General features: G+C 33.1%; 2 protein-coding genes across 2 annotated transcripts; both read right to left on the bottom strand.

The window, feature by feature from the left end:
* Window positions 1-32,852: 32,852 nt before the first annotated feature.
* LOC131071054 (3-hydroxy-3-methylglutaryl-coenzyme A reductase 1) lies at window positions 32,853-35,101 on the bottom strand. Its single transcript, XM_058006751.2, has 3 exons — window positions 34,099-35,101; window positions 33,770-33,951; window positions 32,853-33,650 (listed from the first exon to the last, which is right to left on the bottom strand). Exons 1-3 carry the CDS (start codon window positions 35,019-35,021, stop codon window positions 33,064-33,066), a joined length of 1,692 nt encoding a protein of 563 aa, XP_057862734.1. The 5' UTR covers window positions 35,022-35,101; the 3' UTR covers window positions 32,853-33,063.
* Window positions 35,102-46,925: 11,824 nt separating this feature from the next.
* Window positions 46,926-49,324, bottom strand: LOC131071055 (3-hydroxy-3-methylglutaryl-coenzyme A reductase 1). Its single transcript, XM_058006752.1, has 3 exons — window positions 48,268-49,324; window positions 47,939-48,120; window positions 46,926-47,820 (listed from the first exon to the last, which is right to left on the bottom strand). The coding sequence occupies exons 1-3, from the start codon at window positions 49,257-49,259 to the stop codon at window positions 47,234-47,236; spliced, it is 1,761 nt and encodes a 586-aa protein (XP_057862735.1). The 5' UTR covers window positions 49,260-49,324; the 3' UTR covers window positions 46,926-47,233.
* Between the last annotated feature and the right edge of the window lie 22,765 nt (window positions 49,325-72,089).

Below are 72,089 nucleotides of genomic sequence, written 5' to 3'. Positions count from 1 at the left end.
GTTCTACTATATGACCCCTTAAATAATATTACGTTGTCTAAATGTAAAGTGACATAGAAGAGTCCTTGGCTCTTAGTGGAAGAGGTTGCAGCCTATAGGGTCATGCCCTCATATCAGCCGGCAAAAACTATTCCGTGAAGGCCCTTGTAGACCTCCATCAAATAAAGAATAACAAAAGTGACATAGAATTCCAAGATAGAATTAGTGAGATTGAAAATAACACATTAAACAACCTATTCAATAATAGAAAAAATCTACATGAAACTAAATAATTGAAATCATCAAATAAGTAATTCCATCATCATAATTCTTAGGTTAAGTTTTTAACTGTTAAGTTACTTTTAAGTTTCAAGTGAATTTTTTATGTTTTTATAATTGAAGATAAAAAATCAATGTACTATTATAATAGATAATCAAGTAGATTCAATAGAATCATTTTTTCATTAGATTTGATCATGTAGAGACAAGTGTGACTAAGGTTGTCATAGAATATCATTTAATGAAGGTTGGACATGCAAATGATAAGCAATTGGTTGAAATGTTTTTGGAGTACTTTGTAGATATTCTCTACAAAGACATATGAGAGAGTTGGACACAACTAACTATATTTAAAACAATATATTTTAAAACAATATATGTGAAGTAGCTCTATGCTCAATGAAAGACTACAACATGATGATTCTTACTATCTTAAAACAATATGAAATGAATAGACAAAATAATAAAGAAAAACTGAGTACAAACTTTTAAAACTCTCGATGCCATACTAAGTCACTTTACTGGTCCACAAAAACGTGCATTGAAAAAATTCAGAAACGTTTTACGTAGCCCTGGTCATTTCACGTGATGTTGAATACTTTTTCTCTCCATTCAGAAAATTGTGTTCAGAGTCATGGATGCAACGTTACATCCAGCCGCAATAACGAGCAAATGAAAGGCTGTATAGTCGTTTATATTATGTTATAGTTTTTAATTATTATAATATTTAAAATATTCAATTAAAATTAATCAAAAAAAATAATGTAAAATTGAAGATAAAATTAATGTTATATTACTCATACTAAATTATCTAAAGTTTTTTTGTTTTTTTGTATATTTATAATTTTATATATAATTCTATTAGGTTTTTAAATAATTAAATAAAAAATCTTTTTTTTTTTATTAAGTATCATAGAATCACAAAGCTCATTTTTTGTTTATTTGAGCATCTATGTTACAAACTTATTACCAATGGAAGACCAAGAGTCACATCTTAGAATTCTATACAAAGGTGTCCCTCATGGGAGTTGAACTTGGGTCTACTCAATGCTTTAACCAACTAAGCTCAACCCCTTGGACAAATGCAAAAATTTTAAAAATGGAATGTATAATTTATATATAAGAAAAACACAAAATAATTAATCATTTTTTTAAATCAAAATTTAATCTCAGTAAGTCTATTTATTAGTTTCTCTCAAAAGAAGAATATTTAATTTGATCAATCATTGTACATAATTAAATTTTTTGAACAAAAACTTATAGTTTATTTATTTTTTAATTTCAAATAATTATAAAAATATCATTTTCCTTTCTTTCTATGGATCTATATGACAAACAATAAATGTAAACTTTCAAATTATAAAATATCAAACTATATTAAATTTTTTCACTATATGCTCCGTTTGGCTCCATATCTTTCATTTAATTTTTAGCATGCTATGTTAGAAATGATTTGATCTATAGATAATTAATAATTAAAGTTTGGATATTTAATGTTTTATTTTAAAAAAAAATTAAAAGTTACAATAATTATTATATATAGTAAATATATCTTTAAAATAAAATATTTTTTTAATTTTAATAATTAATTATAATATATTATAATATTTTTTTGGTAATGTAAATAGTAATATATTATATATCCTTAGATAGCAGTTTGCTCAAGAAAAACTAAAAAAAAATAGTAATATCTAAGAATATATAAGTAAAATAGCAAATATTAATAAATAAAAGATACACATAAATTTAACACAAAAAAAATGTCTAGAAAACAATTATTTTGTGAGAGGGAGTAAAAGAGAAATAATCAAAAGATAAAAACCATAAGAGGTCATTCTTGGAACCTAAAAAATAATAACTAGCTTATATATATTTAATAATATATATAGAATAAGCCCAGAGGTATCTTCTAGGGGTGCCTATTTTTTTATTGATTTATCAACATTAAAGTGCAATAGGCGCCTCGAGAAGGATACCTCTCGGCTTATTCTATATATATTATTAAATATATATAAGCTAGTAGCAGTCGCAGCATGAATTAAAAGACATGACATAAATTAATTTCAATATATATATTGTTGTATAGTTTAGGATTCTATTTGGTTCAATTCTAGATTTATAATTATAGTTAGGATTGGAATCAAAATAGTAGGCCTAATTCAACAAGGATTAGGGTTCATTATGGTTTACTATTAGGGTTAGGATTTGATTTGGTTTAAAATAGTAGGCCTAATTCAATAAGGAATAGGGTTCATTTTGTCTTTCTATTAGGGTTAGGGTTATGGTTGTAGTTAGGGTTTACATCATTGTTTAGGTTAGGTTAATGGTCAAGGTTTGGATTTACATCATGTTTAGTGTTGCGGTTAGCGTTAAGATTTTGATTAGGCTAGGATTTAGGGTTATGGTTAGATTATGTGTAGGGTTATGGTTTATATCATAGGGCTATGATTAGGGTTAGGATTATAGTTAGGGTTTACATCATTGTTAGGGTTAGGTTAATGATTAGGGTTTGGATTTACTTCATGATTAAGATTAGGGATACGGTTAAGATCGTGGTTAGGCTTTGGATTTATCATTATGGTGAGGATTATGTCTAGGGTTAAGGTTAGAGTTAGGATTATAGTTAGGGTTTACATCATTGTTAGGGTTAGGTTAATGGTTAGGGTTTAGATTTACATCATTGTAAGGGTTAAGGTTCTAGTTAGGCTTAATTTTTAGGTATATGGTTAGGATTATCTCTATGATTAGAGTTTATATCATAAGGTTAGGGTTATGATTGTGGTTAGGGTTAGGGTTAAGGATTAGGTTGAGGATTATAGTTAGGGTTTACATCATTTTTATGGTTAGGTTAATGGTTAGGGTTTGAATTTACATCATGTTTAGTGTTACAATTAATGTTAAAATTGTGGTTAGGCTTAGGATTTAGGGTTATGGTTAAGATTATATGTAGGGTTAGGACCTTTATATAATAGGGCTAGGGTGGTTATGGTTATGGGTTAGGGTTAGGATTATAGGTAGGGTTTACATTATTGTTAGGGTGAGTTTAATGGTCAGGGTTTGGATTTACATCATGATTAGGGTTAGGGTAAAGATTGTGGTTAGGATTAGGATTTACATTTATGGTTAGTTTTATGTTTAGGGTTGTTGTTTATACAACACTGTGTTAGGCTGAGGGTGAGCACAATGGTTAGGGTTATGGTTAAGTTTAAGATTGTGGTTAGACTTAACATTTATAATTATGGTTAGGGTTATGTCTAGGGTTAGGATTTATATCATAGGATTAGGGTTAGTGTTAGGATTATAGATAGATTTTACATCATTGTTAGGGTTAGGTTAATGGTTAGAGTCAGGGTTAGGGTTAGGGTTAAGATTGTGTTTAGGCCTCAAGATTTATGGTTATGGTTAGGATTATGTGTAGGGTTAGGATGTATATCATAGGGTTATACTCAGGGTTAAGGGTTAGGGTTAGGGTTAGGGTTAGGGTTATAGTAATGGTTTGTATCACTTTTAGGGTTAGGTTAATGGTTAGGGTTATGGTTGCAATAAGAGTTTATATCATTGCTAGAGTTAAGTTAATGGTTAGGCTTAGGATTTAGTATTATTGTTATGATTATTTCTAGGTTTAGGGTTTATATCATGGGATTAGGATTAAGGTTATGATTAGGATTTATGATTATGGTTAGTTTTACATTTAGGGTTAGGGTTTATATCACACCGTTAGGGTTAGGATTAGCATCAGGGTTAGGGTTATGGTTAAGTTTATGATTTTGGTTCAAAGGATTAATATTTAGAATTATGGTAAGGGTTATGTCTATGGTTAGGGTTTATAGCATAGGGTTAAGGGTTAGGGTTAGGATTATAGATAGATATTACATCATTCTTAGGTTTACGTTAATGGTTAGGGTTAGGGTCGGGGTCAAGATTATGTTTAGGCTTATGATTTATGGTTATGCTTAGGATTATGTGTAGGGTTAGGGTTATAGTTGTGTTTTGCATCACTTTTAGGGTTAGGTTAATGGTTAGGGTTTGCATTTACATCATGGTTAGGGTTAAGGCTAGGGTTAGGGTTAAGATTGTGGTTATGCTTAGGATTTAGGGTTTATATCATAGGGTTAGGGTTAGGATTGGGATTATGTTTATGGTTTATATCATTGTTAGGGTTAAGTTAATGGGTATAGTTTGGATTTACAACATGGTTAGGGTTTGGCTAATGGTTATGGTTTGCATCACTTTTAGGGTTAGGATTGTAGTAAGGGTTTACATCATTGTTAGGGTTAGGTTAATGGTTAGGTTTTGGATTTAGGGTTTAAGGTTAGAGTTAGGGTTAGGGTTATGATTATTGTTAGGATTAGGATTTAATGTTATTGTTATGATTATTTATAGGGTTAGGGTTTATATCATGGACTTAGGATTAGGGTTGGAATTAGGATTTATGATTATGGTTAATTTTATGTTTAGGGGTATGGTTTATATCACAATGTTAGGGTTAGGGTTTATATTAGAGGGTGAGAGTTAGGGTTAAGGGTTAGGGTTGGGATTATAGTTAGGGTTTACATCATTGTTAAGGTTAGGCTAAAGGTTAGGGTTTAGATTTATATCATGGTTAGGATTAAGGTTAGGGAAAGGGTTAAGATTATGGTTAGGCTTAGGATTTAGGGCCACATTTAGGAGTTTTTCTAGGGTTATGGTTTAAATTTATTATTATGGTTATAGTTTGGATTTATATTTATGGTTTGCATCACTTTTAGGGTTAGGTTAATGGTTAGGATTAGGATTGCAGTACGGGTTTACATCATTGTTAGGGTTAGGCTAATGGTTAGGTTTTGGATTTAGGGTTAAGGTTAGGGTTAGGTTTACAATTGTTGTTAGGATTGGTATTTAGTGTTATTGTTATGATTATTTCTACGGTTAGGCTTTATATTATGGGATTATGATTAGGGATAGGATTAGGATTTACGATTATGGTTAGTTTTGTGTTTAGGGTTAGGGTTTATATCACAACATTAGGATTGTGGTTAAGGGTTTAAGGTTTATATTAGAGGCTTAGAGTTACGGTTTTAAGGGTTAGGGTTAGGATTGTAGTTAGGGATTACATCATTGTTAGGGTTAGGCTAATGGTTAGGGTTTATATCATAGGGTTAGGTTTAGGATTAGGATTATGTTTATGGTTTATATCATTGTTAGGGTTAAGTTAATGGGTACAGTTTGGCTTTATAACATGGTTAGGGTTAGGGTTTGGCTAATGGTTATGGTTTGGATCTCTTTAAGGGTTAGGTTAATGGTTAGGGTTAGGATTGTAGTAAGGGTTTACATCATTGTTAGGGTTAGGTTAATGGTTAGGTTTTGGATTTAGGGTTTAAGGTTAGAGTCAGGGTTAGGGGTTAGGATTTAGGGTTTTATATTTGAGGGTTAGAGTTAGGGTTTTGGATTTAGGGTTTTATATTAGAGGGTTAGAGTTAGGGTTAAGGGTTAGGCTTAGGATTGTAGTTAGGGTTTACATCATTGTTAGGGTTAGGCTAATGGTTAGGGTTTGAATTTATATCATGGTTAGGGTTAAGATTAGGGATAAGGCTAAGATTATGGTTAGGCTTAGGATTAGGGTTACGTTTAGGATTAGTATCATAGGTTAAGTGTTAGTGTTAAGGGTTAGGGTTAGGATTGTAGTAAGGGTGAAGTTAGGGTTATATTTAAGTTTAGGGTCAAGTTATGGTTTAGAGTTCAATCAGGTCTAGATTAGAGATATTGTCAAGGTGAGGGTTTTATTATGGTAAGGTTTTCATTATAGTTAGGGTTTGTATTTTTTTAATGTTGTTAAATGAATCAATAATTAGTTTTAGAATAAATTTAAAACTAAAACAATGATTAGAGTATTCTTTTAATGTTTATCAAAGCCTAATGGTAATCAAACCAAAATATTAATGAAGGGTTTAACCTTTATGATATAATTTTAAAAATTTAAAAATTATATTGTTAGAGTTAACTTTAAGGTTAGGTTAGGGTTGGCATTCAATTAGAAAGATTAGGTTTAGGGGTTAAGGTTATAGTTAATTAGAGTTTAGTTTGAAGGTAAGGCATTGTTAGATTATGCTTTTAGTTGTGAAATTGAAAAAAGAAAAGAAATTAATCTAAATATATTAACAAAATTTCTATTCTACCCTTTTTGCTTTTGCATGAAAAAAAATTCAAATTTTAAAATTCAAATAATGGTAATCAAACCAGAAAATTAATTAAGGGTTTAAACTTTTATGATATAATTTGGAAAATTTTAAAACTATATGATTAGAGTTAACTTTAAGATTAGGTTAGGGTTTGCATTTATTTAGAGAGATTAGGTTTAGGGGTTAAGGTTATAGTTAATTAGATTTTAGTGTTAAGGTAAGGCTATAAATAGGTAGCTATTGTAGGATAATGCATTCATAACACTTATTGTCATTTTTAATAAAATATTAAAAAAGTCTTTAATATTAAGTAATTTTCTTATGAATATTTTTTTTAATTGTTAAATGAATCAATAATTAGTTGTAAAATAGATTTACAACTCTCACTGGGATCTTGCATTCCTTCTGCAATGCATTAATCTCCTCATTTTTGCAATTCAAATGAGTTTATTAAAATTGAAAAGAATTTATTCATAAAGATAATGAAAACATACTATGCAACATATACAAAAATATAAAATGCAAAATCCTAAATTAAATACAACAAAACCAAATATTATATAAAAACCCTAAAACTTTTGAAAGTGAATAAATGTCAACCTAGAAAAATTCACAAATGAATAAATGTTAAAGAATCCCTCTACAACCCCAATCCAGATCAACCCTCCTCTACCCGTGACTTAGTTAAAATGACGCATTGAAAGTACGATATCCATTTTTCGATTTTTAATTTCTTACTTTTCTTTTTATCATTCTTAAGTAGATTAAACTTCTTTAAAACTAATCATTATTTTCATTCAATATTTTTGGTAAATTTGGACTCACCTTCATGGATCGAAAGAGATATTAAAATAAAATGATGCATTGAAAATAGGATATCTATTTTTTAGTTTTTTTAATTTCTTACTTTTTCTTTTTATCATTTTAAGTAGATTAAACGTCATTAAAACTACTCATCATTTTCATCCAATATTTTTCCTATGTAATGAACTTTGCATACCTCAATCTGTATTTTAATATTTTTCCTATGTAATGAACTTTGCATACCTCAATCTGCATTTTAGTTTGAGTAACAATATTTCAATATTCTTTGTCTATCTGTCATTTTTATAATTAAAATAATAATGCTTATGTCAATGCTTGGAGACATACACTATATTTAATTAGGTTATTGTATTTTAAATTTTTTATGGTTTGTTTTTTATGGAGAGATTTTTATGAAATATATCAGCTGGTATTATTGAGAAATTTTTAAATATTTAATAAATGGTTCTATTCATTTATGGCTTAAATTTTTAATTTCACAGATTTTAAAAAGTTATTGATCTTATGTATTTAAATTTTTAATATCTAATGTTAGAAAAATTAGCTGAAAATCTTTCTATACTGATTTGACCTAACACTCATGATGCACATTTATGAGTTAAAATCAAATTTGATCATATTTGTTTATTTTTTAAATAGAAAGAATTAATTTTTAAACAAAGTTTCAATCACAATCTATGACAAAAAGTTATATCAATCTACCAGGAAAACTTCTAGACATTGCTGAAGTGCTCCTCGATAACAAGGTTTTTTATGGTATAGAAATATGTGCTTTTGTCCACGAAGCAACATCATCATACATGCAGGTAAAAACCTTACAAATCTAAGGAGAAATAGATAGCAGAGCAGAAACCCTAAGGTGGAGGAGTTTGCCCCTTTCAGTTACAATCGTTTAGACCATTTTCTTGCTCTTTTTATAGATTTGATGTAAATCTAGTTAGAACTCCCATTTCTTAGGTAATATGTAGTCTTGTATAGATCATCATGGATATTAGGCTTCCAAATAAACTTACATATAGAACATGAATCATGTTTTTAACTTGAACAAGTTTCTTAATATATTGTTCCATTAATAAATTGTCCCCATAGAGATAAGAAAATGTATTGGTTTACTATCATGCTTCCTAAAAAATGAAAATAGATTAAAAATAGAAATTCCCTCTCTAGATGGAGATAGAGGAAACAATTAATCATTTATTCTTGAATTCTAATTTTTCATAAGTGTATTAGTCTTCAATATGCAAATAGATTGGATGGTGTGGGGTTCTTCGCATGGACATTTTCATTCACTTTGAGACTTGGTTGCAACTACACAAAACAATATTATTCCCAATGGTTTATGAGTGATGAGTCCATGAATGATAATATGGTATTAATGGAAATAAAGTAACAAGAGAATATTTAGTAAAAATATTGTAGCAATTGAGAAGGTGATCAAGCACATTGAAATGGGCATTAGTAAAATTAATTTTTTGCTAAAGCAAGTGCCTCTAATTCTAAAACATATCTCTTCAGGCACTGAGATAAAAAGATGATGGAAAATAAATATTTCTAATAATTTTGAATGGCCACAAGAATAGTGATAAATCAAATGATGAAAATAGGGATAAAAGGGTAGATAGTTCTCCCGACCTAGTGGCAAAGTCAAAAAAAAAATTTATGGGGCTTGGAAGGGAAATATAAGGTCTTTAAGAAAGGGATGAATAATTTGAGATGATTATGGGAATATAGTTTGGTACTTATCCAAGGAAATCCCTATGGTAACTAATAATGAAGCCAAAATGGAAACACAAACTCACGTTATGTGAACAAAGGAACACTAAAATAATGGAAAAATGAAGGGGCCTTTATAAATAATAGTTACCTATTATAATATACGAGAGTAACTAGCTAAAATTTCTAAGGGATAGTAGAACACATTAGTCTTGCATTGGATAATTTACACGACTTCTTGACTAGACATGTTTATTGAGAGGCTAACTTTGTTGTAATTATCTGTTGTTGTGGTTTTCATTGATGCCAATTTTTTTTATTCCAAATAGATGTTGGTCCGGAAGTCTATGATGCAGAGATATCTTGATGTATTGGTGTTGCAGTTATTCTATTTGTTGTTCTAGAATTGTTTGGGTCTGGAAATTGTTATTGAAGTTGTTTAGTGTTGTTATCTTCATTGGCTATATTTAGAATTATTGATATGTGAGTTTTGTGGTTTGAAAATATATTTGTGTTCTCTAGATGTTGTAGTATATTTAATAGTTGGATGTGATATTATACATGTTAATCCTATTTTTTTGGTTCATATACGGTTTGTGGAAGGTAATTTGATGTGTTATGGGTCTCATCATAGCATGTGGAGATCCAGATAAGAGTAATTTGCATTGGAGAATGTATTTTAGCCTGTTTATTGTCTATATGAAAATGATTATGGTTTTAGAATATTTTAGGTAACGTTCCAATGTTTGTTGATTAATGGATTGGACTTAGGAAGATGTGTTTCGGTCCCCTCTTTCTCCTGGAGTGGATTAGCATGTGTGTTTTTGGTCTAGAAGGTTTATTTTTCCTTGGGCTAACTTTGTTCAAGCCTTGATGATCTATCTTGTATATAAACAAATGATGTAAGGATGGTGATGTGTATGACAGATTGTGTAGTGTGGAGATAAATAGTGAAATTTAGTGAAAAAAAAAGAGAAAGAGTTATGTTTGAATGATATGCAAGTTGTTTGAGACTATAGTAGAAATTCGAGATAGTGTGTTAACAGATGAGGTCTGAATTGTGTTTGTCAATATTGGTCGTTTGATGCAGAGTTCAAGAACATAATGATTATTAGGAGATCCTTCCTTTCAAATCAATTTGTTGTATGTTGCCCTGTTATAGTTAGCATCCAGTTTGCAAGTCATTTATGTATCTTTCCCCCATAGAAGTTAGCCTTGGCTAGCAAGTCCAAAGTAGTGAGCTCTTTCATTGTAATTTGATTTACATAGTGGATATATTTTGTGAGAAAGTTCTTGAATTGTCGTTTTCCCCTGTTTTGGTTCTCTATGTACAAAATTTTGGTGTTGATGTGTGATCATGTGTTTCTATTTAATTTATTAAGTGTTGTGAGTTACTACATTAATTTTGATCTAGACGAATTCAATCTACCCTCAGTGCTCCCTTGGGTTCAACAATTGGTCTTCGAGCAAGGTTCCTCTTGACTAAGCTTAACCTCTTGAGGTAAATCTGGTATGGTGCAATAATTGTATTTCAAAGCTCCAGTATTCAACATCACAAACTTTCCATACTGGAAGGAGAGAAAGGAAGCATATTTAGAGGATTTATAGAATGTAATAAGGGACATTGTCCAAACTAGAAATGCACCGCCACAAGGTGGTCCTCAGACTCCGGATGAGATAAAGCTACATGAGACTAATACGAAAGCTAGAGCTATAATTTTTTGTAGTTTGGAATTTGAAGGAGATTCAAAGACTAAAAAAGATAGGCTGATAAATCTAAAGCATAAGTATGAATATCTAAGAATTCTTGAAGATGAAGGTGTTGAGAACTATATACATAGAGTGATTCAAATTGCTAATGGTGTTAGAGCTTCTAGTGGACATTTGGAAGAATGTGATGTTGTTCAAATGATTTTGTTGACCCTGCTAAAATCGTACAAAGCAATGAGGTATTATATATAGGAAAGAAATGATTTAAGAAAGTATACCACTGATCAGTTTACCTATACCTTGTCAGCTTTTGAGATTTCAAAAATGGAAGAAGTGAAAAGAAAGGTGGCATTTAATGTTTCAAGAAATGGGGATCTAGAATCTAGTAGAGACATGGATGAAGCTGAGGCAAACTTTGTAAGAAAATTGGAGCGAGGCACTAGATGATAAAAAGGTAAGTTACCTCCAAAATATTTTTCTTCTGGTAGAACTTGGCATTGTGCTTTTCATTGCTCTTACATAGAGGACTATAAGAGACCAGATGATGATGAAAAGAAAAATAAACCTAGAAGATGCAAATTTAATAAAAGAGCAAAAAAGGGTTTATGTTCAATAGAGGAACACTCATATGAAGATGAACATTCCTTGTTTCTGGCAACTAAATAAAACAAGAATGCATCAGAGAAACTAAAATAAGAGAAAATAATCAACACTACATTGTATGTAAAAGTAGAACCAAATACATGGATCATTGATTCTAGATGTTCTAACTATATGATTAGTGATAAAGATAGGTTTCTTAATCTCAAGAGATATGATGATGGATTAGTGAAATTTACTAGAGAAGATGGTGCAACTATTCAAGGTATTGAAATTATTTCTATTGATGGTAAGCATAAAATTGATGGTGTTTATTATGCTGAAGGATTAAGACATAGTCTATTAAGTGTTAGTTAGATGTGTGGAAAAGGCTATGAAGGTTTTTTCAGTAGTGTTGGATGTGTGATTAGAAAAGAAAAGTCTGGTAAAAGAGTTGTAGAATGGGTTAGAACAAATGGAAATGTATATACTACATCAAGGATAAAAAAGAAAGCAAATGTTTTCTAACATAGAGTAATGAATGTTGGTTATGGCACAAATGGATGGGGCATGTCAATTTTGATTATCATATGATTAATAATTCTCAATATGAATCAATTAGAGACTTACCTAGACTTGTGAAGCCTATTGATAGAGTTTGTGAAGAATGGAATCCAATTGAACCTAACATTGAAACTGAGATTGAGATTGTTCCAACAATTCTAGAGAACACAAGTGATCAGAAAGAGAACAAGGAGAAAGAAACAAATGAAGAAGAAGAAGATGAAGACACAACAAGAACTCTATCTAATTATGTTCAGAAGCATCATTCATAGAATTAAATAATTGGAGATAATGCAAAAGGTGTTTAGACAAGAAGGAAAATTGTAGAGGCACAAGAACAAGATAACTACTATTTTCTATCGATGATTGATGTGAAGACTTATGAGGAAGCAAATAAAGATGAAAGTTGGGTAAAAGAACTAGAAGAAGAACTAAACTAGATACAAAAGAACAAAAATTGGGAGCTGGTACCTAGACTGGTGGAGAAGAATGTGATAGGTACTAAATGGGTATTCAAGAACAAACTAAATGAGAAATGACCAATTACAAGAAATAAAGCAAGACTAGTATGTAAAGGTTATTTACAAGTGAAAGGCATACATTTAGAAGAAACTTTTCCTCCAGTACCAAGGATGGAAGCTATACATATGTTTCTTGCATTTTCTGCCTACAAGAACTTTAAATTTTATCAGATGGATGTCAAGTTAACATTTTTGAATGGAGACCTAGAAGAAGAAGTATATATTGACTAATTGGATAGGTTCGCACTATCAAAAGATATGGATATGGTGTGCAAACTAAAGAAAGCATTGTATGGGTTGAAATAGGCACCCATGGCCTAGTATGCATGATTAGACAAGTATTTGCTATGATATTATCTAAATTGACCCTTGTAAACCTCCAAAAAGGGTTTGATTAATAAATCATTATAGAATGTCAACAAAAAGAGATTTAGCACAACATGAGTGCTTTGATATAATATCTAACAATAGTTACAATGTGGAAGACTGTAATTTATATTTATTAGATAATAAAAGAAAAGTGGGTAGTTTATTCTCTATGAATGTAGCCCAAATTGGGTGAAGTTCAAATTTTTTATTAAAGGATAAATCAATTTTTGAAGAGCTTCTAAAACATTTTACAAAGAATTTCCCACAAACAATAAGCAATGAAACAAAACAAACACAATGCTAAAAAGTAGGCCAATAGAATTTGTCCACAAGGACTGATTGAAAAATAAAAAATAAAAACTGATGAGAAGAAAAGAATTCCAAAAATACTACCATTAGCCATACAAGAAAAATCCATATTTTGCAAACCAATAGCCAAACAAGCTCAAGAACAAACTATACTACTCTTAGAGCCCTCCAACCACCATGTGAACCCTTGACCATAGAAAACCATTTAATAGGCAACTATTAAATAAAGGTTGTCATAGGAAACAATCTAATAAAGGTTGAAATGTGCATCATAACCATTTGAGTAAAATGTGTTTGGAGAACTTCATAGGTAGTTTGGTCTAGGAGCTATTGGAATGTTGGGAATAGCCTAATATATTTAAAAGAATATAGGTGAAGTAATGTTGTACGCAATCAAGCATTACAAAATTATGATTCATTCGACTACCTACATGGTTTCTACCAAATATCCAAATATTTAGGATCTGATGGAAAACTATAAATTTCACAAATCCATCTATCTACTAAAAAGTGGTTTGATCAAATATGACTTAAAAATTTCTAAACTTTGAGAGAAACAACTTGATGTTTTTGGTAAAGGGAAAAGTGGGTTTTGAAGGGACCCAAAACCTCGTACAAATAAATTTTTCAAGAATCCAAAATGAATAGAGAAGAATGTTGCACAAAGATATTACGAGAATTAAGAGCAGAAAACCATTAGCCAATCAATAAAATATAAATGTTAAAGAGCTAGTTGATCCAACAAAAGATCAAAGCCATCCAAAGAGACCATGTAGAGACTTATAATCAAATGGTTTTGTAAGGTACCCATAACCTTATAATGGGTTTTGACAAGGCTCCCATAACCTTTAAGTGCAATCAAGAAAATATCTCAATACCAACCTTATCCTCCACCTCAATAGGAGAGAAATGGAGATAAATAGAAAGAAGGGTGGTTAAAAACCCCTTACAACCAATCAATAGTTGATCAAGGAAACCCCTAAGAGCAACAACAAAATCCTAGCAACACCTTCCATCTCCTCTAGACATGACAATCCCCACTTTCATATGAGATAAATCCACCTCTATAGGAGAATCTATAGAAGCCCAAAGATGTAGAACTAACAAAGAAACCTAGAACATCAAATCATTTCCCACCTCTATAAGAGAAACTTGCTCTAATTCAAGATAAATGGTAGTTAAAACTCCCTTATAGTTTCTCCAACTCATAGCAAAGAAGCTATACATAAAGACAACCCACCAAAGGAATGGGGTTAAGAGATATGCTATACTCAAGCAAAAATCCACCTCAATAGGAGTCGTGAGAGTAAAAAATAAAACATATGAAAACAAAAGTCCTTAACATAAAAAAATCACTAGCGACTGGCCTAATATTCTTAGAGACCATAAAAGCATAAATAGTCATGAAGTCAACAAAAACCCCACCAATAGTAAAATACTAAGCATAGCATAGTGGTAAGCAACATCTTGCCAAAAAAATTAGAAACACAAATAACATAATCAAGTATAGAAAGAAATAAGTAAAAGAACATCATACCCATCATGCCCACACTCCCAAACCAAGGATATCTACCCAAGACTAACAATGAAAGAAACAAGCATAACACATAGGACTCTGAAGAAGGCTAGGAGAATGGTGCAATCACTACACACCACAACCAACCTCATTCCCAAATCCAAGGAGGACCCAATGCCAAAATCTAATGTAGGAACAACACCATCCCTAGCGATAGAAATTAAAGCCACAACCCTAGGAACAATGACCTTTATATCCCAAAGAAAAGAAAAACCATGCACAACACCTATCCAGAAGATATAAACCCTTGTTGCAAAGAAGATCTGAAACACTCAAAACTAGCAAAAGAACACGAAGGCTAGCCAAAATCCATAAGCCGATAGGGAAGAAACCCACGAAAAAATGAAAGAAACACACGAGAACAAGGGAAATCTCTAACAAAACACCAAACAACAACAAGAGAAGCTATGTTCACCCCAACAATCACCAAGTCTACATCTTCTATCAAAACACAAACCAGAGTAAAACCCCTAGCCCAATCTACCCCACTCCCATAATCCTACTAGGGTATACAAAACCCCGAAAAAAGCTACCGCACCGAACAAAGACACGAGAAAATGATAGCCCCGCCTCTCTCGTCTTCTCTCATTTCAAGTTCTAATTTATCATAGCAACTTGATGTTACTATTTTAGAATAAATGAAAAAAAGGAAAAGAACAATAAAAATTTTAATATATATAATATACAATAGGGGAGAGGGTTCTATAGTGGAGCGGGGTTCAATAGTGTGGATGGTAGTTGGGCACAATTTGTTCTATAGTAGACCATAAAAAGTGTCATGTCAATGCTTATCTCCAAAATGATTCTAGTAAATTTAAAAAGGCAACAAATGATATGATGCCACATCAGCACACCAATAAACATGACTTAGGGCACAATTATGGGTCTTACTTCTTTTTGGGACCATTTAGGACACCTTGGTTAAAAAGGCATGTGATATGACATCATATTTGATGTTGTGGACTTGAAAACAATTATTTTTTTAGGAGATTTGACAAATAAACAACTGTGCAAAACTAAAAAGTTATTTGAAATATCTAAGACAGATTTTAAGAAGCAGAAAACTAAGATGTTCTACTATAAATGAATTAAAAAAAATAAACTTGTAAAGTGTAATGTGAGATATGTAGTCAGTATTGTATTCAAATTCTTTTGAAAACGAAAACGACATACTTCGTTGCAACCTCCCTGACATTTATAAATGCGAAACAAATGACTGAATACTGACTATGTAAACTCTTACATAATGTTCAACTTGCACACTAAATGGGTTTCTAGTCCATAAAAACGTGCATTGAAGAAAGATTAGTTTCAATGCAGCGGGTGAAGGAATTGAAAAATATCAGAAACACCTCGTTCTGGTCATCTCACGTTATGTTGAATACTTTTTCTCTCCATTAAAAAACATTCTGTTGAAAGTCATGGATGCTACGTTACATCCAGCCGCATTACTATCTATCTAGATTCATTATTTATGTTAGAATGATTCAGAAACGGTTTACCTAGCTCTGGTCATCTCACGTGCTGCCAAGATGTTGAATAATTCTTTTCCCATTCAGAACATTCTGTTGAGAGTCATGTATACCTATTCACAAGCAAATAAAAGTCTGTAATTTATTGATATTTCATTGCCGGCTGGCTGTATGGTCGTCTATAATATCTTATAAAACTATTCAAAACTTATCTGGTTTTCGGTCATTGTACTTGGTACAAATTATTTGCAATGTATACTTGGAAAGTAACACTTTGACAAACGGTGAGGAATAGGTTTTTGTTTTATTTCATTAACTTTCAAAATCAAGGGTTCAGACTCATACAAAAGTGTGCAAGACTGGGACATCTACGATTGTGGGATCAGTTTTCTACGCATTTTTTCGACCTTATTTTTCTGTCATGTTTTTCCGAAACGAACTCCATTCACAGTTTTTGCCGCTATCTTCATGCAGGGCTACGGTTTTCCTGAGGGTGAAGGCTCAAATATTATTTCTTATATATCTTATTGCGTTGATGAAACGCCCTCCAGGTCCACAGTGTGTTCAGCAGGGGTTTGAAATTTGATGGCCACTCCACCAATGAAGTGTTTTAACCCTGACACTACATGTCTGAAGACAGAAATTTTATTTTTATTATTACCATTGCATATCTATATTAAATTCAAACTTTGTTTGTATTATAAGTCTGTTATGTAAAAGCCTTACAGGAAAAGCATTAAAATAAGGGATTTTTAAAAGTTGTATTTTCCGTTCCATGTGGTCTCATAATAATTAGCATCATTGTCAATGGCTAAGTTAGCTAGGAAATCTACAATCTTATTCACTTCCCTATAACAGTAGGAAATCAAGAAGGAATAAAAAAAAATCAAATTTTTGCAAAATATGATCATGTATATATTATAATTGCCAACGTTTTGACTTCTTTTTCATGACACTTTGAATAATAACCATAGAATCACCCTCAATTATCAAGTCCTTAATTCCCAAAGATATAGCCATATCCAAACCAAAGGACAAAGCAAAGAATTTTGCATAATTGTTAGACTTGAAACCAATCACATGACAACGAGCCTGAATAAATCTTACCTTATGATCATAAATTACCACACTTGCCCCTGCCAGGCCAGGGTTCCCATGAGAAGCACCATCAAAATTCAATTTAAAGTGCCCTTGCAGAGGAGGCTTCCAGCAAGCAAAATTTCTCCTACTTATAGCATTAGTCTTATTTAAAATAGATCCATGAGAAGGTAAGACTCATAACATTCTCCAAACTCGAGTTACCCTACCATCTCAATGAGAAAAAGAGGTAAGGGTTTCCAAATTCTTATTGATAAAAGACAAAGCAACTTCAGAGATGGAAGATTCAATCCTCAATAAAACCTCAGCCAAGGAGGAACTTGTTTGTTTAAGAATCATATTATTACGCTCTAACCAAATATTCCAAATCACAATAGGTGGAGAAATAATCCAAAGACATGCATAGCAAGATGAGGCAAACAGGAGAGGCCAAGCTCTAAAGTGGGAAAGGAGATCCTTACCAATAACAAAGGATAGATTGAGCTTTTCAAACAACCACTGCCAGCAAGCATAAGCAAAATCACAGTGAAGAAACAAGTGTGGAGAGGATTCTAAATTTTTATTACAAAAGACACAAGAAAATACTGCAGTAATACCCAACCTGTCCAACCTCATTCCTGTAAGGACCCTGTCCTGCACTACTAACCAAGCAAAAGCACCATCCTTTGGGAGGCAAGTCATATGCCAAAACAACTTGTATGGCCAAGTAGATAAATCTTTAGCAACCAAGAGAGAATTATAGCCATCCTTAACTGTGTACTTACCAGAGATATTCCTTGTCAAGATAAGTTCATCGTTAGCATCAGAAAGAATTATTACTCTCTCCCCCAACATCTTTTCATATTCCAATTTCACATTTTGATCAATATCTTAAAAATCAATTGATTTCCATTTTGCCACCTTAAGATTCCCACTATACTCAATTTCAAAATAATCAGCCACCAAGACACCCCAAAGGGAAGAAAGAGTGGAAATTAAAGGAAACCAATCCCTTGAGTTCACCAGAGGGGGATGTCCATTCCAAAATTCCCCCCAAAACTTGACCTTTCTACCATTATGAACAATCCATGAGAGATGAGGCAAAATCACTGATCTACATTTACATAGAAAATTCCAAATAGCTTAACCAGATGGTAAATTAGAAACTTGAAAAACATACTCTCTTGGTCCATTATTTAAATATTTAGCAAACATAATCTGTGCCCAAAAGGAGAATGGTCTCTCATACAATTTCCAAACCAACTTAGCACCTAAGGCTAAATTTTGACTTTTTAGACTCTTAATGCCTATGCCCCCAAGTTGTTTAGGCAAACAAACTTTATCCCATGCTACCAGAGGGAGTTTCTTCTTACCATCTTTATTATTACTCTAAAGGAAGGACCTAAGAGTATCTTGCAAACTAACAAGAGCCGCTTTCGGAGGCTGCAAAACAAACATGAGATAAATAGGAACAACATTTAGGACAAACTTAATAAGAACAATCTTACCAGCCAAAGATAACCATCTATGATTCTAGGATAGGATCCTTCTAGAGATAACTGAAATGATCTTATCCCAAAACTCAATTCTATCATGCCTAATGAAGAAAAGTATACCAAGATAAGAACAAGGAAGATCTCCAGATGCAAATCCCCAAAAAATCTTCAATCTATCTTGAACCAATTGTGAAGCATGAAGGAAAAAAATCTTTGACTTATCAACATTGGCTCTCTGACCAGAAAAGGATGCATAAGTTTGTATTATCCCTTTTATCACTCTTGCCTCACCCAAAGAGGCTTGACCAAATAACAAGGTATCATCTGCAAACAAGCAATGTGAAATTCTTTGTGGAACATTCTAAATCCTAATTCCCTTCCAAAGCCCTCCCAACTTAGCGGCTCTTATAGCCCAACTAAATGTTTCAGCTAGAAGAATGAACAAGAAAGGATACAGGTGATCCCCCTGCCTCAAACCCCTAGAAGAGGAGAAAAAACAACAAGGGGAGCCATTAATTAGAACTGAGAACCTTGCAGAAGAAATAAAAGCACGAATCCATTTGACCGATGCCTTGGAAAAGCCCAATTTAAGTAGAACAACACACAACGCCCCTCATTCTACTCTATCATATGCTTTCATCATATCTAATTTAAGGATCATGGTCGGGATTCTCTGAGGAGAAATAGAATGCAGAACCTCATGCACCACTATAGCTCCCTCTATTGTCTCCCTTCCCAGAACAAAACCACCTTGTTCTAAAGAAATGATCCTAGGTAGAATTTTAGCCAACCTTAAAGAAATAGCCTTGGTAAAAATCTTGTATAAAGTATTACATAAAGCAATAGGGCGAAAATCAGCAAATGTATTGGTAAACTATTTTTTAGGAATAATTGAAATCATTGTAGTATTAAGCTCTTTCAAAATAGACCTATTCCTTCTAGCTTCCTCGAGGGCCAATAAAACATCATTTCCCAAAAAATCCCAGCATTTCTGAAAAAATAAAAGAGTAAAGCCATCCGGTCCCGGAGCCTTATCAGGGTTCATTGCAAAAACAATATTTTTAACTTCATCCAAAGAAAAAGGAGACATCAACATTTTATTATCTTTCGAAGATACCAAAGAAGGAATATAAGAAGAAATGTTATTATGAAGACCTCCATGCTCTGAAGACAATAGTGACTTAAAAAACCTAACTGCCTTTGAAGCAATATCCTCCTGTTCTGTTAAAAGTCTGCCATTTGGACACTCAATACAAGATACCCTATTTCTACTTCTCTTATTTTTGTTGAAGAGTGAATTTTTTTTGTATTTCAATCACCATCTGAAAGCCATATCTCCCTCGATTTCTGTCTCCAATAGATTTCTTCTTTGGAAAAAACTTCTTCAAGCTCTGCTTTTAGCAATTTTAGTTCTTCAAAAACAAGAGGCACTATACCATGTTGAATCACATGTGAATTAAGACATCCAATCATATCTTGAATCCTCTATTTTTCTTGAAATATGTTCTTAAAATCCAAGATATTCCATTCTCTAATATTAAATTTCAAAAACCTCAGCTTCTTAGCAATTTGAAACATTCGGGATCCAGAGCAATAAGGAGTAGAACTCCACCATTTTTTGAGCAAAGGCAAAAAGGAAGAATCTCTAAACCACATAGTTTCAAATTTAAAAGGTGACTTAAAAGGAGCTTTATCTTCAAGAATTGATAGGGAAATTGGAAAATGATCCGACCTCGAAACTGGAAGAATAGAGGAAAAAAATTCAAACTCTGAATCAGTCCAAACATCTGATAACAAAAATTGGTCTAACCTTTCCGCAATCTGAGAAAAATCTCTTCGCATATTTGTCCATGTGAAAATCCCATTCTAAAACTGACAATCAAAAAGACCCATGTCTTTAATGAAAATCCCAAAGTCTTCCATAATTTTTTTATTAAGAAGAATACCTCCTTTCTTTTCTCCCAAGTCAGTGATAGCTTTAAAATCCCCCCCAAAGATTATAAAGGGACCATGCCTTAAAGGGGAGGAAATCCTCTTAATTCTCCCCATAATTTAGTCTTCCTTTGAATACTAGAAGGAGCATAAATATTAAAAAGCCAAAACTTAACCTTCGAAAGATTTCTTTTAACTAAGGCCAACATCTAGTTTATAGTAGAAGCAACTAGCTCAAACTCAATGTTATAGTTATTCCCAAGCAATGCCAAACCCCCTTACACACCACAGGCTGGAGAGGAGAGAAATTCCCACTTTCTCGAAGAAGAAAAAACCAAATCAGCAACCTCCTTTGACAATTTTGTCTCTTGCAACATGAAAATATCACACTTTACTAAGTCCATCTAGGAATTAATTAAGCACCTCTTGTTAGGGGCATTTAAGCCCCTAATGTTCCAAGTTATAATTCTCATTGCTCTCCTCTTTCTTTTAGACGGAGAAGACTTTCCCTCTCCAAAACTTCTTTGAATTTAATATGCTTCACAACCCCCGACCTAGTCACAGGAGGACTGATAATAGACCTCTTTCTCCTCTTACCCTTAGGAGTACCACTTCCTTTCATAGCATCACCAAGAGAAATCGAATAATTCCCTTTCCCAACACTAGGAGAAAGAGACAAAGTCTATTGAATCCTAGCATCAATTTCCAATTGAGTCTTTCTATTCTTTGGAGACCTACCCCTACTAGGAGAAACCACAGATGAAGCCCTACTTAGAGTAGTTTGAACAATTGGTAAACTCTTACTTGACTTAGAAGAAGTCATGGCTAAATTATATATGATGTCCACTTTTGATGAGGCCAAAACCTCAAAAGGGCTAGCAAATGCAGAAATAGGAAGGGTTGATTTAATTCCCCCCAGGTCATTCTCAATGGAACAAATAACCCTATTCGTAATGTCCTCATCCATCTGATGCTCATGATCTTTAAAAAGATCATGTACTTGGTGAATGGGATTTTCATCTGGCACAATAACAAGAATGTCCCCTAACTGAATATTATTTTCTAGGGTGGCATTATTATCCACATCCACATCAACATGCTGCGAAGAATTAGACACCAATTCTTTGACTTGTTGAGTGAGGATAACATCATCATGAAACCCTAGAGAAGAAACCCTAACATTAGACTCTAAAACAAGCCCATCATTCTTCGCAAAAGTCTGACCAATCCCCTGACAACCTTCTAAGTATTCTTTTGACTTCACATGATAGACAGGATTCCCACCACCATCAATTTAGTGACTTATCCAAGCAATTTGAGGTAGAGATATTTGCAAGCAGATCATCCACCTTGTTCTCCCGTGAAACCACAATATTCTGGTGAGCTACTATCTTATCCTTACTTGTAAATAACCCTACAGAATCTGGATCGTGAGACACAACATAAACCTCTCGCTTTCCAACATCCCTCATAGCCTGGTTAACCTCAAAAGTAGTGGGAGGTTTCCTAGTGGAACCATTAACTAATAGTTTATCTAGAAATGGATTATCGTTACTACCCAAGCAATGTTCTGCCTTATCCAGAACAAAGGATTTTGAAAAATCCATAAGCAAAGGAGCATTCAATTGCAAGGAAGTTTTACTAAAGTCTTTCTCCAACTTATTAATTGGTTGCTTCCAGATACCCTCATGAGATTTAATGATATACATCCAAGGGCAAACATTATTAGGGTTAGTCAGGACACATATTTTTACCAGAACGTCCCCCCCCACAAAATCAAATCTTGATGATAAGAAAGAACCACAAGTATTTTGTTCCAAAACCTCTGGGTCCATAAATTCAAATGGTAATTTGGGCAAGCCAGACCAGAAAGGAACTAATTTAAAGCTTAACCAAGCAGGGACATAAAATGGTTTCCAAGCCAAAACAAACACTAAATTTTTACCAAACCAGTAACGTGAAGATTTTAAAACTTCGTCCATAACAAAAGAAGAGTTGAAAACAATAATAAATGCATTTGCAAAGAGTAATTGAAAATAATGCATATCAGACAACTTTTTCTGCAATTTATGATAAAATTTAGATAAACTAGTTGCATCCCCCCATATTTCCCCAAAAATAGCATGTGTATGCAAACAATGAGCTTTCAAATCCATGACAGAATCAAATAAATCAATGCATGGAATAGAAGCCCATACCTGCGAAGATCCACCACCTAAATCAGAGCCAGTTTGATTTTCACTTACCTTATCATCTTTTCCTAATGTCAAAGATTCCCTTACCTTATCCCCCCTTTGATGTGACGAAGATAACTCAAGCAGGTTACTGTTAGACTGTTTGTCCATCATCTTTTCACCAACGTTCAGCCGAGAAACCCTTATTGCCTCATTTACAAATGAAAACTTCACAACTTTCGCATAAGACGGTTTTCCTCCCAGCTCTGTAGATCATTACCCGGAAGCCCCTTTAAATGATTTGGGATAAAAAATTTCCACGGGCCCTGACCAAAATGCCTACGATCCAAAAATCGTTGATTCCCTTCACCAGATCTGTCCATACTCTGCCAATTTCTACTGCTTGGACCTCTAAAAAAACCCCGAAAATACTTGGAGACCGGTCTGAAATTTTGTAAGTCTGCCCTCAACGAATTCTACACTGCCATATCTACCCATTTTCCCTTCATGAAGACCAGCTGTGGGACATGCAGTGGATCATCCTAGCCCATATCAGCCCATGTGCCAATAACCCTAGTTTCACCCATACCGAGCAAGAAATTGTAGAGCACTTTTAATTATTACACGATCTCCTGTCTCGATCAACTCCAGGTGGCTGAAAAATCTGAAAGATCTGATATTAATTTATATTGTCAATGAGATTCTGTTTGCAGAGATTTGTGAAAGCGTTGTAAAAATTTCTTTGGATTATGTCGATTCGGTCCCTCGTGATTTTTTCCAAACAAAAATTTATTATTTCATATTTTTTAAGAAATGGGGAAAATAAGGTATGAGAGCACCAAATTGTGACCAATCAAACCCTTGACACTATGTGGGGGCATTATAGATTGGCTGCCAAACAAATAAACAGCTACACTCAAATACTTGGCCCGATGCTAAAAGGGTCAATGAGTCCACAGACCTGGATTGCATTGATGGGTAGGAAAACCAAAACTTCAAATGCCACAGGAATTCATTTAAATATATAATATTTATTATTTAGTTATATTAATATTTATTTATGAAATATTTAATATAATTATATCTAAAAATAGAATATGATAAAATTAATTTTTCATTAAATATATATATATGTAGTTAATTATATGTTTATTTTATATCTAAAATATTGTTATATTTAAATTTAATAATTTACATAAATAAATATAATATAATATTTAATTAATTTGTATAATATATTAATATTCTTCATATTTTTACATAATTATTGATTTGAATTTAAAATAGTTATAAATCTATGTTAAACTAATAAATGGAAAATCTAAAGATCCACTTCAATTTTTAGGTTAAACTTATATAATTGTTAAATTTCTTATCAAGAAGAAAAGATACTTTATGAATAAAATCCTTAGTCATTGAAAATTTTGAAAAAACATTCTTGGATGATAGTCTAAAGTAAAAAAAAAACACAAGATTTTTTTTTATTGTTCTAGCTATGTGATCTCTCTCTCTCTAAGTCTCTCTCTAGTACTTGTATCCATCACATCTTTTATCTATCTTTATCTTTCCATCTCTCCCTATCCCTCTCTCTCTCTCTATATATATAGATATTTCATTCTCTCTCTCTCTCTCTCTCTCTCTCTCTCTCTCTCTCTTCTGTATATGTCACTTCTTATATCTCTATCCCTCCATCTCTCACTATGTATATCTCCATCTACCTACATCTTTCTTTGTAACATGAGTTTGTAGGTAATAAATGTTACTACTTATCAAATTGCCATTAGTTTCATATCCAAAGTCATACTATATTCTAGTCGGTTAGTATTATCAAATCATGCAGTCGGTACACATAGAGAAGTCGGTATGAACAGTCTAGTCTGTTACTAAAGAAAGCAGTCACAGAACACAGTATTCACCGAGCTATTTACCGAGTAAAGGTTCATGGCTACCAAGTGGTAAAGTTAACTCATCGAGTGAAACGTCTTACTAGATACATTGAACCTGGACATGCACATGAAAACGTGTTACAAGATCGAGGCACATCTAACCGTTTTTTGCATTGGAAATTGCACTAGGAGATTGTGCATGATTACAAGATCAATCTATCCTATGAGATATTTTGTTTAATTGAAGAATCTTTTTGTAAGATCGAAGCAATGAATCAGATCACCGCTATAAGAGATCTATATATACAGCATGATTTTAGGGTTAGACATGTAAGATATGATATGATGTGATAAGAGATGCAATGAGATAGCAGTGTGTATACATGAAGGAAGACTGTTACAGAGACACAGAGAGGTCACCGAGAAGGTTATCAGTGAACAGTCGAAGAACAGAGTAAACAGAAGGGTTTACTGAGTTTCATTATGGGTTACCGAGGTATGCTACAAGCTAGGTAATCTTATTTAGAGCACATAGAATCTGCTTTAACATTTCAGATGTAAAGTTGCAGATATTTGTAATGATTATATTGTAATATTTTGAAGTTGTAAGAGAAACCTTTAATAGGGTAAAAGACTCTAACCAAGTCTATAAATTGTAAATCCTTTAACCAGGTGCTACACTTATATAGTGTCATACAAATCCTTTAGTAAGGTAGATCTAATTGATCTTAATACTCCTAACAGGGTAAGCTATCAGAAATAGCTAAATATAGCTCTAACCGAGCATTCTTTATTATTGCAGTAATGAAGTTGTGGGTGCCATCCCCACCGCAGTTTTTCTCTCTAACCAAGAGTTTCTGCATGACCAAAATATATGTGTTATGGAGTGAATCATGTATGATTGTTATCTATTGATTATAGTTTTATTTTATGTTACTACACTATTCTGTTTATGCATAATAGTAAGGTTATTACAAAGGAAAAGTTTTGGAGTACTGATTCACCCCTCCCCTCTCAGTACATTAGCTTTCTATATTGAGCCTAACAATAAAGATTTATTATCTTCCTAATTCATACATTTTATTTAATTCATATCACCTCTCTCTCTCTCTCTCTCTCTCTCTCTCTCTCTCTCTCTCTCTCTCTCTCTCTCTCTCTCTCCACCCATCTCAATCCATTCCCCCCTCTTCTCTCTCACCCTTATCTACTTTCCCTCATCTACCTATCTCTCCCACTCTTTATTCATCCATGTCCCCTACCTATCTCCCTTTATCTTCCCATATTTCTCTCTCTTCTCATAGATCTATCTCAACCTCTTTCCCTCCTCTCCTTATCAGCCTATTTATCTTGAGCCCTCTCTTCATATTTATTTATCTAGATCTCTAATTATCCTTTTTTTTGTTTCTCCCTTTCTCCCTCTTTCCGTCCTCCTCTCTCTATCACCTCTTATTTCTATCTCCATCTATATTTATTTATCTCTAGTTCTCTCTATTTATCTCTCTCTCCCTCTCTCTCTATCACTCTATATCACCATCTAGGTTTGTCTTTATCTTTTCCTCTTTATCTCTTCCTCTTTATCTATCCCTTTCTATTTACCTATCTCTCTATCTTTATCTTTCCTTGTACCTCTCTCTCTCTCTCTCTCTAGACCTTTGTATTTATCTCTTTTCCTCTATCTCTTTCTCTCCATATTTATTCTTCCATCTTCCCCTCTGTCTCTATCTTATTACCTCTCCATCTCTCTCTACTCATCTCTCTCTCTCTCTCTCTCTCTCTCTCTCTCTCTCTCTCTCTCTCTCTCTCTCTCTCTCTCTCTCTCTCTCTCTCTCTCTCTCTCTCTCTCTCTGTATCTATTACTTCTAATATCTATCTTTATATTTTTATCTCCACCTTTCCATATATTTATCTCTTCTACCTCTACCTATCCCTATCCTATCTCTCATATTTTCCCCTCTCTCTCGCTCTATTTACCATTATGTGGATGCATAGTTCATTTGAACATTCCACATCTCCATTGGGACCTTATTTACACAAACAACATCAATTTAAAAATCGCCTACCAATTGACCTCATGTACTGCATAAGTGAATGCAAAAATTATACTGAAAATTTCTCTAATTGACTTTCCACACCTCTTAAGAATACCCATTTCACACCAAAGAGTGATTGCTAGAATTTATGAATAATGTCACAATTTAGATAATCACAATATACTTGAATGAACACTTTTAATATTTTCAAAATACTCAATTTCATATAAAATATGTTAATTTCTTTGTTGGCAGCAATCAAGAGGGAAGACTGAGAAGGGGGGAGGGGGGGGGGGGGGTGAACCAGTCTTCATCGGATTCTGAAAATTAAACTCCAAAATAAAAATGATAAACTGCAACAATGAACAGATAAGAAAATTAACAACACAACACACAACACCAAGACTTTTGACATGGAAAATCCGGTTAAGGGAAAAACTACGGTGGGAACCTACCCACAGTAAGATGATACTCTACAGTAGTATGTGAAAATATTACAATGGAGAATGCACATGTATTCAGGAACACTGCCTAGAGCTCACTGCTCAAAATACATTTGCCCAGAAGGATACAACCCTCAAGGAAGTCTCACTGACTTACAATATGATTCAGACTACAATCCGAAAGAAATGAATTGCAATGATAGCATCTACAAATGCCTGATGACAATTTTGGTTAAGCACAGTTGTCTTCTTTGCAACACCAATCTCACCTCAACACTTCACTGATTGATAAATCTCTTGTTCACACATTCACCTCTCTCTGATAATGCAGACACAATACCAACACCAAAACTAAGTGAATAACTCACATATATATACAACTCATCAACCTTGATAACAAGGTTGACTAAACCCTCACCCCTCAACTCACAATTACAAAAATTACATTACACGATAGAAAGATCGATCACCAGACTAATATAATGATTTACATTACATAGAATGGTCCTAATTCAAATTCCCAAATGATCACATCCACTAGAAATCATGCCAAGATGAACTGTAACATGCTACACCATTAGAAATACCACTTAACATGAAAATCAATACCAGTTGATAAAATCATAAAAATATCGCACATCGATCAATGCGGATTGCTAAAATAAATAGGAAATGACTAGGAAGCACTTTAGAATCATCACCAATGGTTGCACCAACGCCACTTATCAAATCTTCTTTGATCAACATCATAAAGCTCAAGAACACAGCCAATCAACGACTGCCAAAAAGAAAAATAACTTGCAGGGTACAAAATCATGAACCATCTGAAATGAAGATACACAAGATTATAATAAACAATATCCCAAAACCTCAGTACAATATCTGATCATATCAAAACATACCAGAGGATATAACGGATTCTACAAAGCAGTGATGAACATAACCAAACTACAAAACCAGATCAAAAGATCTTCCCAAACTCACTGGAACAAACCATAGGAATATGTTGACATCATTGACAACAACATATCCTAGCAACAACAATCCAACAACTCCAGCAATATCCCCCTTTGACATTGATGGCAACATATGAATGTGAAAAATAGTCAATGCAAAGAAAGAAGATATCATGAACAAACTCCTCCTAAGATCAAGATATATAGTGCAGTTTTTCAGATGATCTCTCTCCCCCTTTTAAAACAATGCCAAAGATCTCCAAAATAGAAAACCAAACTCTCTCCCAAAATAGAAACATGAATCTCTCTCTCCCTGGGATACACAACCAAATCACTAGACTAATCCAGCAAAGGTGCAACACCAAGACACCAATCTAGAAAAAAGAATAAGGCTTTGAAATCAACCGGATCGATGAAACTCAATGCACCTAGTTCTCATCAGGAGGGGTGGATACCCCTAACTTGTTTCTCAAGTAAATAAATGTATCTGCAGCAAAGGCTTAGTGAAAATGTCATAAATTTGTTCCTTTGCAGATACATATTCCAACTTCACCTTCTCTTCACTGACTTGCTCTTGCAAGTAATTGTATTTGATTGATATATGCTTAGTCTTTGAATGTTGCACAAGATTCTTTGACATGTTTATATCACTAGAATTATCACAGTAAATGACAATAGGCTCATCATGAATAACTTTGATATCTATCAACATTTGCTTCATCCAAACTATCTGAGTATAATTACTAGCAATAGCAATGTACTCAACTTCACTAGTAAATAAGGATACAGAATCTTGTTTCTTACTCCCCCAAGAGACCAACTTCTTTCCTAAAAAGACTCCCTAGACCCGAAAAGAATTTTCACATTCGCAAATTCAGATGGAGGATCCCCTATTTGGTGATTTATTTGAGGAAGTAGAAGAATTATTACGGAGCATTTGACTTGGAAAATTGGTAATGGAGAAAGGGCAAGGTTTTGGAGAGACTCATGGAATGGAGATACCCCCCTGGCTAAGGCTTTCTAGGACAAATATTGGGTCAATCGGTGGAAGCCTCAGTTGGCCCCTTTGTTGCAGACTATATGCAACAAGTGCCTAGCTCTGCCACCCTGATAATCTGGAAAGAGGTGGGAGAATGAAATTAGGAAAATTGGAAGAAACTAGAAGAATTGCTTTGTAGTAAGAAAAAGATCCACTACAATTGTGAAGAGGACAACTAGTTGTGGTGTGTGGCCAAATCAGGTGTGTACAAAGTGCAACTAGGATATGAATTACAAAGACACAAAGAAAAAGACATTGAGTGGCCTGGGGCATTGTGTTGGTATAAAAGTATTGTACCTAAGGCAGGTACTTTTTTGTGGATCGCGTTGCATGGACGCATTCTTACAGGGGAGAGACTAAAATTGATTGGCATCTCGGGACCTAGTGTATGCACATTATGTAAGAAAGATGGAGAGACGATCGAGCATTTACTTTTTTGGTGCCCCTTCGCAAAGTGTTGTTCGGACTGGCTCCTTGATTGTTTGCAATGTCATCTGGTCAGGAATTAGTTTCTAAAAGATTTTCTCTTCTCTTGGCCATATACGACAAAGTATTCTAAATGGGTTATTCTTTGGGTGGTGAGTCCATCTATGTTGACATGGCACCTTTGGAAGGAGAGAAACCACTGTATTTTTAATGACGAGGCTTTGGAAGTTGATGTCCTTATACCAAAGATCAAACATGCCATTGAAGAAGTGGTTAATGTTAATAATCTTGGTAGAACTTATAAAACATATACAAAATGGGACATTGCTATGGAAAACATTTGGCTATTGTCGAAGAACAACGACTACGAATTCTCTGACTCAAAATCCTATAGAAAAAATATTAAGTGGACTCCTCCTCCCTCTAGGTTTTTGAAAATGAACTTATATGGGGCTAGCAGAGGGAATCCGGGTGAGTCTGGATATGAGAAAATAATCTATGATGAGTCCGGCGATATGGTGGAGGCTAAAAATGGCCCAATGGGAGTATTGACTAACAACATTGCCGAAGTAACAACACTCGACGCAGGCCTTGAATGGTGTGTGGAGAAAGGGGTACAAAAGGTTATAATTGAAGGTGATCTATAGGTTATCCTCAATGGCATATCTAACCAGCTATTAACGGACTGGAAGCTAGACTATTGGATCCCTAGGAGCCAACACCTTATAGGGCACATCTTTGAATGTGCTCTTACACACTCATACTGAGAAGGCAACACAATGGTGGATTGCCTGGCCAATATGGGAATATGCAGTCTATGTTCCAGACATTTGTCTTCGGCAGAGGAGACTCTGGACGCTCTATTGTAGATCTTGATTAAGGAGAAATCATCAATCCCTAGAGCAAGGATTAGGTAGATCTAATTTCCTTTTCTTTGCGTGTTCGGGAGACAAGTTGAGTTTGAGGGCTTCATCATGTGGTGTGGGTGATGACACGTACTTAATACAACACTCTCCTTTCTTTTCTTAGACAACAGAGGCAGATTTGCTTGGAGTTCGTTCAAGAAGAAACCATGAAATTGTTTCCCAACTGGCTATTTTAGGAAGTATGGAGGATTCGTAGGGTAGTTTTTTGTTTAGTAATTTGCAAAATTTGGATCTTGTGTTTGTGGAAGCTTTCTTCTTAGTTGCCATAGAATCATGGTTCATCACTTCGGGTTGAGTTGTATGGGTCGTGATGAGTCTTTGGCAGAGAAATGTGACCGATTGTTTGACATTGATGTCAAAGGGAAGGCAGTGATTGTTGTGATCGTTGAGGAGGCGTTCAGTGGAGATAGGCACTGGTGTGATGGATTGATCTACAAGACCATTCTTTGCATGCTAGTGGACATTCTTCCTTCCAAGGAGGCATGCATTGAGAAAATGGACAGGTTTGTCAGGGATGTAGATGCCAACGCAGTAGGCAATGTTGTCATGGAGCTAAAAGAGGAGTGGGCGATCATATTGGGCCCATTCTTCAATCATGCGTGCTTCCTCTCGGATGTGGATGTTTCAGACTCTAAAGATGAGATTCAGGTTGCTGCGAAAGAGTTGCGGTCAAAGAAGGAAAAGTTTATGGGCAATGCTTGGGATGTATTTTGTGTAGGGGTCTCCACTATAGAATTGGGCCCATTTCGAAGGATGATGAATGAAGACCTAGGCTGGTTGTCAAAAAACAATATTGAAAAGGTGGCGACTTTGGGTGATCACATTGCAACTATTCTGAGGCTTGTGTAGTGGCATTGGCTGTGATTGGATGATGATTGTTTATTGTTTTTATAGGATGGTCCATATCCTTTTGGGGTCTGGTGCATATGTAATCTTGATTATTATCAATATAGGGCGCTATCCCCATAATAGATAGCACTTATCTAAAAAATAAATAAATTATTATATGCATTAATTATGCTATATTATATTTTTTATTTAATAGTCTAAATAATAAAACATAATATATAATAATAATAAATATTAAATTCTATATGAGAAAATCACAAATAAATATACTATTAAATGAAAAATAAATTTAATAATTAGTATTATATCAAATATAATATATTATTTAAAACCATCTAGAAATATTTATGTACATTAAAAAAATCAAGTTCACTATCTCATAACCATCTTAGACTACTTATGTTGCCCTCGTGTAACAAGTGATTGAGATTTTCTTTTGTTAGCAAATCTCTTTATGAAGTAAATGAATCTATATTTACATGTTTCAGAAATGAATGTCTCATGTCAACCTTGTTGTCTAAAAAAATTGACTTTAAAATATAATTTATTTTTAATCTCATTGTGTTAGATGATTTTTCACATGACACTCTTATTTTAAAATTACTAAATAAAGCAATTGCCAAATATTTTACAATAGTAAACTAATTTATATTACACTTGTCCTCCTTTTCAACTATGTCACTAATATTAAAGCAACCAATCATGTGATGCCACATCAACTGCACAAGTATGGGTTCCCCTTATGCAGGACTATTGGTCTCACCTTTTTTGGGGGCTTTTTTCGGATACCTTGTTCAAAAAGCATTTTCATGTGGCATCATATTTGATGAGGTAGCTTTGAAACCTTAGTTATAAGTAGGGGACTTGCCAAGTAAGGTGCTGTAAAAAAATTGGGAGTGATTTGAAATATTCATGTAGGATTTTGAGAAGCTGAAAGTTAGGGTGCCCAACCACTAGGTCCTCTATCCTAGTCCTCTATCCTAGTTCCTCAATTGCTAGTTGTCTGCAAATTTTTTTCTTGTGACACGTCTGGATGCCCATAAATATGACTTAGAAAAAATGACATTAAATAAAATGACATATATCAATTGACAACCACACATTAGATATGTAATATAAAAATAAAAATAAAAAATAATTTCTATACTGGCTATTTCAAAAATGAATCAATAGGAAGAGAGATAAATGATTTTTTTAAAGCATTAAATACGAAATTTAATTACATATTATAGTATTGTTATTCAAATTTTTAATTCTATGTATTGTGAAATTAATTCAAAAATTGGATTGAATAGATGGAGTAGTATCTTGCAATGGCAGGAACTAACAATAATAAAAAATAGACGGAGGTTGTGATTGACCTGTCCCATAAGACCGAAAGGTACACTTAAAAGTGGTTTTACAATATGTATATATTTTTTTTGAAAATTTTTAATTTTATAATTGTATGATTAAAAAAAATTAAAGAAAAATAATTTTTCACAATCATTTAAAAAAAAAATTTAAACATAATTATTAACAATTTTAAATTAATAGAAAAATAAAATTGAATGAATGGCTCATAAACTATTTGTATGAGGACTACAGATATGGAACTCCTAATAGATCCATGTTTTACATCTTTAATATGGGCTTGGTTTGCTCAATGTTGCATTACCCGATATGGGACAAAGCGATCCTCTGTTTTGGACGACTGTTTTGGACTAGTATGAGATTTCCACAGAATGATGTGGATGCCTCAACTCTTGTAGTGGGCTATGTTTAAACCATTCTGTTTAGGCTGCTGTTTTCACATCTTTGCTTGATCGGTTGTACTTCATGTGGCTTTTGACGAGCTGGCCTGCAGCAAGAGCAGACATGAGAGACAGTTCTCCTGCCATTACTGCAGCTGCCACTATTCTTGCCAAGTTCTGAGCATTCTCACCAGGAGATGTCCTATTTGCTCCTTTCACTCCAAGCATGTTCAAGCATGCCGCCTGTGATCCCAACTGAGTCCCTCCTCCCACCGTCCCCACTTCTATGCATGGCATGCTCACCGAAATGTGCAGGTCCTTTCCCCCATTCACACCCTCCATCATTGTAAGACAGTGGGAGCTCTCCACATTCTGGGCAGGATCTTGGCCTGTTGCAATGAACACGGCTGACACAATGTTGGCAGCATGGGCATTGAATCCTCCCATGGCGCCTGCCATTGCAGATCCAGTCAAGTTCTTGAGCATGTTCAGCTCCAACAATGCTGGAACTGTTGTCTTTAACACCTTGTTCACAACCGTCTCTGTAATGATGGCCTCGCACACTACCGATTTCCCACGGCCTTCAATCCAGTTTACTGCTGCGGGCTTCTTGTCTGCACAGAAATTGCCTAATAACAGAAACCAATTTACAAAATTAGCCCACTTATTTAAAGTACAATTTAATGCAATTACATGGTGTAGAAGTAAAACACCCAAAAATAAATAAAAATTGGAGGACTGAAATTACCAGAAACGCTAATAACATCCATGTCAGGGAAAGCAATTTGAAGATAATCCAAGACATTCTGAACACCCTTGGAGACCATATTCATGCCCATGGCATCTCCAGTGAAACATGAGAATCTCATGTACAAATTCTTGCCTGCAATCGCACATTTGATACCTTGTAGCCTAGCAAATCTGCTTGTCCTGTTGAAAATAAGTGCACCAAAAGCACGTATCAGTTATTTTGAAAATATGGCTTTATTTCAATACCCACCGAGCCAACACCAATAAAATATTGTCACAAATAGTGCGTGCTAAATGAAATGGTGGATCTGGAAAAGAAACAACTACCTGTTGAAAATGTCACAGAGGTTATCAGAGTTTGCGGGATCCTCAATATAGAACTTGAGTTCCGCAGCCCTCTTGGCACTCTGAAATCTCACAACAGGAGCCCTAGTCATACCATCTCTGAGAAGAATGCTTGTGGCCCCGCCACTCATAAGAATGGCCTTGCAACCTCTGTTGGTGCTGGCCACCAGACACCCTTCTGTGGTTGCCATGGGCACCATGTACTCTAACCTATTGACTAGTAAGGGCCCTGCTACACCCACAGGGATTTGTACATAACCCACAGGCATCTCACAGCACTGCCCAAGAATGGACTGATAATCAAATCCCTCCAAGGGCAGCCCATCAAGCGATCTCCCAGTCATGATCTCCAAGGCACTCCTCCTCACATAGGCAGCTCTCTTGCAGTCCCCAAGTGAAGATTCAAGAGAATAGGAGGCCACAGTGCCATTACATACAGCAGCTGCAATGTCTGCATCGTCGTTGTCACCAAGGTTAATTCCCTTGAGCTGGACCTCAGGTTTCTTAACAATAATTTCTTCTTTGTCTTCTATCCCACAGGTTGCTGGAGGAATGTTGATATCCGCCTCCTCAACAAAATCATCATTTCCACTGATAAAGTTTTGGACATAATCAATTCCAAAGAATCCCAGCAAATATATGAAGGAAGACAAGTGGGCAACAATGGCCACAATATCCTCAAAGTTGACAACATGGAGAGGCGTTGAGGTACCCATCTTCTCTCTCCATCTCTTCATCAGGAAATATGATGATGCGAAGAAAACGAGAAAAAAGAACTTGTTGGTGAGCCCCAAGGGGAGAAGCAGGGCATCAGATGCCAACAGCTTTGAATTCCCAGGGTCGTTCTTTCTCTTTACTTCACCCTTGAGAACCATTTTAGATTTTCTGAGACCAGCAACATCCATTGCAGTGAGCAACCACAAGGAAGTTTTCGTGATAATGGGTGTTACTTGTGCTTCGGAGAATCTCTGCTGCAGTCAAGGCCTCAGATGCTTGGTTTATTTGTGTATAGGCAAAGAAACCGATTATTTATAACTCTAATGTTCCTCTATTTCGAGTATTATTTAATTTGACTTGACCTACGCTTACAAATGTGCGAATTGTCTATGGAGGATCAGATTGCACCATGATTGCTTTATTAATTAATTTAAAATTAAAAGACAATTTTTCGATTAATGAATGATGCATTCTAATCCCTGCTTACAAATGTGCTACCTCTTTGACGGAACAGCCAGCCGGTCATGGTTTTAGCCCTGGTCATCTCACGTGCTTCCAAGAAGTTGAATACTTTTTCTGTTCATTGAGAAACGTGCAGAAAGTCATGGATTTTACGTTACCCTTTCTCAAACGTTACATCCAGCCGCATTAACGAGCAGATATACAATATAATAAAATATAATCAATGAAAGATATAATCAATGAAAGATATACAATTGTATATCTATTGATGAATCAATCTATAATGATTATGTTTGTAGTTTCATTTATATTTTTTTTTTTGTGTCACTCTTTTTATGATATATAACATTTAGAATAAATTTGAATTGTTATGTCTAAATATAATATATCTAAATATAAAAAATTTTGAGTCTTATTTTTCAAATATTGTATAATCTATCTAGATTATTTATGTTAGAATGATCCACCTTGGTATACATGTTCTACTATATGACCCCTTAAATAATATTACGTTGTCTAAATGTAAAGTGACATAGAAGAGTCCTTGGCTCTTAGTGGAAGAGGTTGCAGCCTATAGGGTCATGCCCTCATATCAGCTGGCAAAAACTATTCCGTGAAGGCCCTTGTAGACCTCCATCAAATAAAGAATAACAAAAGTGACATAGAATTCCAAGATAGAATTAGTGAGATTGAAAATAACACATTAAACAACCTATTCAATAATAGAAAAAATCTACATGAAACTAAATAATTGAAATCATCAAATAAGTAATTCCATCATCATAATTCTTAGGTTAAGTTTTTAACTGTTAAGTTACTTTTAAGTTTCAAGTGAATTTTTTATGTTTTTATAATTGAAGATAAAAAATCAATGTACTATTATAATAGATAATCAAGTAGATTCAATAGAATCATTTTTTCATTAGATTTGATCATGTAGAGACAAGTGTGACTAAGGTTGTCATAGAATATCATTTAATGAAGGTTGGACATGCAAATGATAAGCAATTGGTTGAAATGTTTTTGGAGTACATTGTAGATATTCTATACAAAGACATATGAGAGAGTTGGACACAACTAACTATATTAAAAACAATATATTTTAAAACAATATATGTGAAGTAGCTCTATGCTCAATGAAAGACTACAACATGATGATTCTTACTATCTTAAAACAATATGAAATGAATAGACAAAATAATAATGATTTTTCACCTATCTAATATATAAAACCACATTAGAAATTTTTGAGTCAAGAAAATAGAACCATAAAATATAATAAAAGAGATTATAAGAAATCCCAATTTTATTTTATCCAAAAATATATAAAACTACCCGCACATTTATAGATATTCAATAAATTTATTAAGATTAAACTGAAAATTACAAAAATATAAGTAAATAGAAACAAATAAATATTATGTACAAGTCATATCTCAAACACGTCAAACATTATATTCAAATTCTTTTAAAGACGAAAACAAGATAAACTCGTTACGACTTCCCTAACGTTAATAAGTACAAACTTTTAAAACTCTCGTTGAATGTTCGATGCCATACTAAGTCACTTTACTGGTCCACAAAAACGTGCATTGAAAAAATTCAGAAACGTTTTACGTAGCCCTGGTCATTTCACGTGATGTTGAATACTTTTTCTCTCCATTCAGAAAATTGTGTTCAGAGTCATGGATGCAACGTTACATCCAGCCGCAATAACGAGCAAATGAAAGGCTGTATAGTCGTTTATATTATGTTATAGTTTTTAATTATTATAATATTTAAAATATTCAATTAAAATTAATCAAAAAAAATAATGTAAAATTGAAGATAAAATTAATGTTATATTACTCATACTAAATTATCTAAAGTTTTTTTGTTTTTTTTATATTTATAATTTTATATATAATTCTATTAGGTTTTTAAATAATTAAATAAAAAATCTTTTTTTTTTTATTAAGTATCATAGAATCACAAAGCTCATTTTTTGTTTATTCGAGCATCTATGTTACAAACTTATTACCAATGGAAGACCAAGAGTCACATCTTAGAATTCTATACAAAGGTGTCCCTCATGGGAGTTGAACTTGGGTCTACTCAATGCTTTAACCAACTAAGCTCAACCCCTTGGACAAATGCAAAAATTTTAAAAATCGAATGTATAATTTATATATAAGAAAAACACAAAATAATTAATCATTTTTTTAAATCAAAATTTAATCTCAGTAAGTCTATTTATTAGTTTCTCTCAAAAGAAGAATATTTAATTTCATCAATCATTGTACATAATTAAATTTTTTGAACAAAAACTTATAGTTTATTTATTTTTTAATTTCAAATAATTATAAAAATGTCATTTTCCTTTCTTTCTATGAATCTATATGACAAACAATAAATGTAAACTTTCAAATTATAAAATATCAAACTATATTAAATTTTTTCACTATATGCTCCGTTTGGCTCCATATCTTTCATTTAATTTTTAGCATGCTATGTTAGAAATGATTTGATCTACAGATAATTAATAATTAAAGTTTGGATATTTAATGTTTTATTTTTTAAAAAAAATAAAAGTTACAATAATTATTATATATAGTAAATATATCTTTAAAATAAAATATTTTTTTAATTTTAATAATTAATTATAATATATTATAATATTTTTTTGGTAATGTAAATAGTAATATATTATATATCCTTAGATAGCAGTTTGCTCAAGAAAAACTAAAAAAAAATAGTAATATCTAAGAATATATAAGTAAAATAGCAAATATTAATAAATAAAAGATACACATAAATTTAACACAAAAAAAAAATGTCTAGAAAACAATTATTTTGTGAGAGGGAGTAAAAGAGAAATAATCAAAAGATAAAAACCATAAGAGGTCATTCTTGGAACCTAAAAAATAATAACTAGCTTATATATATTTAATAATATATATAGAATAAGCCGAGAGGTATCTTCTAGAGGCGCCTATTTTTATTGATTTATCAACATTAAAGTGCAATAGGCGCCTCGAGAAGGATACCTCTCGGCTTATTCTATATATATTATTAAATATATATAAGCTAGTAGCAGTTGCAGCATGAATTAAAAGACACGACATAAATTAATTTCAATATATATATTGTTGTATAGTTTAGGATTCTATTTGGTTCAATTCTAGATTTATAATTATAGTTAGGATTGGAATCAAAATAGTAGGCCTAATCCAACAAGGATTAGGGTTCATTATGGTTTACTATTAGGGTTAGGATTTGATTTGGTTTAAAATAGTAGGCCTAATTCAATAAGGAATAGGGTTCATTTTGTCTTTCTATTAGGGTTAGGGTTATGGTTGTAGTTAGGGTTTACATCATTGTTTAGGTTAGGTTAATGGTCAAGGTTTGGATTTACATCATGTTTAGTGTTACGGTTAGCGTTAAGATTGTGATTAGGCTAGGATTTAGGGTTATGGTTAGATTATGTGTAGGGTTATGGTTTATATCATAGGGCTATGATTAGGGTTAGGATTATAGTTAGGGTTTACATCATTGTTAGGGTTAGGTTAATATTAGGGTTTGGATTTACTTCATGATTAAGATTAGGGATAGGGTTAAGATTGTGGTTAGGCTTTGGATTTATCATTATGGTGAGGATTATGTCTAGGGTTAAGGTTAGAGTTAGGATTATAGTTAGGGTTTACATCATTGTTAGGGTTAGGTTAATGGTTAGGGTTTAGATTTACATCATTGTAAGGGTTAAGGTTCTAGTTAGGCTTAATTTTTAGGTATATGGTTAGGATTATCTCTATGATTAGAGTTTATATCATAAGGTTAGGGTTATGATTGTGGTTAGGGTTAGGGTTAAGGATTAGGTTTAGGATTATAGTTAGGGTTTACATCATTTTTATGGTTCGGTTAATGGTTAGGGTTTGAATTTACATCATGTTTAGTGTTACAATTAATGTTAAAATTGTGGTTAGGCTTAGGATTTAGGGTTATGGTTAAGATTATATGTAGGGTTAGGACCTTTATATAATAGGGCTAAGGTGGTTATGGTTATGGGTTAGGGTCAGGATTATAGGTAGGGTTTACATCATTGTTAGGGTGAGTTTAATGGTTAGGGTTTGGATTTACATCATTATTAGGGTTAGGGTAAAGATTGTAGTTAGGATTAGGATTTACATTTATGGTTAGTTTTATGTTTAGGGTTGTTGTTTATACATCACCGTGTTAGGGTGAGGGTGAGCACAATGGTTAGGGTTATGGTTAAGTTTAAGATTGTGGTTAGACTTAACATTTATAATTATGGTTAGGGTTATGTCTAGGGCTAGGATTTATATCATAGGATTAGGGTTAGGGTTAGGATTATAGATAGATTTTACATCATTGTTAGGGTTAGGTTAATGGTTAGACTCAGGGTTAGGGTTAGGGTTAAGATTGTGTTTAGGCCTCAAGATTTATGGTTATGGTTAGGATTATGTGTAGGGTTAGGATGTATATCATAGGGTTATACTCAGGGTTAAGGGTTAGGGTTAGGGTTAGGGTTATAGTTATGGTTTGTATCACTTTTAGGGTTAGGTTAATGGTTAGGGTTATGGTTGCAGTAAGAGTTTATATCATTGTTAGAGTTAAGTTAATGGTTAGGCTTAGGATTTAGTATTATTGTTATGAATATTTCTAGGTTTAGGGTTTATATCATGGGATTAGGATTAAGGTTATGATTAGGATTTATGATTATGGTTAGTTTTACATTTAGGGTTAGGGTTTATATCACACCGTTAGGGTTAGGATTAGCATCAGGGTTAGGGTTATGGTTAAGTTTATGATTTTGGTTCAAAGGATTAATATTTAGAATTATGGTAAGGGTTATGTCTATGGTTAGGGTTTATATCATAGGGTTAAGGGTTAGGGTTAGGATTATAGATAGATATTACATCATTCTTAGGTTTACATTAATGGTTAGGGTTAGGGTCGGGGTCAAGATTATGTTTAGGCTTATGATTTATGGTTATGCTTAGGATTATGTGTAGGGTTAGGGTTATAGTTGTGTTTTGCATCACTTTTAGGGTTAGGTTAATGGTTAGGGTTTGCATTTACATCATGGTTAGGGTTAAGGCTAGGGTTAGGGTTAAGATTGTGGTTATGCTTAGGATTTAAGGTTTATATCATAGGGTTAGGGTTAGGATTAGGATTATGTTTATGGTTTATATCATTGTTAGGGTTAAGTTAATGGGTATAGTTTGGATTTACAACATGGTTAGGGTTTGGCTAATGGTTATGGTTTGCATCACTTTTAGGGTTAGGTTAATGGTTAGGGTTAGGATTGTAGTAAGGGTTTACATCATTGTTAGGGTTAGGCTAATGGTTAGGTTTTGGATTTAGGGTTTAAGGTTAGAGTTAGGGTTAGGGTTATGATTATTGTTAGGATTAGGATTTAATGTTATTGTTATGATTATTTATAGGGTTAGGGTTTATATCATGGACTTTGGATTAGGGTTGGACTTAGGATTTATGATTATGGTTAATTTCATGTTTAGGGGTACGGTTTATATCACAATGTTAGGGTTAGGGTTTATATTAGAAGGTGAGAGTTAGGGTTTAGATCATTGTTAAGGTTAGGCTAATGGTTAGGGTTTAGATTTATATCATGGTTAGGATTAAGGTTAGGGAAAGGGTTAAGATTATGGTTAGGCTTAGGATTTAGGGCCACATTTAGGAGTTTTTCTAGGGTTATGGTTTAAATTTATTGTTATGGTTATAGTTTGGATTTATATTTATGGTTTGCATCACTTTTAGGGTTAGGTTAATGGTTAGGATTAGGATTGCAGTACGGGTTTACATCATTGTTAGGGTTAGGCTAATGGTTAGGTTTTGGATTTAGGGTTAAGGTTAGGGTTAGGTTTACAATTGTTGTTAGGATTAGTATTTAGTGTTATTGTTATGATTATTTCTAGGGGTAGGCTTTATATCATGGGATTATGATTAGGGCTAGGATTAGGATTTACGATTATGGTTAGTTTTGTGTTTAGGGTTAGGGTTTATATCACAACATTAGGATTGTGGTTAAGGGTTTAAGGTTTATATTAGAGGCTTAGAGTTACGGTTTTAAGGGTTAGGGTTAGGATTGTAGTTAGGGATTACATCATTGTTAGGGTTAGGCTAATGGTTAGGGTTTATATCATTGGGTTAGGTTTAGGATTAGGATTATGTTTATGGTTTATATCATTGTTAGGGTTAAGTTAATGGGTACAGTTTGGATTTACAACATGGTTAGGGTTAGGGTTTGGCTAATGGTTATGGGTTGCATCTCTTTAAGCGTTAGGCTAATGGTTAGGGTTAGGATTGTATTAAGGGTTTACATCATTGTTAGGGTTAGGTTAATGGTTAGGTTTTGGATTTAGGGTTTAAGGTTAGAGTCAGGGTTAGGGGTTAGGATTTAGGGTTTTATATTTGAGGGTTAGAGTTAGGGTTTTGGATTTAGGGTTTTATATTAGAGGGTTAGAGTTAGGTTAAGGGTTAGGGTTAGGATTTTAGTTAGGGTTTACATCATTGTTAGGGTTAGGCTAATGGTTAGGGTTTGAATTTATATCATGGTTAGGGTTAAGATTAGGGATAAGGCTAAGATTATGGTTAGGCTTAGGATTAGGGTTACGTTTAGGATTAGTATCATAGGTTAAGTGTTAGTGTTAAGGGTTAGGGTTAGGATTGTAGTAAGGGTGAAGCTAGGGTTATATTTAAGTTTAGGGTCAAGTTATGGTATAGAGTTCAATCAGGTCTAGATTAGAGATATTGTCAAGGTGAGGGTTTTATTATGGTAAGGTTTTCATTATAGTTAGGGTTTGTATTTTTTTAATGTTGTTAAATGAATCAATAATTAGTTTTAGAATAAATTTAAAACTAAAACAATGATTAGAGTATTCTTTTAATGTTTATCAAAGCCTAATGGTAATCAAACCAAAATATTAATGAAGGGTTTAACCTTTATGATATAATTTTAAAAATTTAAAAATTATATTGTTAGAGTTAACTTTAAGGTTAGGTTAGGGTTGGCATTGAATTAGAGAGATTAGGTTTAGGGGTTAAGGTTATAGTTAATTAGAGTTTAGTTTGAAGGTAACGCTAGTAGGTAACTATTGTAGGATAATGCATTCATAACACTTATAATCATTTTTTATAAAATATTAAAAGAATCTTTACTATTATGTACTTAAACTTATACTCTATAGGCATTAGTAAAAGTTAATTGATAATAAATTGTTAGATTATGCTTTTAGTTGTGAAATTGAAAAAAGAAAAGAAATTAATCTAAATATATTAACAAAATTTCTATTCTACCCTTTTTGTTTTTGCATGAAAAAAAATTCAAATAATGGTAATCAAACCAAAAAATTAATTAAGGGTTTAAACTTTTATGATATAATTTGGAAAATTTTAAAACTATATGATTAGAGTTAACTTTAAGATTAGGTTAGGGTTTGCATTTATTTAGAGAGATTAGGTTTAGGGGTTAAGGTTATAGTTAATTAGAGTTTAGTGTTAAGGTAAGGCTATAAATAGGTAGCTATTGTAGGATAATGCATTCATAACACTTATTGTTATTTTTAATAAAATATTAAAAAAGTCTTTAATATTAAGTAATTTTCTTATGAATATTGTTTTTAATTGTTAAATGAATCAATAATTAGTTGTAAAATAGATTTACAACTCTCACTAGGATCTTGCATTCCTTCTGCAATGCATTAATCTCCTCATTTCTGCAATTCAAATGAGTTTATTAAAATTGAAAAGAATTTATTCATAAAGATAATGAAAACATACTATGCAACATATACAAAAATATAAAATGCAAAATCCTAAATTAGATACAACAAAACCAAATATTATATAAAAACCCTAAAACTTTTGAAAGTGAATAAATGTCAACCTAGAAAAATTCACAAATGAATAAATGTTAAAGAATCCCTCTACAACCCCAATCTAGATCAACCCTCCTCTACCCGTGACTTAGTTAAAATGACGCATTGAAAATAGGATATCCATTTTTTGATTTTTAATTTTTTACTTTTCTTTTTATCATTCTTAAGTAGATTAAACTTCTTTAAAACTAATCATTATTTTCATTCAATCTTTTTGGTAAATTTGGACTCACCTTCATGGATCGAAAGAGATATTAAAATAAAATGATGCATTGAAAATAGGATATCTATTTTTTAGTTTTTTTAATTTCTTACTTTTTCTTTTTATCATTTTAAGTAGATTAAACGTCATTAAAACTACTCATCATTTTCATCCAATATTTTTCCTATGTAATGAACTTTGTATACCTCAATCTGTATTTTAATATTTTTCCTATGTAATGAACTTTGCATACCTCAATCTGCATTTTAGTTTGAGTAACAATAATTCAATATTCTTTGTCTATCTGTCATTTTTATAATTAAAATAATAATGCTTATGTTAATGCTTGGAGACATACACTATATTTAATTAGGTTATTGTATTTTAAATTTTTTATGGTTTTTTTTTTATGGAGAGATTTTTATGAAATATATCACCTGGTATTATTGAGAAATTTTTAAATATTTAATAAACGATTCTATTCATTTATGGATTAAATTTTTAATTTCACAGATTTTAAAAAGTTATTGATCTTATGTATTTAAATTTGTAATATCTGATGTTAGAAAAATTAGCTGAAAATCTTTCTATACTGATTTGACCTAACACTCATGATGCACATTTATGAGTTAAAATCAAATTTGATCATATTTGTTTATTTTTTAAATAGAAAGAATTAATTTTTAAACAAAGTTTCAATCACAATCTATGACAAAAAGTTATATCAATCTACCAGGAAAACTTCTAGACATTGTTGAAGTGCTCCTCGATTTAAAAACTACCATTAAAACTACAAAGATGAACTTGATTTAATAATTTGTGCTAGAACAAGGTTTTTTATGGTATAGAAATATGTGCTTTTGTCCACGAAGCAACATCATCATACATGCAGGTAAAAACCTTACAAATCTAAGGAGAAATAGATAGCAGAGTAGAAACCCTAAGGTGGAGGAGTTTTCCCCTTTGAGTTACAATCATTTAGACCATTTTCTTGCCCCTCTGAGTTACAATCGTTTAGACTATTTTCTTCACCGTTTTCCAGGTTTGTAAGCTATAGGATGAAACAGACAAATATTAGTGTTACAAAGTTTAGCTGGAATTTGTATCTTTTTCATATTATTGATTTTGTAATTCTTCTGAAGATATCATCTGACTGTAAAAATCTAAAGTCTTTAACCAAATGAATGAATTTGTAGGTAATACCCACCCATTCCTTGAGGATAAAGCACTTATGTTGGAATCCAATTACATACACAACCAAGATCAAAGTAAACACATTTAGGAGATGAAGACTCAGTATGTGTAGATTTCTAGATTCAGTTTTGCAACATTTTATAATATCAATATTTTGGATCATATTTCCACGATCCTATTAGATAAAATTGGTTTCATTTATTTTCATCTTCACAATTTTAGAATCAAAACTAGAGACCAATGCATACTGAAATTATAAAGTGTAGAAAATTCATGCTGTTAATAGATAACAACTATTTTAAGAAGAAAATTAAATGCTTGTGTCAATGTTACCTTGCTTTCTGTCTTTGGGCGTTCATATTTTAAGACTTCTATCTGTTTTGAAACATCAAGTAAAAGAGGTAAACTGATCAGTATTTTTTGTTCAATTCATATACACGTATTAATATGTTTGCCTTTCTCTCTCGAACTTCTTTGCTGCAAGCACAAGAGTTTCTTCAAGATAACCCAGTTCTTTTTGGTGTAAGTGTCTCCACATCTTCACCCGTCACACAACTACATAGAATAATCAATCCAGATAGCTTTCCAAAAGTTGAATATTAATATGCTAATGATTTTGCAAATAAAATAGATTGAACAAACCTACAATATGAAAACAATATGAAATCTGTAAAACAATATTACATACCTCTATTTCACAATGAAACTCCACAATTGATCCCTTCGAAAAATGGTGCATTACCGTTTTTGCAATTTTTAATTATCGAATGGAGTGAAACTGTCTCGTAACCGTTTTGAAAACCAAATCTGTTAATCTATTAATTATTTTACTTTCTATATTAGTTAATTATTATTTTAAACCTTAAATAATTGAAAACCAAATGACCGTCAAAATTATTGAAAACCCCCAAATGTTGACACATAAATTTGCTGCCATTGTAGAAGCCTCTCGGCTTAATAAATATTTTAAAAAATTGTACTTGACAAATATGATATTATAACCAAAAACTTATATAGTAAAAAAAAAATTAAAATAATCATCTCTTAACAAATGTTTTTATTTTCACTTGAGTGTAAATTATACAAATAAAAGTGAATTTTTTTAATTACTTTACAAATGATAAGTGAATTTTTTTAATTACTTTACACATGATAGGTCAGCAAATGTTGACCCATTTTAAAAGGTCACTTCTTACTTTTAAAATTATATTGTAAATATGATTTTCATTTTTATTGTCTTAGTTAAAAACATTTATTAAGTATATTTTTCAATAATTTTTTTTTCATTTAATAATTTTGAATATCTTAATCATATTCTATTAACCATAATATTAAATGTACTCCTAAAAAAGAATATATATATAGTATATATCTAAACAAATACTAATTCAAATCACTAAAACAATTCTGTGAAATTGATTTTATCTTAAAGGACCACTTTGACAAGGGTTTGAGGATGAGAGCACAAAACAATGATTAATGATTATTTCTTTATTAGTTCTATGAAAAACTAATAAGATTTAGTGTAATAATCATATAATTTAGTTAATCATATTTTATAATAATGTTAAACTATAATTATAATAAACTAAGTAATAACCAAAGTTGTGAGGAATTAGGCTCTTAGAAAACAATTAGGTTTTCTAAAAACCAATGTATTCATTATGATAAAATAAATAATTTTTAAGTATATTTTTAACTAGAAAGATTTTCTTTTGTTCAATATTATATAAGGTGAGATTAAGTGGCAAAAAATAAATAAAACTTCTATTTTAGGCATTTTTAGAATCCAATTTCAATTTATATCTTGCTATTCACTTTACAAATGAAGGTAATTCAAGAGATGAGAACAATAATAGTGAAAATGGTAATACTTGTATAATGGTTTACATTGTTTTGTAGTTACCTTGATAAAATGTCTTAAATGCATCACCAAGTGATATATTGTTGTGTTTGGCTTGGCTTCTCCCTAATCCTATCCACCTCTATTTTTTACCCTTATTCTTATACATTCCACCATCATTTCATCATTATTGCATTATCACACTTACTTCGATAAATTTGTTCTTTGCCTTGAAATTACTATTTCAATTCTAAGGTTTATTTTTTTACTACTCCAGATTGACCATGAACATAAAATTTAAACCATTAAATTCAAATTCCAACTTTCTTACCCTTTTTATTACTTTTTATGATCCAACTTAATACACCTTAGTGTGACATGTATCTATGTTACAATATAATAACACATTCAATGTGCAATTAATTCAGAACACACTTCAATTTCTAAATAGACAAAAAATTAAATCCATAGATAAATATAGACCTCTTTATGCTAGTGAATGTTGTCTTTGATATTTTTTTCTTTTGATATTTTTTTTTAAACAAACAATAATGAATTGTTGAACACTTTTATGGAGGAAATCTTGCGTACGCGTATCTTTAACACATCACTAATATATGAGGGCAACCATATGGAACTCCAAGAGAGATCCATGTTTTAAATTCTTGATTTGGTTTCCCTCAACATTGTATTATCCAATATGGGGTAAAGTGATTCTCTCTTTGGACTAATACATGAGGATTTTACAGAATGATGTGCATGCCTCAACTCTTGTAGTGGGCTAAGTTTAAACCATTCTGTTTAGGCTGCTGCTTTGACATCCTTGGTTGATCGGTTGTACTTCATATGGCTTTTCACGAGTTGCCCTGCGGCAAGAGCAGACATGAGAGACAACTCTCCTGCCATAACTGCACCTGCCACTATTCTTGCCAAGTTCTGCGCATTCTCACCAGGGTATGTCCTATTTGCTCCTTTCACTCCAAGCATGTTCAAACATGCCGCCTGTGGTGCCAACTGAGTCCCTCCTCCCACTGTCCCCACCTCTATGCATGGCATGGTCACCGAAATGTGCAGGTCCTTGCCCCCGTTCACCCCTTCCATCATAGTAAGACAGTGGGAGCTCTCCACATTTTGGGCAGGATCTTGGCCTGTTGCAATGAACACAGCTGACACAATATTGGCAGCATGGGCATTGAATCCTCCCATGGCACCTGCCATTGCAGACCCAGTCAAGTTCTTGAGCATGTTCAGCTCCAACAACGCTGGAACTGTCGTCTTCAACACCTTGTTCACAACCGTCTCTGTTATGATGGCCTCACACACTACCGATTTCCCACGTCCTTCAATCCAGTTCACTGCTGTGGGCTTCTTGTCTGCACAGAAATTGCCTAATAAACAGAAGCACATTTACAAAATTAGCTCACACATTTAAAGTACAATCCAATGCAATTAAATAGTGTAGAACTAAAATTCCCAAAAAATAAAAAATCCGAGGACTTGAATTACCAGAAACGCTAATAACATCCATGTCAGGGAACGCAAGTTGAAGATAATCCAAGACATTCTGAACACCCTTAGAGACCATATTCATGCCCATGGCATCTCCAGTGAAACATGAGAATCTCATGTACAAATTCTTGCCTGCAATCGCACATTTGATACCTTGTAGCCTAGCAAATCTGCTTGTCCTGTTGAAAAAAATTGCACCCAAAAGACGTATCAGTTACCTTGAAAATATGGCTTTATTTCACTACCCATTGAGCCAATACCCATAAAATATTCTGATAAATAGTGCATGCAAAATGTAAAAGTGGATCTGGAAAAGAGACATCTACCTGTTGAAAATGTCACAGATGTTATCAGAATTTGCGGGATCCTCAATATAGAACTTGAGTTCTGCAGCCCTCTTGGCACTTTGAAACCTCACAACAGGAGCCCTAGTCATACCATCTCTCAAAAGAATGCTTGTTGCCCCACCACTCATAAGAATGGCCTTGCAGCCTCTGTTGGTGCTGGCCACCAGACACCCTTCTGTGGTTGCCATGGGCACCATGTACTCTAACCCATTTACAAGTAAGGGCCCTGCCACACCAACAGGGATTTGTACATAACCCACAGGCATCTCACAGCACTGCCCAAGAATGGACTGATAATCAAATCCCTCCAAGGGCAGCCCATCAAGCGATCTCCCAGTCATGATCTCCAAAGCCCTCCTCCTCACAGAGGCAGCTCTCTTGCAGTCCCCAAGGGAGGTTTCAAGAGAATAGGAGGCTACAGTGCCCTTACATACAGCAGCTGCAATGTCTTCATCATCATTCTCACCAAGGTTAATTCCCTTGAGCTGGACCTCAGGTTTCTTAACAACAATTTCTTCTTTGTCTGCTATCCCACAGGGTGTTGGAGGGATGTTGAGATCAACCTTCTCAACAAAATCATCACAGGAGCCATCATTGTTACTGATAAAGTTTTGGACATAATCAATTCCAAAGAATCCCAGCAAATATACGAAGGAAGACAAGTTGGCAACAATGGCCACAAGCTCCTCAAAGTTGACAACATGGAGAGGCGTTGAGGTACCCATCTTTTCTCTCCATCTCTTCATCAGGAAATATGATGATGCGAAGAAAACGAGAAAGAAGAACTTGTTGGCGAGTCCCAATGGGAGAAGCAGGGCATCAGATGCCAACATATTTGAATTCTCATTGTTGTTCTTTCTCTTTACAGAATCATCGTCCCTTTTCTTCATCGTCGTGAAATCATCGAAGCAATCAGTTTGTCCTCCATTCTTGGCAACCATTTTAGAATTTTTCAGACCAGTAACATCCATTGCAATGAGCAATCACAAGGAAGGCTCCGTGCTAATGGGTGTTACTTGTACTTTCGAGGATCCCTAATGGGTGTTATTTGGAAATGGGCAAAGAAACCGATTATTTATAGCACAAATGTTCCTCTAGTCGAGTCTTATTTTCACCATGAAACTTCAGAACAATGGAAAAAGAAAACGCCACGTTTAATGAGATGTCTCTTTCAATTACAAATGTGCCAAAACGGTCATGCTTTTGTATTCAACGGTCATGCTTTTGTATTCAACGGTCATACTTTTGTATTCAAGATTGGCAGCTTTTCTTTCTGAAACTAAAACCTCGAATCCTTGTTTGTTAACCCCTGCTGGTCATGGTTTTCTTTCAACGTCGCCCTTTATTTGCCAAAGCAGTCTACGGTGTAAGAACGACATTACGCACATGAAATAGGTGAAGGGGATAATTGTTTAAGCTAGCTGGGTCAAATTGTTAAAAATTTAAGGGAATAATTATTTGCCAATCACTGCTGGAGGATAATTAATTTAGTTTGTCGTTACGTCTCACCTAAACTAAAGAAATAAATAAAATGACTGAATACGGACTTTTAAAACTCTTGTATGGTCCAGACAAACGTGCATTGAAGGAAGATTTGTTTCCAGTGAGGGAATTGGAAAAATTCAGAAGCGTTTTAGCCCTAGTCAGCTCACGTGCTTCCGAGATGTTGAATAGTTTTTCTTTCCATTCACAAAACTTTGTTGAAAGTCATGAATTCTACGTTACCGAGGTTACATCCAGACGCACTTACGAGCAGATGAAAGTCTGTAATTACCTAAATTACTGACTGTATGGTATTAAACATAATGACAAAATTTATATAATTGAAATATGCTTGAATTCACACTTTAAATATTTTCAAAATGTTCATTTTGATTAGAATTCTTGTTATTCTCCTTCATGAAATGGTAATGATCATGGTATGATACTGGTATTTTATGCTATAAAATTTTCATATAAAATTATTTAAATATAATTGAATGATATTTTGAAGTTTATTTTTGTTGTCTTGTAGTAATTTTAACTTATATTTGTAATTTTTAGTATTGAATAACTAAGATTAACACTCTTAGTCAATCATAACCATTGAATCATACATATTTGTAAGGGACGAGGATCAATTATTGAATGTGGTAAGAATCTAAGCGTAAACAAAATCTAAGTCATAGAAATTACCATTTAGGTTGTCTCACAATATATCATTATGAAAAATTATGTGAGTAGAGATGTTTCTCTAGTGGTACTTATTGGTAGTTTGGCGTGTAAATATAATACTTATATTCTAATTCGATTTAACTTAATTATGGGAACGTGCAGAGTGATTATAGAAGATTAATAGCTTCATCTTGTATAATGATTTTTTAAATTTTATATCATTAATGTTTTATATATTTAAATACATAATAATCATAAAAATTTATAAAATAATATAATCAATGGAAGAGACAATTGTACATCTTCTTTGATAATGTCTCATTTATGATTCATTATATACTTGTTAATTTTATTTTAATTTCAATTATATTATCATTCTATATGTCACTCTCCAATAATATATAACATTTCCAAATAAACTTATACTACTATTTTCATATATAATAAATCTAAACAAAAAAAAAAGGATGGCATCTCTCAAATAAGATTTTATGTGAGAGAGATTCACCTTGATGGATGTTACCATATAAGACCTTTCAAATAATATTTCATTTTGTTTTAAATGAAATTAAATGGAAAGAGGCATAGAATAAAAAAATATCGCTAGTGGGATTGAAAATAGAAACGATACAAATGACTGAACAATAAAAGATATCTACATAGAAGAAAATTATTAAAATCACTAAACAATTGATTCTACCATCTTAATTCTTAGATTATGTTCTTAGCTATTGAGTTAATTTTAAGTTTCAAGTGAATTTATATGTTTATATGCTTGAAAGTAAAAATCCAATTATTATTATAATAGATAATTAAATAGATTCATTAGAATTAGTTTTTCTATAAATGAATTATTTAAAGAAATAAATATTAATATATTTTCAGCCCCACATAAGTGATATATAGCTCATAGTTTAGGACTATGATAAAAAAAAAAGATTATAAATTCACTTTTAAAGATTTTTTCAAAACATGAAAAATGTAGAGAAAATATCTACAATGATTGTGACATTTTATGAGAACAATTATGCATGACCAATGAAAAATTCGTGATCATTTAAAAATTAGAACACATAATTCTAAGTATCATAGTAGTTTATTTTTCTATGTAAAAACACCACTTAGTACTATGTTTTGCATCAAAATTAAGCAAAAATATTAAACAATTTTATTAATCTTGAGGCTCTACACTAAAGTTCTAGGCATCCTCTAGAAATCATGTTATATTATCTACATCATATTTTTCATCTAACAAATGTGAAAACAATAGCAATGTTGAAGGTTGTTGGGAATATCTTGTATAGTGAAATGATTTGAAGTAATTTTTTTATCAGATTTATAAACTATTATATTATATGTATATGTTTTGCTAAGTTATTAGAAATAACATAAATTATATTTAATATATATATATATATATATATATATAAATTACAAAGTCATGTCACACTTTTAGTGAACTTATCAGCACAAGTGAATGTAAATATTTTAAAGATATTTCATAAATTTCTAATTATAATTTTATGGTTTTATGTACCACTTATCTTGCTTATAGGATACTTGAGGCATAAGTATTAGATAATGATATTTGTAGGTTCTATTACGCTTTTGAAATCACTCTAGATATTTGGTTGGTGATATACTCTCATAAAGACTTTCTCAAGAATTGTATTATAATTATTTTTATATTAAATAATAGATTGAGCTACTTTTGATTGTGACGTTTTTCTACTATAATTTTTTAATATGTATACTTGTGTTGTGGTATGATTCTGTTTAGTTTTTGTGTTCCTCCTTTATGTATTTATAAATATCTAAATTTTATACTGTTTTCTCCTCTAAGGTATAGGCTTCTCTTATAAATATAGAACCATACCAATAATATTAAATCAACTCAAAAATATCATATTATAATCCATGTGTTAAGAACCTATACATAAGTGAACCTCAAACTAGGAACCATTTAAGAAAAATAGACATTTGCAACACCACAAGAGGTACAATGCCCAAATACATTAAATTCTGAATTCTAATGCCCTTCTTTTCTCTTGATCCACTCAACTATTATTACATGAAGATGATGACACACATTTTTTTCTTAACAAATTTGCCACATCTTAACCAAATTTTTTCCTATGCCTTCCCTTATGGTTTCTTCTTCTAGAAGCATTCTCTAAAGTGTGCACCTTCTTGATAAAAAATAATTCTCTTATACCATATATCTGATAAAATAATAATAAATACAAATACACTTTGTTCATGTGCATGGAATAAGTAGTTATTGGTCATGTTGATTGCATTTTAGCTATCCTCTCCAATTAATATTGCATTACGTTTTAGGTGAACATTCAAAAATCATATTTTAATCCATGTCATCCTTTTAGAGAAATGAGTATTTTGCATGTACTCAAATTTACTATCAAAAAGAGAAACAATAGGTTTCATCTTGTTCATATAAATAACTACACTAAATGTGGTTAAATGCATAACCACTAGTGGTTTTATTACTATTAGTATATCTAGACCAATATGCATCAACAAAACCCTATATGTTTTAAGTTTTAGCTAAATTGGGTTCTCCTTGGTCAAAAATTGAATAATTTGAAGTTCCACATGGAGATATTTGAAGGGTGTTTCTATTGTAGTTCAGTGCTCTTTTTATAGATTTGATGTAAATCTAGTTAGAACTCCCATTTCTTAGGTAATATGTAGTCTTGTATAGATCATCATGGATATTAGGCTTCCAACAAAACTTACATATAGAACATGAATCATGTTTTTAATTTGAACAAGTTTCTTAATATATTGTTCCATTAATAAATTGTCCCCATAGAGATAAGAAAATGTATTGGTTTACTATCATGCTTCCTAAAAAATGAAAATAGATTAAAAATAGAAATTCCCTCTCTAGATGGAGATAGAGGAAATAATTAATCATTTATTCTTGAATTCTAATTTTTCATAAGTGTATTAATCTTCAATATGCAAATAGATTGGATTGTGTGGGGTTCTTCGCATGGACATTTTTGTTCACTTTAAGACTTGGTTGCAACTACACAAAACAATATTATTCCCAATGGTTTATGAGTGATGAGTCCATGAATGATAATATGGTATTAATGGAAATAAAGTAACAAGAGAATATTTAGTAAAAATATTGTAGCAATTGAGAAGGTGATCAAGCACATTGAAATGGGCATTAGTAAAATTAATTTTTTGCTAAAGAAAGTGCCTCTAATTCTAAAACAAATCTCTTCAGGCATTGAGATAAAAAGATGATGGAAAATAAATATTGCTGATAATTTTGAATGGCCACAAGAATAGTGATAAATCAAATGATGAAAATAGGGATAAAAGGGTAGATAGTTCTCCCGACCTAGTGGCAAAGTCAAAAAAAAAAATTATGGGGCTTGGAAGGGAAATATAAGGTCTTTAAGAAAGGGATGAATAATTTGAGATGATTATGGGAATATAGTTTGGTCCTTATCCAGGGAAATCCCTATGGTAACTAATAATGAAGCCAAAATGGAAACACAAACTCACGTTATGTGAACAAAGGAACACTAAAATAATGGAAAAATGAAGGGGCCTTTATAAATAATAGTTACCTATTATAATATACGAGAGTAACTAGCTAAAATTTCTAAGGGATAGTAGAACACATTAGTCTTGCATTGGATAATTTACACGACTTCTTGACTAGACATGTTTATTGAGAGGCTAACTTTGTTGTAAATATCTGTTGTTGTGGTTTTCATTGATGCCAAATTTTTTTATTCCAAATAGATGTTGGTCTGGAAGTCTATGATGCAGAGATATCTTGATGTATTGGTGTTGCAGTTATTCTATTTGTTGTTCTAGAATTGTTTGGGTCTGGAAATTGTTATTGAAGTTGTTTAGTGTTGTTATCTTCATTGGCTATATTTAGAATTATTGATATGTGAGTTTTGTGGTTTGAAAATATCTTTGTGTTCTCTAGATGTTTTAGTATATTTAATAGTTGGATGTGATATTATACATGTTAATCCTATTTTCTTGGTTCATATACGGTTTGTGGAAGGTAATTTGATGTGTTATGGGTCTCATCATAGCGTGTGGAGATCTAGATAAGAGTAATTTGCATTGGAGAATGTATTTTAGCCTATTTATTGTCTATTTGAAAATGATTATGGTTTTAGAATATTTTAGGTAACATTCCAATGTTTGTGGATTAATGGATTGGACTTAGGAAGATGTGTTTCGGTCCCCTCTTTCTCCTGGAGTGGATTAGCGTGTGTGTTTTTGGTCTAGAAGGTTTATTTTGCCTTTGGCTAACTTCGTTCAAGCCTTGATGATCTATCTTGTATATAAACAAATGATGTAAGGATGGCGATGTGTATGACAGATTGTGTAGTGTGGAGATAAATAGTGAAATTTAATGAAAAAAAAAGAGAAAGATTTATGTTTGAATGATATGCAAGTTGTTTGAGACTATGGTAGAAATTCGAGATAGTGTGTTAATAGATGAGGTCTGAATTGTGTTTGTCAATATTGGTCATTTGATGCAAAGTTCAAGAACATAATGATTATTAGGAGATCCTTCCTTTCAAATCAATTTGTTGTATGTTGCCCTATTATAGTTAGCATCCAGTTTGCAATCATTTATGTATCTTTCCCCAATAGATGTTAGCCTTGGCCAACAAGTCCAAAGTAGTGAGCTCTTTCATTGTAATTTGATTTACATAGTGGATATATTTTGTGAGAAAGTTCTTGAATTGTCGTTTTCCCCTGTTTTGGTTCTCTATGTACAAAATTTTGGTGTTGATGTGTGATCATGTGTTTCTATTTAATTTATTAAGTGTTGTGAGTTACTACATTAATTTTGATCTAGACGAATTCAATCTACCCTCAATGCTCCCTTGGGTTCAACAATTGGTCTTCGAGCAAGGTTCCTCTTGACTAAGCTTAACCTCTTGAGGTAGATCTAGTATGGTGCAATAATTGTATTTGAAAGCTCCAGTATTCGACATCACAAACTTTCCATACTGGAAGGAGAGAATGGAAGCATATTTAGAGGCTTTATAGAATGTAATATGGGACATTGTCCAAACTAGATATGCACCGCCACAAGGTGGTCCTCAGACTCCGGATGAGATAAAGCTACATGAGACTAATACGAAAGCTAGAGCTATAATTTTTTGTAGTTTGGAATTTGAAGGAGATTCAAAGACTAAAAAAGATAGGCTGATAAATCTAAAGCATAAGTATGAATATCTAAGAATTCTTGAAGATGAAGGTGTTGAGAACTATATACATAGAGTGATTCAAATTGCTAATGGTGTTAGAGCTTCTAGTGGACATTTGGAAGAATGTGATGTTGTTCAAATGATTTTGTTGACCCTGCTAAAATCCTACAAAGCAATGAGGTATTATATATAGGAAAGCAATGATTTAAGAAAGTATACCACTGATCAGTTTACCTATACCTTGTCAACTTTTGAGATTTCAAAAATGGAAGAAGAGAAAAGAAAGGTGGCATTTAATGTTTGAAGAAATGGGGATCCAGAATCTAGTAGAGACATGGATGAAGCTAAGGCAAACTTTGTAAGAAAATTGGAGTGAGGCACTAGATGATAAAAAGGTAAGTTACCTCCAAAATATTTTTCTTCTGGTAGAACTTGGCATTGTGCTTTTCATTGCTCTTACATAGAGGACTATAAGAGACCAGATGATGATGAAAAGAAAAATAAACCTAGAAGACGCAAATTTAATAAAAGAGCAAAAAAAGGCTTATGTTCAATAGAGGAACACTCATATGAAGATGAACTTGATGATCAATCAAATGAACATTCCTTGTTTCTGGCAACTAAATAAAACAAGAATGCATCAGAGAAACTAGAATAAGAGAAAACAATCAACACTACATTGTATGTAAAAGTAGAACCAAATACATGGATCATTGATTCTAGATGTTCTAACTATATGATTAGTGATAAAGATAGGTTTCTTAATCTCAAGAGATATGATGATGGATTAGTGAAATTTACCAAAGAAGATGGTGCAACTATTCAAGGTATTGAAATTATTTCTATTGATGGTAAGCATAAAATTGATGGTGTTTATTATGCTGAAGGATTAAGACATAGTCTGTTAAGTGTTAGTTAGATGTGTGGAAAAGGCTATGAAGGTTTTTTCAGTAGTGTTGGATGTGTGATTAGAAAAGAAAAGTCTGGTAAAAGAGTTGTAGAATGGGCTAGAACAAATGGAAATGTATATACTACATCAAGGATAAAAAAGAAAGCAAATGTTTTCTAACATAGAGTAATCAATGTAGGTTATGGCACAAATGGATGGGGCATGTCAATTTTGATTATCATATGATTAATAATTCTCAATATGAATCAATTAGAGACTTACCTAGACTTGTGAAGCCTATTGATAGAGTTTGTGAAGAATGGAATCCAATTGAACCTAACACTGAAACTGAGATTGAGATTGTTCCAACAATTCTAGAGAACACAAGTGATCTGAAAGAGAACAAGGAGAAGGAAACAAATGAAGAAGAAGAAGATGAAGACACAACAAGAACTCTAGCTAATTATGTTCAGAAGCATCACTCATAGAATTAAATAATTGGAGATAATGCAAAAGGTGTTTAGACAAGAAGGAAAATTGTAGAGGCACAAGAACAAGATAACTACTATTTTCTATCGATGATTGATGTGAAGACTTATGAGGAAGCAAATAAAGATGAAATTTGGGTAAAAGAACTGGAAGAAGAACTAAACTAGATAGAAAAGAACAAAAATTGGGAGCTGGTACCTAGACTGGTGGAGAAGAATGTGATAGGTACTAAATGGGCATTCAAGAACAACCTAAATGAGAAATGACCAATTACAAGAAATAAAGCAAGACTAGTATGTAAAGGTTATTTACAAGTGAAAGGCATGCATTTAGAAGAAACTTTTCCTCCAGTACCAAGGATGGGAGCTATACATATGTTTCTTGCATTTTCTGCCTACAAGAACTTTAAATTTTATCAGATGGATATCAAGTTAACATTTTTGAATGGAGACCTAGAAGAAGAAGTATATATTGACTAATCGGATAGGTTCGCACTATCAAAAGATCTGGATATGGTGTGCAAACTAAAGAAAGCATTGTATGGGTTGAAATAGGCACCCATGGCCTAGTATGCATGATTAGACAAGTATTTGCTATGATATTATCTAAATTGACCCTTGTAAACCTCCAAAAAGGGTTTGATGAATAAATCATTATAGAATGTGAGCAAAAAGAGATTTAGCACAATATGAGTGCTTTGATATAATATCTAACAATAGTTTACAATGTGGAAGATTGTAATTTATATTTATTAGATAATAAAAGAAAAGTGGGTAGTTTATTCTCTATGAATGTAGCCCATATTGGGTGAAGTTCAAATTTTTTATTAAAGGATAAATCAATTTTTGAAGAGCTTCTAAAACATTTTACAAAGAATTTCCCACAAACAATAAGCAATGAAACAAAACAAACACAATGCTAAAAAGTAGGCCAATAGAATTTGTCCACAAGGACTGATTGAAAAATAAAAAATAAAAACTGATGAGAAGAAAAGAATTCCAAAAATACTACCATTAGCCATACAAGAAAAATCCATATTTTGCAAACCAATAACCAAACAAGCTCAAGAACAAACTATACTACTCTTAGAGCCCTCCAACCACCATGTGAACCCTTGACCATAGAAAACCATTTAATAGGCAACTATTAAATAAAGGTTGTCATAGGAAACAATCTAATAAAGGTTGAAATGTGCATCATAACCATTTGAGTAAAATGTGTTTGGAGAACTTCATAGGTAGTTTGGTCTAGGAGCTATTGGAATGTTGGGAATAGCCTAATATATTTAAAAGAATATAGGTGAAGTAATGTTGTACGCAATCAAGCGTTACAAAATTATGATTCATTCGACTACCTACATGGTTTCTACCAAATATCCAAATATTTAGGATCTGATGGAAAACTATAAATTTCACAAATCCATCTATCTACTAAAAAGTGGTTTGATCAAATATGACTTAAAAATTTCTAAACTTTGAGAGAAACAACTTGATGTTTTTGGTAAAGGGAAAAGTGGGTTTTGAAGGGACCTAAAACCTCGTACAAATAAATTTTTCAAGAATCCAAAATGAATAGAGAAGAATGTTGCACAAAGATATTACGAGAATTAAGAGCAGAAAACCATTAGCCAATCAATAAAATATAAATGTTAAAGAGCTAGCTGATCCAACAAAAGATCAAAGCCATCCAAAGAGACCATGTAGAGACTTATAATCAAATGGTTTTGTAAGGTACCCATAACCTTATAATGGGTTTTGAGAAGGCTCCCATAACCTTGAAGTGCAATCAAGAAAATATCTCAATACCAACCTTATCCTCCACCTCAATAGGAAAGAAATGGAGATAAATAGAAAGAAGGGTGGTTAAAAACCCCTTACAACCAATCAATAGTTGATCAAGGAAACCCCTAAGAGCAACAACAAAATCCTAGCAACACCTTCCATCTCCTCTAGACATGACAATCCCCACTTTCATATGAGATAAATCCACCTCTATAGGAGAATCTATAGAAGCCCAAAGATGTAGAACTAACAAAGAAACCTAGAACATCAAATCATTTCCCACCTCTATAAGAGAAACTTTCCCTAATTCAAGATAAATGGTAGTTAAAACTCCCTTATAGTTTCTCCAACTCATAGCAAAGAAGCTATAAATAAAGACAACCCACCAAAGGAATGGGGTTAAGAGATATGCTATACTCAAGCAAAAATCCACCTCAATAGGAGTCATGAGAGTAAAAAATAAAACATATGAAAACAAAAGTCCTTAACATAAAAAAATCACTAGCGACTGGCCTAATATTCTTAGAGACCATAAAAGCATAAATAATCATGAAGTCAACAAAAACCCCACCGATAGTAAAATACTAAGCATAGCATAGTGGTAAGCAACATCTTGCCAAAAAAATTAGAAACACAAATAACATAATCAAGTATAGAAAGAAATAAGTAAAAGAACATCATACCCATCATGCCCACACTCCCAAACCAAGGATATCTACCCAAGACTAACAATGAAAGAAACAAGCATAACACATAGGACTTTGAAGAAGGCTAGGAGAATGGTGCAATCACTACACACCACAATCAACCTCATTCCCAAATCCAAGGAGGACCTAATGCCAAAATCTAATGTAGGAACAACACCATCCCTAGCGATAGAAATTAAAGCCATAGCCCTAGGAACAATGACCTTTATATCCCAAAGAAAAGAAAAACCATGCACAACACCTATCCAGAAGATATAAACCCTTGTTGCAAAGAAGATCTGAAACACTCAAAACTAGGAAAAGAACACGAAGGCTAGCCAAAATCCATAAGTCGATAGGGAAGAAACCCACGAAAAAATGAAAGAAACACACGAGAACAAGGGAAATCTCTAACAAAACACCAAACAACAACAAGAGAAGCTATGTTCACCCCAACAATCACCAAGTCTACATCTTCTATCAAAACACAAACCAGAGTAGAACCCCTAGCCCAATCTACCCCACTCCCATAATCCTACTAGGGTATACAAAACCCCGAAAAAAGCTACCGCACCAAACAAAGACACGAGAAAATGATAGCCCCGCCTCTCTCATCTCCTCTCATTTCAAGTTCTAATTTATCATAGCAACTTGATGTTACTATTTTAGAATAAATGAAAAAAGGGAAAAGAACAATAAAATTTTTAATATATATAATATACAATAGGGGAGAGGGTTCTATAGTGGAGCAGGGTTCAATAGTGTGGATGGTAGTTGGGCACAATTTGTTCTATAGTAGACCATAAAAAGTGTCATGTCAATGCTTATCTCCAAAATGATTCTACTAAATTTAAAAAGGCAACAAATGATATGATGCCACATCAGCACACCAATAAACATGACTTAGGGCACAATTATGGGTCTTACTTCTTTTTGGGACCATTTAGGACACCTTGGTAAAAAAGGCATGTGATATGACATCATATTTGATGTTGTGGACTTGAAAACAATTGTTTTTTTAGGAGATTTGACAAATAAACAACTGTGCAAAACTAAAAAGTTATTTGAAATATCTAAGACAGATTTTAAGAAACAGAAAACTAAGATGTTCTACTATAAATGAATTAAAAAAAATAAACTTGTAAAGTGTAATGTGAGATATGTAGTCAAGTATTGTATTCAAATTCTTTTGAAAACGAAAACGACATACTTCGTTACAACTTCCCTGACATTTATAAATGCGAAACAAATGACTGAATACTGACTATGTAAACTCTTACATAATGTTCAACTTGCACACTAAATGGGTTTCTAGTCCATAAAAACGTGCATTGAAGAAAGATTAGTTTCAATGCAGCGGGTGAAGGAATTGAAAAATATCAGAAACACCTCGTTCTGGTCATCTCACGTTATGTTGAATACTTTTTCTCTCCATTAAAAAACATTCTGTTGAAAGTCATGGATGCTACGTTACATCCAGCCGCATTACTATCTATCTAGATTCATTATTTATGTTAGAATGATTCAGAAACGGTTTACCTAGCTCTGGTCATCTCACGTGCTGCCAAGATGTTGAATAATTCTTTTCCCATTCAGAACATTCTGTTGAGAGTCATGTATACCTATTCACAAGCAAATAAAAGTCTGTAATTTATTGATATTTCATTGCCGGCTGGCTGTATGGTCGTCTATAATATCTTATAAAACTATTCAAAACTTATCTGGTTTTCGGTCATTGTACTTGGTACAAATTATTTGCAATGTATACTTGGAAAGTAACAATTTGACAAACGGTGAGGAATAGGTTTTTGTTTTATTTCATTAACTTTCAAAATCAAGGGTTCAGACTCATACAAAAGTGTGCAAGACTGGGACATCTACGATTGTGGGATCATTTTCTACGCATTTTTTCGACCTTATTTTTCTGTCATGTTTCTCCGAAACGAACTCCATTCACAGTTTTTGCCGCTATCTTCATGCAGGGCTACGGTTTTCCTGATGGTGAAGGCTCAAATATTATTTCTTATATATCTTATTGCGTTGATGAAACGCCCTCCAGGTCTACAATGTGTTCAGTAGGGGTTTGAAATTTGATGGCCACTTCACCAACAAAGTGTTTTAACCGTGACACTACATGTCTGAAGACAGAAATTTTATTTTTATTATTACCATTGCATATCTATATTAAATTCAAACTTTGTTTGTATTATAAGTCTGTTATGTAAAAGCCTTACAGGAAAAGCATTAAAATAAGGGATTTTTAAAAGTTGTATTTTCCGTTCCATGTGGTCTCATAATAATTTTGGAAAAGGATTTATGAATATTTTCTAATATAGTATTTGAAAATTAAATATATAATATATATAATTTTTTTTGATAAAAGTGGATAGAACCACTGAACTATATTAATTTTTAAAAGTTTTTTACAGTGTTTCGTTCAAAAAGCACTGAAGGGAAAGAACCAGTAAGAAAACCCTTTAGTATTGCTTAAGTAAAACAAGCCTATTCTACCCAATACCAAATGTCCATTGGCATAGTACATCAAAAAACCCATCCCAATTACATAAGCCACATTAGATATAAAGGAAGCCACCAACATAAGCATATATAAGGAAGATTAAAGTATGATCACTGAAGGATGCATATCAATTGCTGCTAAAAAACACCAGTCATAACCACCCCTGTCTATGAAACACAATTCTCCAAACCATTGGTTAGAATGATACCACATCGCAGAAAGGAAACCATAATCAGAGACCCTTTCAAAATAAACATTGTGATCAAGCATAGCAGAACCCATACCAAAGAAAAGCCACACCAAATAAGGAGGTTGATGAAGAATACAACTATGCCCTTCTTTACTTCAAATATTCTGAAACCAAGGAAGGGATCTCATCCACACTTATCTCCCACATATTAGCATCATTGTCAATGGCTAAGTTAGCTAGGAAATCTACAATCTTATTCACTTCCCTATAACAGTAGGAAATCAAGAAGGAATAAAAAAAAATCAAATTTTTGCAAAATATGATCAAGTATATATTATAATTGCCAACGTTTTGACTTCTTTTTCATGACACTTTGAATAATAACCATAGAATCACCCTCAATTATCAAGTCCTTAATTCCCAAAGATATAGCCATATCCAAACCAAAGGACAAAGCAAAGAATTTTGCATAATTGTTAGACTTGAAACCAATCGCATGACAACGAGCCTGAATAAATCTTACCTTATGATCATAAATTACCACACTTGCCCCTGCCAGGCCAGGGTTCCCATGAGAAGCACCATCAAAATTCAATTTAAAGTGCCCTTGCAGAGGAGGCTTCCAGCAAGCAAAATTTCTCCTACTTATAGCATTAGTCTTATTTAAAATAGATCCATGAGAAGGTAAGAATGATAACATTCTCCAAACTCGAGTTACCCTACCATCTCAATGAGAAAAAGAGGTAAGGGTTTCCAAATTCTTATTGATAAAAGACAAAGCAACTTCAGAGATGGAAGATTCAATCCTCAATAAAACCTCAGCCAAGGAAGAACTTGTTTGTTTAAAAATCATATTATTACGCTCTAACCAAATATTCCAAATCACAATAGATGGAGAAATAATCCAAAGACATGCATAGCAAGATGAGGCAAACAAGAGAGGCCAAGCTCTAAAGTGGGAAAGGAGATCCTTACCAATAACAAAGGATAGATTGAGCTTTTCAAACAACCACTGCCAGCAGGCATAAGCAAAATCACAGTGAAGAAACAAGTGTGGAGAGGACTCTAAATTTTTATTACAAAAGACACAAGAAAATACTGCAGTAATACCCAACCTGTCCAACCTCATCCCTGTAAGGACCCTATCCTGCACTACTAACCAAGCAAAAGCACCATCCTTTGGGAGGCAAGTCATATGCCAAAACAACTTGTATGGCCAAGTAGATAAATCTTTAGCAACCAAGAGAGAATTATAGCCATCCTTAATTGTGTACTTACCAGAGACATTCCTTGTCAAGATAAGTTCATTGTCAGCATTAGAAAGAATTATTACTCTCTCCCCCAACATCTTTCAATATTCCAATTTCATATTTTGATCAATATCTTAAAAATCAATTGATTTCCATGTTGCCACCTTAAGATTCCCACTATACTCAATTTCAAAATAATCAGCCACCAAGACACCCCAAAGGGAAGAAAGAGTGGAAATTAAAGGAGACCAATCCCTCGAGTTCACCAGAGGGGGATGTCCATTCCAAACTTCCCCCCAAAACTTGACCTTTCTACCATTATGAACAATCCATGAGAGATGAGGCAAAATCACTGATCTACATTTACATAGAAAATTCCAAATAGCTTAACCAGATGGTAAATTAGAAACTTGAAAAACATACTCTCTTGGTCCATTATTTAAATATTTAGCAAACATAATCTGTGCCCAAAAGGAGAATGGTCTCTCATACAATTTCCAAACCAACTTAGCACCTAAGGCTAAATTTTGACTTTTTAGACTCCTAATGCCTATGCCCCCAAGTTGTTTAGGCAAACAAACTTTATCCCATGCTACTAGAGGGAGATTCTTCTTACCATCTTTATTATTACTCTAAAGGAAGGACCTAAGAGTATCTTGCAAACTAATAAGAGCTGCTTTCGGAGGCTGCAAAACAAACATGAGATAAATAGGAACAACATTTAGGACAAACTTAATAAGAACAATCTTACCGGCCAAAGATAACCATCTATGATTCTAGGATAGGATCCTTTTAGAGATAACTGAAATGATCTTATCCAAAAACTCAATTCTATCATGCCTAATGAAGAAAAGTATACCAAGATAAGAACAAGGAAGATCTCCAAATGCAAATCCCCAAAAAATCTTCAATCTATCTTGAACCAATTGTGAAGCATGAAGGAAAAAAATCTTTGACTTATCAACATTGGCTCTCTGACTAGAAAAGGATGCATAAGTTTGTATTATCCCCTTTATCACTCTTGCCTCACCCAAAGAGGCCTGACCAAATAATAAGGTATCATCTACAAACAAGCAATGTGAAATTCTTTGTGGAACATTCTGAATCCTAATTCCCTTCCAAAGCCCTCCCAACTTAGCGGCTCTTATAGCCCAACTAAATGTTTCAGCTAGAAGAATGAACAAGAAAGGATACAGGTGATCCCCCTGCCTCAAACCCCTAGAAGAGGAGAAAAAACAACAAGGGGAGCCATTAATTAGAACCGAGAATCTTGCAGAAGAAATAAAAGCACGAATCCATTTGACCCATGCCTTGGAAAAGCCCAATTTAAGTAGAACAACACACAATGCCCCTCATTCTTCTCTATCATATGCTTTCATCATATCTAATTTGAGGATCATGGTCGGGATTCTCTGAGTAGAAATAGAATGCAGAACCTCATGCACCACTATAGCTCCCTCTATCGTCTCCCTTCCCAGAACAAAACCACCTTGTTCTAAAGAAATGATCCTAGGTAGAATTTTAGCCAACCTTAAAGAAATAGCCTTGGTAAAAATCTTGTATAAAGTATTACATAAAGCAATAGGGCAAAAATCAGCAAATGTATTGGTAAACTATTTTTTAGGAATAATAGAAATCATTGTAGTATTAAGCTCTTTCAAAATAGACCTATTCCTTCTAGCTTCCTCGAGGGCCAATAAAACATCATTTCCCAAAAAATCCCAGCATTTCTGAAAAAATAAAAGAGTAAAGCCATCCGGTCCCGGAGCCTTATCAGGGTTCATTGCAAAAACAATATTTTTAACTTCATCCAAAGAAAAAGGAGACATCAACATTTTATTATCTTTCGAAGATACCAAAGAAGGAATATAAGAAAAAATGTTATTATGAAGACCTCCATGCTCTGAAGACAATAGTGACTTAAAAAACCTAACTGCCTCTAAAGCAATATCCTCTTGTTCTGTTAAAAGTCTGCCATTTGGACACTCAATACAAGATATCCTATTTCTACTTTTCTTATTTTTGTTGAAGAGTGATTTTTTTTTGTATTTCAATCACCATCTGAAAGCCATATCTCCCTCGATTTCTATCTCCAATAGATTTCTTCTTTGGAAAAAACTTCTTCAAGCTCTACTTTTAGCAATTTTAGTTCTTCAAAAACAAGAGGCACTATACCATGTTGAATCACATGTGAATTAAGACATTCAATCATATCTTGAATCCTCTGTTTTTCTTGAAATATGTTCTTAAAATCCAAGATATTCCATTCTCTAATATTAAATTTCAAAAACCTCAACTTCTTAGCAATTTGAAACATTTGGGATCCAGAGCATTAAGGAGTAGAACTCCACCATTTTTTGAGCAAAGGCAAAAAGGAAGAATCTCTAAACCACATAGTTTTAAATTTAAAAGGTGACTTAAAAGGAGCTTTATCTTCAAGAATTGATAGGGAAATTAGAAAATGATCCGACCTCGAAACTGGAAGAATAGAGGAAAAAAATTCAAACTCTGAATCAGTCTAGAAATCTGATAACAAAAACTGGTCTAACCTTTCCGCAATCTGAGAAAAATCTCTTCGCATATTTGTCCATGTGAAAATCCCATTCTAAAACTGACAATCAAAAAGACCCATGTCCTTAATGAAAATCCCAAAGTCTTCCATAATTTTTTTATTAAGAAGAATACCTCCTTTCTTTTCTCCCAAGTCAGTGATAGCATTAAAATCCCCCCCCAAAGATTATAAAGGGACCATGCCTTAAAGGGGAAGAAATCCTCTTAAATTCTCCCCATAATTTAGTCTTCCTTTGAATACTAGAAGGAGCATAAATATTAAAAAGCCAAAACTTAACCTTCGAAAGATTTCTTTTAACTAAGGCCAACATCTAGTTTATAGTAGAAGAAACTAGCTCAAACTCAATGTTATAGTTATTCCCAAGCAATGCTAAACCCCCTTACGCACCATAGGCTGGAGAGGAGAGAAATTCCCACTTTCTCCAAGAAGAAAAAACCAAATCAGCAACCTCCTTTGACAATTTTGTCTCTTGCAACATGAAAATATCACACTTTACTAAGTCCATCTAGGAATTAATTAAGCACCTCTTGTTAGGGGCATTTAAGCCCCTAACGTTCCAAGATATAATTCTCATTGCTCTCAAGGGGAGACTGAGGCTCCCCTCTTTCCTTTAGAAGGAGAAGACTTTCCCTCTCCAAAACTTCTTTGAATATTATGCTTCACAACACCCAACCTAGTAACAGGAGGACTGATAATAGACCTCTTACTCCTCTTACCCTTAGGAGTACCACTTCCTTTCATAGCATCACCAAGAGAAATTGAATAATTCCCTTTCCCAACACTAGGAGAAAGAGACAAAGTCTATTGAATCCCAACATCAATTTCCAATTGAGTCTTTCGATTCTTTGGAGACCTACCCCTACTAGGAGAAACCACAGATGAAGCCCTACTTAGAGTAGTTTGAACAATTGGTAAACTCTTACTTGACTTAGGAGAAGTCATGGCTAAATTATATATGATGTCCACTTTTGATGAGGCCAGAACCTCAAAAGGGTTAGCAAATGTAGAAATAGGAAGGGTTGATTTAATTCCCCCCAAGTCATTCTCAATGGAACAAATAACCCTATTCATAATGTCCTCATCCATCTGATGCTCATGATCTTTAAAAAGATCATGTACTTGGTGAATCGGATTTTCATCTGGCACAATAACAAGAATGTCCGCTAACTGAATATTTTTTTCTAGGGTGGCGTTATTATCCACATCCACATCAACATGCTGCGAAGAATTAGACACCAATTCTTTGACTTGTTGAGTGAGGATAACATCATCAGGAAACCCTAGAGAAGAAACCCCAACATTAGACTCTGAAACAAGCCCATCATTCTTTGCAAAAGTCTAACCAATCCCCTGACAACCTTCTAAGTATTCTTTTGACTTCACATGATAGACAGGATTCCCACCACCATCAATTTAGTGACTTATCCAAACAATTTGAGGTAGAGATATTTGGAAGCAGATCATCCACCTTGTTCTCCTGCGAAACCACAATATTCTGGTGAGCTACTATCTTATCCTTACTTGTAAATAACCCTACAGAATCTGGATCGTGAGACACAGCATAAACCTCTCACTTTCCAACATCCCTCATAGCCTGGTTAACCTCAAAAGTAGCAGGAGGTTTCCTAGTGGAACCATTAACTAATAGTTTATCTAGAAATGGATTATCGTTACTACCCAAGCAATGTTCTGCCTTATCCAGAACAAAGGATTTTGAAAAATCCATAAGCAAAGGAGCATTCAATTGCAAGGAAGTTTTACTAAAGTCTTTCTCCAACTTATTAATTGGTTGTTTCCAGATACCCTCATGAGATTTAATGATATACATCCAAGGGAAAACATTATTAGGGTTAGTCAGGACACATATTTTTACCAGAACGTCCCCCCACACAAAATCAAATCTTGATGATAAGAAAGAACCACAAGTATTTTGTTCCAAAACCTCTGGGTCCATAAATTCAAATGGTAATTTGGGCAAGCCAAACCAGAAAGGAACTAATTTAAAGCTTGACCAAGCAGGGACATAAAATGGTTTCCAAGCCAAAACAAACACTAAATTTTTACCAAACCAGTAACGTGAAGATTTTAAAACTTCATTCATAACAAAAGAAGAGTTGAAAACAATAATAAATGAATTTGCAAAGAGTAATTGAAAATAATGCATATCAGACCACTTTTTCTGCAATTTATGATAAAATTTAGATAAACTAGTTGCATCCCCCCATATTTCCCCAAAAATAGCATGTGTATGCAAACAACGAGCTTTTGAACAAATCCACAACAAAATCAAATAAATCAAAGCATGGAATAGGAGCCCATACCTGCAAAGATCCACCACCTAAATTAGAGCTAGTTTGATTTTCACTTACCTTATCATCTTTTCCTAATGTCAAAGATTCCCTTACCTTATCCCCCCTTTGATGTGACGAAGATAACTCAAGCAAGTTACTGTTAGACTGTTTGTCCATCATCTTTTCACCAACGTTCAGCCGAGAAACCCTTATTGCCTCATTTACAAATGAAAACTTCACAACTTTCGCATAAGACGGTTTTCCTCCCAGCTCTGTATATCGTTACCTGGAAGCCCCTTTAAATGATTTGGGATAAAAAATTTCCACGGGCCCTGACCAAAATGCCTATGATCCAAAAATCGTTGATGCCCTTCACCAGATCTGTCCATACTCTGCCAATTTCTACTGCTTGGACCTCTAAAAAAACCCCGAAAATACTTGGAGACTGGTCTGAAATTTCATAAGTCTGCCCTCAACCAATTCTGCACTGCCATATCTACCCATTTGCCCTTCATGAAGACCAGTTGTGGGACATGCAGTGGATCATCCTAGCCCACATCAGCCCATGCGCCAATAACCCTAGTTTCGCCCATACCGAGCAAGAAATTGTAGAGCACTTTTAATTATTACACGATCTCCTGTCTCGATCAACTCCAGGCGGCTGAAAAATCTGAAAGATCTAATATTAATTTATATTGTCAATGAGATTCTATTTGCAGAGATTTGTGAAAGCATTGTACAAATTTCTTTGGATTATGTCGATTCGGTCCCTCGTGATTTTTTCCAAACAAAAATTTATTATTTCATAATTTTTAAGAAATGGGGAAAATAAGGTATGAGAGCACCAAATTGTGACCAATCAAACCCTTGGCACTATGTGGGGGCATTATAGATTGGCTGCCAAACAAATAAACAACTACACTCAAATACTTGGCCCGATGCTAAAAGGGTCAATGAGTCCACAGACCTGGATTGCGTTGATGGGTAGGAATACCAAAACTTCAAATGCCACAGGAATTCGTTTAAATATATAATATTTATTATTTAGTTATATTAATATTTATTTATGAAATATTTAATATAATTATATCTAAAAATAGAATATGATAAAATTAATTTTTCATTAAATATATATATATGTAGTTATTTATATGTTTATTTTATATCTAAAATATTGTTATATTTAAATTTAATAATTTACATAAATAAATATAATATAATATTTAATTAATTTGTATAATATATTAATATTCTTCATATTTTTACATAATTATTTATTTGAATTTAAAATAGTTATAAATCTATGTTAAACTAATAAATGGAAAATCCAAAGATCCACTTCAATTTTTTAGGTTAAACTTACATAATTGTTAAATTTCTTATCAAGAAGAAAAGATACTTTATGAATAAACTCCTTAGTCATTGAAAATTTTGAAAAAACATTCTTTGATGATAGTCTAAAGTAAAAAAAAAACACAAGATTTTTTTTTATTGTTCTAGCTATGTGATCTCTCTCTCTCTAAGTCTCTCTCTAGTACTTGTATCCATCACATCTTTTATTTATCTTTATCTTTCCATCTCTCCCTATCCCTCTCTCTCTCTCTATATATATATATATATTTAATTCTCTCTCTCTCTCTCTCTCTCTCTTCTGTATATGCCACTTCTTATATCTCTATCCCTCCATCTCTCACTATGTATATCTCCATCTACCTACATCTTTCTTTGTAACATGAGTTTGTAGGTATTAAATGTTACTACTTATCAAATTGCCATTAGTTTCATATCCAAAGTCATACTATATTCTAGTCGGTTAGTATTATCAAATCATGCAGTCGGTACACATAGAGAAGTTGGTATGAACAGTCTAGTCGGTTACTGAAGAAAGCAGTCACAGAACACAGTATTCACCGAGCTATTTACTGAGTAAAGGTTCATGGCTGCCGAGTGGTAAAGTTAACTCACTGAGTGAAACGTCTTACTAGATACATTAAACCTAGACATGCACATGAAAACGTGTTACAAGATCGAGGCACATCTAACCATTTTTTGCATTGGAAATTGCACTAGGAGATTGTGCATGATTACAAGATCAATCTAACCTATGAGATATTTTGTTTAATTGAAGAATCTTTTTGTAAGATCGAAGCAATGAATCATATCACCGCTATAAGAGATCTATATATATAGCATGATTCTAGGGTTAGACATAAGACATGATATGATGTGATAAGAGATGCAATGAGATAGCAGTGTGTATATATGAAGGAAGACTGTTACAGAGACACAGAGAGGTCACCGAGAAGGTTATCAGTGAACAGTCGAAGAACAGAGTAAATAGAAGGGTTTACTGAGGTTCATTATGGGTTACCGAGGTATGCTACAAGCTAGGTAATCTTATTCAGAGCACATAGAATCTGCTTTAACATTTCAGATGTAAAGTTGCAGATATTTATAATGATTATATTGTAATATTTTGAAGTTGTAAGAGAAACCTTTAATAGGGTAAAAGACTCTAACCAAGTCTATAAATTGTAAATCCTTTAACCAGGTGCTACACTTATATAGTGTTGTACAAATCCTTTAGTAAGGTAGATCTAATTGATCTTAATACTCCTAACAGGGTAAGCTATCAGAAATAGCTAAATATAGCTCTAACTGAGCATTCTTTATTATTGCAGTAGTGAAGTTGTGGGTGCCATCCCCACCGCAGTTTTTCTCTCTAACCAAGAGTTTCTGCATGACCAAAATATATATGTTATGGAGTGAATCATGTATGATTGTTATCTATTGATTATAGTTTTATTTTATGTTATTGCACTATTCTGTTTATGCATAACAGTAAGGTTATTACAAAGGAAAAGTTTTCGAGTACTAATTCACCCCTCCCCTCTTAGTACATTAGCTTTCTATATTGGGCCTAACTGTAATAACCCATCAAAATTGATTCAACAAAAATTTGAGTATTATTTTTTTTTTTTTCCCTTTATTATGTTTTATTCAATTGCATACTCTGGGCATCCATCCAATTAGGATTAGGCATTCATCCATTCGGGATGAGCTTCTAACCATACGGGTTAGGCAATTGTCCATACGGGATGTAAATTCCATCTTTCCAATACGGGATAGGCATCTACCCATACGGGGTAGGCATCCATCCAAACGGGATAGGAGATGCTCTGGCCAGAGACTTAGACTCATCGGGACCATTCGGGTCCTGAGCCACTCACTAAGAACTACATTCTTCTAACAAGAATGCACCGAGGTCACCGTCCTTAGGAGTAATTTAAAAATAACACAAGCTTGAATTCCGCCTCGGAATTTGGCTTAAAGCCTCGGGAAGTCAAGCGAATCCATACGGGATTCCTTCCGAGTATGCATTGAATTAAATTGATTATCTTATTTTTCATTTAGGATTTTTCATTTAGGATTATCTTATTTTTCATTTAGGATTCTTACTCCGTCCCAAGACTGCCTACATACCCGCTTCGGCACGGGATCAAGGCGTAAAGTATGTAGTTCTATTTTCTAATCTATGGTTTGATGTAAACTGATTTTTGTGGGTACACAACCCTTTCTAGGGTCAGTGTCCCAGACAGTTTCTCTGCGGTTGCTACCCACGATGGTAGCACTTAAGCGAAGGCTCAAGATGGCCTATTGCTTGTGACCTAAAAGAAAATAACTAGATCCTAATACTTATCATGAACGTCACCCAATTGCAAAACGCCAATATCCCTTCGAGATGAATTAAATAAA

Source organism: Cryptomeria japonica, chromosome 4 (genome assembly GCF_030272615.1).
Source record: "Cryptomeria japonica chromosome 4, Sugi_1.0, whole genome shotgun sequence".
Taxonomy (NCBI): Eukaryota; Viridiplantae; Streptophyta; class Pinopsida; order Cupressales; family Cupressaceae; genus Cryptomeria; species Cryptomeria japonica.
The sequence above is the reverse complement of the archived record's forward strand: the minus strand, read 5'-3'. Positions and strand labels throughout refer to the sequence as shown.

Excerpts from the sequence above, each read along its gene's own strand:
- LOC131071054 (XM_058006751.2), bottom strand. The coding sequence starts at position 35,021 with ATGGATGTTGCTGGTCTCAGAAAATCTAAAATGGTTCTCAAGGGTGAA. Across the intron at positions 33,952-34,098 it reads CTCTGTGACATTTTCAACAG|GACAAGCAGATTTGCTAGGC; the intron begins GTAGTTGTTTCT and ends TATTTTCAACAG. Across the intron at positions 33,651-33,769 it reads GGATGTTATTAGCGTTTCTG|GCAATTTCTGTGCAGACAAG; the intron begins GTAATTTCAGTC and ends TTCTGTTATTAG.
- LOC131071055 (XM_058006752.1), bottom strand. The coding sequence starts at position 49,259 with ATGGATGTTACTGGTCTGAAAAATTCTAAAATGGTTGCCAAGAATGGA. Across the intron at positions 48,121-48,267 it reads ATCTGTGACATTTTCAACAG|GACAAGCAGATTTGCTAGGC; the intron begins GTAGATGTCTCT and ends TTTTTTCAACAG. Across the intron at positions 47,821-47,938 it reads GGATGTTATTAGCGTTTCTG|GCAATTTCTGTGCAGACAAG; the intron begins GTAATTCAAGTC and ends TCTGTTTATTAG.